The sequence below is a fragment of the Ipomoea triloba genome, chromosome 11, assembly GCF_003576645.1.
Source record: "Ipomoea triloba cultivar NCNSP0323 chromosome 11, ASM357664v1".
In the NCBI taxonomy this organism is placed as follows: Eukaryota; Viridiplantae; Streptophyta; class Magnoliopsida; order Solanales; family Convolvulaceae; genus Ipomoea; species Ipomoea triloba.
This window is the reverse complement of record NC_044926.1, coordinates 18469858-18541946: the sequence shown is the minus strand read 5'-3', so window position 1 is coordinate 18541946 and position 72089 is coordinate 18469858. Positions and strand designations below refer to the sequence as shown.

Genomic DNA, 72089 nt, shown 5'->3' with positions numbered 1-72089 from the left:
TAAATTAAACATAAAGATCTTTAAAATTTAAGTATTTGTTTGAAAATTCAGAAAATATTATTTAGAAAATAATTTATGTAAAATGACTAGTAAATAGGGGAAAGTTGTTAAAGTGGAATAATGACCACTATTAATATATAATTATTTATAACAATAATCTAATAGTACAAAGATATAATTTTAAATAGAAAATTACGAATTCAAAATTTATTTTCTTTGAAACTACCAAAATAAGTAAATAAATGTTGATAATTAAAATTATTTAGATATTATAAGGTTACGAATGAGCATAGCATGATTCTCATATTAAAAGGTCATAAACTTGATTTTTGTCAATACCTTTTCAGTTGAGTCCATCACACAGAATGATTTATCTCTCATATGTGGTTTGTGAGATACTACACAAGAGTGAGATTTAGCTCTTCCACACTATCGAGTAGCGACTGCAAATTTTTTTCGTCACTCAAAACTAAAATTTGATCATTAAATAATTTAGTTTTGACACAAATTACGTACCATAAAGCGTCACGATCCATTTAGTTAAATGTTGCTTTCAGATTTCATTTTTGGCACCAAAACTACGACTCTACGAGGAAGCTTTATCATCAGAGCCAATCAACATTTAAAATGTTCCATAGACATTTAACTATATATATATAAAAATTTCACAATGGAGAATTTGTGTGAGTTGTCTAAAGTAATAGATCACCCTAATTGCAAAATTGCGAGATCAATATTTGGAGAGTGGTTAGAGAGATCCATCGCTTTGATTGCTATAATTTTTTTTTTTATATTAATCTAAATCAGCTACTCTAGTCATAATGTAACTAAGGTATTCTCATCATTATGTCTAAATCAGCGCACTACTAGTCATAAAATATTTATCATAATCAATAATAGTGTATTTTCTAACCAAACCAAGCCAGTCATTCTCGTCACTATATAAATATGTAAATTCACACACAAAATAATGTGGTGATATTCTAGCATTTGTTTTCTCCTTTGGTTACATGTTTTTTCAAAGATATTTGGTCATTTATGGACAATGTTGTCTTGACTTATGAATATAATGGTTTGGTCCCTTTGGAAATGCGCAAATTATATCGTGGACCGTGGTCCACAATGCATTGTGGACCGCGGTCCCAAAACGACGTCGTTTTGATTAATGAAACAGACGGATGAATTCGCGTCACTCACTTTCTTTTTATATATACTGCACTTTCTTTTCATATATACTGCACTTTCTTTTCAACACAACTGCAGTTCCCTTTCAACACAACTGCAGTTACTTTTTGATATAACTACAGTTGTATATTATCGAATGAAATTATAGTTATATCAAAAAGTAACTGCAGTTGTGTAGAAAGGGAACTGCAGTTGTGTTGAAAAGAAAGTGCAGTATATATGAAAAGAAAGTGTAGTATATATGAAAGAAAGTGCAGTATATATGAAAAGAAAGTGCAGTTGTGTTGAAAGGGAACTGCAGTTGTGTTGAAAAGAAAGTGCAGTATATATGAAAAGAAAGTGTAGTATATATGAAAAGAAAGTGCAGTATATATGAAAAGAAAGTTGGCGCGAATTCTTCCGTCTGTTTCATTAATCAAAACGACGTCGTTTTGGGGACCGCAGTCCACGATATAAGAACTGTTGGAAATGATATGGTAACATGTAGTAATTCATGGTCAATCATGCGCGTGCACACGCATAGGGATTTTGCTTTTCATGCCACATGAAAAACAGTCCAAAGAGGGGAATCAATATTTTCCACAATAAAATTCAAAATAAAGTGAGTGCCAAATTTGATCAAGTATAACAGGTATACTCATTAATCGAAGGTAGTGAAAACTTTTTTTTTTTCCCTAGAATAAACTTTTTCAGTTACATTTTGATATAACTACAGTTTCATTCGATAATATAAAAACACAAAAGTGAAACTGTTATTCAGTATCTTTTCATATACACTGCAGTTACATTTCAACACAACTACAGTTACATTTTGATATAACTACAGTTTCATTCGATAATATCAAAACAAATGTAAGGCAGTATCTTTTGGAATGAACTGTAGTGTCAATTACGGGGCTCCGTCTCCCACTTACTAAAACGACGTCGTTTTGGGACCACGGTCCACAATGCATTGTGGACCGCGGTCCACGATATAAGAACTGACCAAACCTAAAACTTAACAAAGACAAAATTACGTGCAAACAATATAAAAGGGTTAAAATAAAATTCCCACGGTGCATACTCATGAGAAGCTAAAGTCACCACTCGATTGCTTTAACCTTCCCAAAAGAAAAATTCAAAACCTACAAGTATATTCACCATCCTTCAAGACTTGTACCCAACTCTCACCGGAACTAACAATATGGGACTACTTTGGATAATGTATCCTCATGACCAAAAATTGCATGAAAGTAGGCAAATAACGTGATTGAAGGCCTCTTCTCATCCATATTTATATGGAGATTGATTATTTAACTTTCTAGACAAAGAATCTATGTCAACTAAGGGTGTGTTTGGTTCGAATATGGAAATCAAAATAGGAATGGAAATTAAATACTTTGTAATTGAAATGAGTTTTGGTGAAAATATTTTGCATGTTTGGTAGTAGAGTGGAATTAGAATGATTATCAATAATGATGTTTGGTTATGTAAGATCCTATAATTGGAATAAAGGTTTTAAAAATATAAAAATAAAAAATCAAGGCGAATTTTGTAATTATAAGGAAGTCAATGAAATGAGGAGGCGACGCAATGAATAGGCGATAAAATGAGGATGGATAAGGCCGAATTAAAGAAATGACACCTGATTTACAATATGTAATGAGTTCTGTAATTATAAGGGAAGTCAAATTCTATACATGTGTTTAATGTTTTAAAAAGTTATCAACCAAACAATGTGAATGAAAATCATTCACATTTCTTATGTTTAATTCCAACACACCCTAAATCTTTATCTCCACATCAATGGTAACCATAATGTTATATGCAAAAAGTGCCAATTGCACTTTTATGCAGAGTGATTGCATGCTTGCAACATTTGAGCTCAACTAAATTTATGGATTCCAGAAGTATTTTGGGGTATTGATTCACAAAGGCTGAGGTGTTAAGCACTAGTTAGGATTGATTATTGCAAAGTTAGCTAAATCGCAACGTATGAAAACAATTAAGTTAAATATAAACTAAATGTAACTAATGAAGAGCGATAAATAAAATGTTTCGAAGGCAAATGACATCGATTGGTATAATATAATGCCTATCATGAGCTAAACTAAGGTAAAAATGCAGTTTAATCTCTCACAATGAGAGAAATTGCATCTAAAGCTTGAATCTTGTACTTACTACCTTCTTATTACAAAATAAAATGTAACCTACTCCTAAACTATCAAGAAATTCCTCTTTGTTGACTACATTTTGGAAGAAATCCCTATTACTGTTACATGAGAGTGTGCACTGGGAAAAGAACATGGGTAATGGGCTCGACCAAAAAAGTGTTAACAAGAATTGAACTCATAACCTTTTAGTATAAGAATCATATATACTTCACTCATTCACTCACCCTTCGGGGCTATCATCCCAACATTCAACACTATAGAAAACATGTTCTAAGCTCCCCATCAAAAACATGAGTTGTGTCTTTGACTTCTTCTCCCAAAAGATTGAATCTTCAACCCCAAGGAGCCCTCACGCCCCGATTGAGCTGCCCATGCGGACACAACTGGCCAAATCTTTACCTGTTCTTCAACATTTAATTTATCATAACATGAAGTTTAATTATTTTCTTTCACCGTTGATTCGTTGAAATCAATTTCCTAACAAATAATATAAACATGAAAGTTTTTCAATATATATATATATATATATATACACACACACACATTAAAGTTGGAAAAAAAATTGGGAAAAATAGATTGATGAAGAAATTTAATTGATTAGGGCACCAAAGGGTGTCTAAAATGGTAAAATCAGTGGAGCTATGCCCAAATGAAAGCTTGCTTTGGGGTGGTACCAAAAGCAAAACTCTTCTTTAATACTTTTTAAGCTTTTAGGACAATCTCTTTTTCTTTTTTATTTTTTGTGATGTTTTCCCAACTTTTTCCCAAACGGTCCTTTGGAAATATTAAAATACCAAGAGCAATAGAAGCCCTAATATCTTGAAAAGGATCAAATATTCTCCACTTTGGTGATAGAATTTAACCCTTTATCCATATCCTATCAACTTATATCAAAATAAAATGCATCCAAATTATACTACAATAAAAATATCCTATATTCATAATTCATGTCCCAATTTTAAGGTTAAGAATGGAAGTTTTAAAATGATTTTTATTTAGGGTATTTTAAAAAAATAATAAATATTATAGCAAGAACCTTGCATGCTTTAATCAAAGAGTAAGGCAATAGTTATACCATGGATTCGGGTACACATTGTAAGGTGGAATTGTGCCAATTTACATACTGAATATTCACAATTTGTATTGTAAACATTTAATATATAAATTGTGAACATTCAGTATGTAAATTGTGTATTTTGGACTGCCGACCTAAGGTAATATAGATTAGAATATACTCTCTTCGTTTTATTTTATGTATTTAATTCAATTAATGAAGATTGAATTGAATTATATAAATTTATTATTTTATTTAATTTAATATTAGTAAATAAATTTCGTGCGTGCATTTATTTAAAAACTGAATTAAGAGTTATGTTTTTAGACAAAACTAGTATGCTACTTTCTCAACCTATTGAAGCACAAGGGTCAGTATTGCCTCTACTGAGGCTCGAACCCACCACCTCCCGTATAAAAGAAAGGGTTTGATGCCACTGAACCACAAGGTCCTTAGCATTTTTAAGCGTTTAAAATAATTAAACAGGATAGTAATTTTGCATGTTTGGTAGTAGAACAGGATAGTAATTTTTATTTTTTTTGATATACAACAAAACCGAGCAAAATGACCAAAGAAATTAAACAACTTAAGGTCGTACAATGACGACAATATCAATTAACAGCACTGTTACAAAAATTCCGCTTAGGCGCCGATTAATCTTCGCTTAGGCGCTAATTAAGTTCCAGTCGACCGCCTGTCCGCCTAGCGTATCACCTTAAATGGTGGTCTAGGCGGCTAGCCGGCTAGGCGACCGCCTAAGCTCCGCCTAGGCCGCGTAGGCGCTAATTGTCTAGGCTTCCTAGGTGCTGACTAGACCTCCTAGGCAGATATTAAGCCGTCTAATCGGCCGATTAACTATTGTTCTTTTTTTTTAATGGATTATTTCACTCAAAATAACATTGTTTTGAGCGAAATAATCCTAAATTGTACAAACTCTAAATATTTTTTAAGTTAATATTTTAGTATTAAATATTAAAGTATTATATAATTTAGGGAAAATGGTCAAATAAGCCCTCCAACTTTACCTAAGAAGTCAATTAGTCCTCTAAACATTATAAAATAGCAATTAGACCCATTAACAATGTATTTTGGTGCAAAAAAAAAATTCAAAAATTGATTAGTGATCACAAGTCACTAGGATTCCGGTCAAATTTTCGGCGAAATTTCTAGCACAAAAGTCACCGGCGACCATCTACGGTCGCCGGTGAATCACAGGAGAAGGCAACCACTGGGTTGCCTTCTCCGGTGAGGAGGCGACCCAGACGGTCGCTCCTCACTGTGAGAAGGCGACTGTCTGGGTCGCCTTCTCACTGGAGAAGGTGACCCCATTGGTCGCCTTCTCTCACTGGCGACCGTAGATGGTCGCCAGTGACTATTGTGCCGGAAATTTCGCCGGATTACGTCAGAAATTTGACTGGAACCCTCACAGGTCACTAATCGGTTTTTGGACTTTTTTGCACCAAAATACATTGTTGATAGGTCTCATTGCTGCTTTAAAATGTTTAGGGGCCTAATTAACTTCTTAGGTAAAATTGGGGGGCTTAATTGACCCTTTTCCCTATAATTTATAATTATTAGTCTTTATAAAATAAAAAAATACTTAAACAATTTTTTTAAAAATAAAAAATACACAGGCACCTAGGAGCCGATTAATCCCGCCTAGACGTCCTAGACACTCCCAAAACGTTTGAGTAGCGCTTAACGATTTTTTCAACCATGATTAACACTAACCGCTTCACAACTTCAAGGGGTGTTAAAACTACGAATTGTGGGAGTAGGAATCATATCGTGTCACCAAATTAAGAACGATTTTTTTAACAGTTAAGTTCCCTTAACTGTGTCACGAAGTAAGAATGCTAGTATCATATTCATTAGGAATATAGGGTAGGCTATAGATCAATAACAAAAATCGTTATTATACGTATTCAATGTTATTTATTTAATCAATTTACAAAAAAAAAAAGTTATTAGACACAAACAAATACACAAATTCAAGAGAAACAAATTTAAAAAATAGTTAATTAAGCAAGTACATTCTAATTGTACTATATATATAAATATAAAATAAAGTTTACTACAAATAATAATAATATGATGAGAGTAGGTTTGAGCCTCAGTGAAGGCAACTGTTGACTCTTTGTGCTTCAGTAGGTTGAGAAAGTAGCTATAAACAAATACTACATTGTAACAGAGTCAGTAGTACTCAAAAAATAATAATAATGAGTTAATGCCCTATGAGGCCCTTCGAGTATAATGGTTTTGTCACGTTTAGTCTTAAACTTTTAAATTAACTACCTGTGGTGCTTTGACATTTAAATAGTTATCATCCCTGGTCCAAGTAATTATCCATGAGCCTTCAACTTTCAAAATTTAACCAGCTCTATTCCTCTTAAAAAGATAATAACTGGTTAAAATTTAATAGTTGGAGGACCATGAATGATTAACTTAAACCATGAATGGTGACAATTTTAAAATCGAAGGACCACTGTTAATCAATTTGAAAGTTTAGGACTAAATGCGATAAAATCATTATACTCGGAAGACTCCAGGTGACATTAATTCTAATTAAAATTATTGAATATTGTAAATTAGAGAAGATAATTTTGCTTGATTAGAAAAAAAAAATTATAGGAGTGAAATTGAAGTAGAGTTAAAATAGTAGGGGTGGTGGTAGTATTTAATAAAGTATGCACATGTGGGCATGGTGTGAGGAACAGTTGCCATCACAGCTGGTCATCATATCAACTTTTCCTCATAATTAATCTCTTCCCACACTCCAAAAGCTTTCTCTCTCTACTCTCTCTCTCTCTTCACTGTCTTCTACACAGGAGAAAGAATGTCCTTCTTCTTCCATTCCTTTACCCACATATAAATACTCAAACATTTTTACATATAAATATACAAATATATCGCATACACACTCCCTTTCAGCTCGATTTTAGTTTTCTGTGTGTTTTTTTGTTTTTGTTTTTGGGCTGAATTTTCTTGATAAATACAACAGAGTGGGGGGTTTTTGTGGAGGTGATTGCAGATTTGTGTGTGTGTATATATAGGAGGGAGAGTGGGGGGAGTGAAAACAACATGGGTGGGGTGACGTCATCAATGGCGGCGAAGCTGGCGTTCTTCCCGCCGAACCCGCCGTCGTACAAGGTGGCGACGGACGAGGTGACGGGGCTGCTGCTGCTGGAGCCGTTCCCGCACAGGGAGAACGTCGACGTTCTGCGGCTGCCGACGCGGCGGGGCTCGGAGATTGTGGCGCTGTATGTCCGGTATCCGATGGCCACCTCTACGCTGCTCTACTCCCACGGCAACGCCGCCGATATCGGGCAGATGTACGAGCTCTTCATCCAGCTTAGCATTCACCTCAAGGTGAATCTCATGGGGTCAGTTTCTCTTCTTTTGCTTTCCGGTCAAGCTTCTTCCTTAAATTCCGCAACAACGAAACAATATATATTCCGCTAATTTGGGGGATTTTGCTTATTTAATTAGTAAATTAGTTGCTTTCCTTGGTAAAAAAGGTACTGAATGGACGGACTGTATTCTCTCTCACTTTCGAATTATTTAATTTATTTATTATAATCGAAATGTTCACTGAAATTTTTGGATTACAGACAGATATGAATGGTTTAATTTTTTTGTTTTTTCCTGGTAATAGCGTATTCCAGATTGGGACTAGTTGATTTTGGGGCAAGCTACGGTTTATCTCTTTAGATCTATTCATTTTTTGGGCGATATTGTGCAGAAAGGTCAGAGCTAATTGGGGAGCGATTTGGCTACATTTGGTAGATGTATTGGATTGGATTATAATAAGCAGGAATTCTTTTTCTTTTTGCGTGGTTATAAGAGGCATCTAGGTTGATTTTGAAACGTGTGATGTGGTATTGGTACAGTTTTGGACTTCTAGATGATAGTGGGTTCACGAGCATCACAGATCAGCTAGTAGGTTTGATTTTTGATCATTGCTTTCAAATGTAAGGTCAATGATAAATGTGGAAGTTAAGGTGAATCAACATATTGCACCGAGACGTGGCTGGTGTGTGGATTTTGGACATTAAAATTTGGGGATTGTATTCTAGCCCACAAAAGGCAAAATCCATTACCCCGGCCCAACAGGATTTGTGGAGGTGGTAAATCGTGACTCAGTGGCCCATTAGGTGGGAGGACCAGTGCTGGGTGCTCACAAGGAGCCCACCACATTGGGTGTGACTCATTGACTCCTATACTGCGGTTGCCAAGGCTCGATCCTTTGTCCTTGTCCTCCATTTGTCACTCAAGAACCAACTGAGCTAGCCGTGTTGGGTGTAGGATTTTATTCTGCCTATATGGAAAGGTGTACTTTGTTTTAAAAATTGATTGAAGGAATGATAAATGATGATCTAATTTAAAAAAAATAAAAAATAAAAAAGTTAAAAAGGTCATATCTGTTCTGCTGTTAGCTCCTAGTGTCTTCTCTGGTTGAGTGGGTACAATATAATATGGTAACTTGTGGATGTTGCCATTTGTTTTGCTTTTACCTGTTATTCTGAGAGAAGAATCGGATGGAAATTTTAGTTTTCAAGCCATAAGTGATATATTAGTGGATTATAACAAGTTGGCATGTGGTTTGCCATTATATTTAAGAACATTGGGAGTACAAAATTGCAAGATCCCTTATGAAATCTAGGCTTTTTTTCTCTGGTATTGTACAAGTTGATGGCTGAAATAGTTTTCAAGCCTAAAGCCCATATGAACTAACTGATTTACATTTTTTAGTCATAGTTTTTCAAATCCTATCTTATGTCCCTTTATTTGTAATCTTTAGGTTAGGCAGTTGGTTGAGCTCCGTTTCATGTGTCCTATAGGTTTACCATTAAGCGATTGACAAATATAATTTTGCTTTTCAACTCAAATAGTATGATAGTTTTGGATAGAACAAATTTTCAGGATGGGCCCTCTGTCCTCCTTGTTAAACTACTCTGCATTTAAGCAAATCCTAAATACTGCAAACAGCCTACAACTATTTATAAGAGGGAAAATGGACTTTCAGGATAGGACCTCTGTCCTCTTTGTTAATGGATGCCTTTATGATGATTTTATATTGGCTTTTTTTGGGTGACAAGGGAAACCCATAGTCGCTATTCGAGGGTGTGCACTAGTTAACATTTGCCTTGTGACTCTAGTCGGCAAAGGACCACAAGGAGGTAAACCGTCTAAGGTTGCCCATAGCTGACTGACTCAAACCAAAAAGCCAATAGGTGGCTCCCGCTAGGAGTCAAACTTGTATTGGCTTTAAGATGATACATAAGGACTCAAGTCTATAAAGTTTGCCAAAACTTCTCAAGTGGGATCGCCATTCCTCTTTACATGTTTTCGCCCAATCATAGTTTCATCATGCTGAAGTTGAGAGTGATAAAGTTACCACCAGTCCACCACTTGTTATTAGATGGGAAATGGTGTACTTAACTACACACACTCTATTATGATGTTCAAATTGCATAATGACAGTGTTCATATTCTATTTCAACGATGTTTCAATTGTAGCAAACATGAACATCAATTTAATACAATTTGAACTGTCATAAAAATAATTTGAACACCATTGTTCTAGAAGCTGAACATTAATGCTACACAATGTGAACATCATTAACATTGTAGTAGAATCTGAACAGTAATGTTATACCTAGAATTCTAGATAGAATATAGATAGGTTTGCCATGGCTTGCCTATAATTTGTTAGGTCTCACTGTACTTGCTGAATTAGATTTTCTGGGGAAGTATTTTGGGTGTTAGTGAAGTTTGAAGAGGTATGAATTGCTTATTTGTATAGTGGTGGATAAAAGGATAGAGGTTTAGGCATTCCACATGTCTGTATAATTAGTCTGCATCCGTGATAACAAATTAGCAATTGATGATTCAGTCAACATTCCATCTATTGCAATTAGGTTGTGCCTTAGCTTCTTATGGCTGAATATGAATATCGAATTTTAATTATTGCTTTGTTAAAGGTAAATTCATAAATGTTGTCTGTAATGTACTTTATGCCTTACTACCACTATTGTTTGCCAACTGTAATATACAAAAAGGATAGGAAAACACAGCCATAAAATTATGACAACTGAATGCATCTATCTTCGTAACTGACAATATATAATGCGATAGGCAACAGTTCTTCGCATGAGACTCCTGGATTAGCAAATGTTTTTGTCAGTCATGGTTGGCTGTTCTAGGCATATCTATTTCTCTCGTATCTTTAACAAATTGTTCTTGCGTATTTTTTGACCAATGCAGGTATGACTACTCTGGCTACGGGCAGTCCACTGGAAAGGTGGGTAGTTGCAAAAAACTTGGGCAATAAAATTTCCTTTTTCTTTCTGAAGTTCTAAAATTCTGCCCAACATTTCACTGAATATCATGTTTTGCTTTTGCAGCCAAGTGAGCAAAATACTTATGCAGATATAGAAGCTGCTTACAAGTGTCTTGAAGAAAGCTATGGTGCTAAGCAGGAGGATATTATCCTTTATGGCCAATCTGTTGGAAGTGGCCCTACTGTGGACCTTGCCGCTCGTCTGCCTCGACTAAGGGCAGTTGTTCTGCACAGTCCTATACTTTCTGGCTTAAGGGTCATGTATCCTGTGAAGCGCACATACTGGTTTGACATCTACAAGGTAAATGCTTGTGGCTTAGTCTACCACCTTCACTTTACAGTTTCAACACCACTTTATGCTCTTGCTACTGCATTTTATATGAATGTTTAATGTTTCACTTTGTAAATCTTTCAAAGAAAAACTTCCACGAGGATACCATTTTCTAAACACATTTGATGGTGATGCCTGCAGAATATTGACAAAATCCCGTTGGTGAAATGTCCAGTTCTGGTTATTCATGTAAGTATATATTGATCTTTATTTAAAGTCCATTAAACATTTGTTCCCTAGGCTTTTTCGTGTAGTGTATGTATGTCTGTTTCTATGGCTTCTAGAATCAATTAAGACTAGGAACAGTTATATAGTATAGACGCAAAAATCTCACATAAACATATGGATGTAATAGGATTCCATGCAACTAGGAGGATCAGAATAACTGAGATCCATCTTTTAACCATATTCTACAATTGACGGGTCTTGAAAGTAGTAGTAGCGTTATTCAAAATAGCGGATACTAGGTTTCCTTCTATTTGAATGAGAACCATGTGTAAATTCATGTGCTTAGAAACTGAATACTATCTCTTGAGCCTTAATATTGCCCATCTTACGGGAGGGGGCTGTAAATCAGAAGTTTTCTTGAGCCACTTTGTGTCTCTTCAAATGAAACATCATAACAGAAATAGGGGAAAAATTCATCATTGGAGGGAAAATTTCTTATTATTTGCAAGAAAAAAGTTCAAAAATTCCATTTTAACAGGTCCCTAACAACTGCTAAATTACCTTATGTTCGAAGAAAAGGTGACATCTTGGATTGTTCCTATGATAGTGGCTGCTGCCACACACGAACGTACCATACTTGATTATGGGACATTTACTGATTTACACTAAAGGACCCTCAGAATTTGAACTTTTGTACAGCCCCTTCTATGGCTACCCTTTTGAAGAGAAGTTGGGTTGGCTCAACAGGGAGAGGGAACCTTAATAGAACAGCAACCCAACCCCCTGCTGGCCAATGTTGGGTGTCATCCGAGTTGTCTTTGTCTGTCTTGATGAGATATAAATTTAAAGTAAATTTCATAATGTTTATAGAAAAAGCATATTAACATTTAATCTGTTGTTTTGCTATGTTTGCAGGGCACTTCTGATGAAGTAGTTGATTGCTCCCATGGGAAGCAGCTCTGGGAATTATGTCAAGAGAAATATGAACCCTTATGGCTAAAGGGTGGAACCCATTGTGACCTGGAACTATATCCAGAATACATTAGACATCTGAAGAAGTTTGTATCTACAGTTGAGAAGCCACCTTCACAGCGGAGTATCTCAAGGAAGAGTGTAGACCGACCTGAAAATTCGAGGAAGAGCACAGATTGTTTTGAAGCCCCAAGGAAAAGCACAGACAGGAGAGAAAAGCCAAGACGAAGCACAGATAAACCTGAAAAGCTGAAGAACTTCGAATACAAATTCTCCAATGACGAGAAGTTCTCAAAGCTGAGGATGCCTTTCGACCAGATGGAGAGATCGCGGAGGAGCGTGGAGATTTTTGAGAAGCCCCGTAGAAGCATTGACCAACAAATGGAAAAGGCACGGAAAAGCGTGGATTGGTTGGATAGGATTCGCGTTGGTTGAGCGCGAAGAGAGACAATGTAAATTCGAGCACACGTACGTACGGTATTTTAGTGGTTGGGGGGGAAAGGATAGAAGAATTGAAAACGATGATGATTAACTTGTTAAGATTGGTGTCTTCCTTCTTAGCTTCTTCTGTAATTGGAGTATACTTTGTTGTTTCTATGGTGTGGGGAAAAAGAGAAAGAGAAAAAGATGGGTGAGATGACATTGTTACTACACAGATTAAGCAGCATGTCTTGCATTGCATGTGTTGATAGAGACAGAGAGAGAGAGAGGCAGACAGGGCAGGCTTGTATAGGAAATGTTTTCTGAAACTTGAGAGTGCCATTTTCCTAAGATTGCTTTCTTTCTTGAAATTCCCTTCTTTTAAAGAATCTGTTGCCACTCATGTTTGAAAATTATTATTGCTTATGCATTCTGTAGTTAAGTTTCTGTCTACAAATTTGGCATTATTTTTTTGCTTTCTCTTCACTTCCATTCCCTTCCTGTGCTCTTCCTCTATGCTACTTTTCACCAAAGTATAGTACCTTATGAATCTCTGCAAGACTGCAATACAGCAGCTTTGGTACAATGTGACAACTATTTTTCTAAACAAAAATTGTACTTCTGTTTTTCTGAATCATTACTTCAATAAAGGATATGGCCATATGATGTATTAGATTAAACTCATTAAAGCATCTATGTACTGATAGTTAAGTTCAGTTGGTTCTTGGGTAGTAGATTATGGACAAGGACGTAGAATCGAGCCTGACAATTATAGTGTGAAAGTCACATCGTATGTGATTAAAAATTTTGTTGGGCCGGCCAGGGTGTGTGATTGGGATTATTCCTTGGTACCCGTGCGTGTTAGGACGGTTGAAAATGGGCCCGCAATGTGGCTGGAGCCCGGACTGACCTCCGCCGACTCCTCACGATTGCCTTCTTGACTGTTTCTCTTACCAAGCTTCTTGGAGGGCAGCGCTTGTAGGTTCTTTAGTAATTGTCACGCCCCGGCCTAATCATGGGGGAATCGACCTACCGACCCAATCCCAGCGGTGGCACACAACACCCTAGGAACATTAGGCACATGGCTAGGGCTCCTTGGGCCTTGGCCTGGGCCCGTGCATGGGTTCCATGTGCCGTGCATGTCGTAAGGTCAGAACTTGTCCCCTCATTTACCTTATAAATACCACATTTATTATGGAGATATTGACTTTTGGTGACTTCTATACACTAATCGTATGCTCGGGAACATATAACCCACTATCACGTACTTCGAACTTCAGGACTTAAATCAACAGACAGACCATTCAAAGACCGCCGCTCGGTATAACCTCATACCTTTACATATTCGGTATTCGTAGTGAGCCCCCTATTTACCACATCATTTTTGGCGCTGTTCATGGAAACTGTGGGGCAAGGGATTTCTTGTGAACCAAAATCTATGTCTTTTAAGTGATGAGAAACAGTTTTTAAAGATTAAATAGGAATGATATTTTCATATGACTTTTGGGTGAAGGGGACAAGAGGACAACTAGAGTACAGCTGTGAAAGTTGACTACTTTGCTTGGGATGCAAGTCCTTGTTAAAAAACAAATATGAAGATTCTGCTTGGTGCCCAAGCTCTAAGTTCCAACTCCAAGTTCCCTTTAAATATTCAAACTCAAACACCCCAAAAACATCAACACCTCCATCTATTCTTTGAATAAATTCTTTCTTCAATTCCTTTTTGCTGCACTTTTGCCTTTACCCCAAATTCCTGTTCCCCACACACATGCAACAAGTTGAAGAACATCAACCCACAAATCCACCTTCCCCACCAAGAAAAAAGGCCAAAATCCAACAAAATGAACCATGCCCAAATACCCTCATTCACAAAATTAAAGCCCACCATGCCCAATGCAACTCCATCCTATTCCTCAACACTCCAAACCATTTGGTCAGCGGTGGAAGAGACAACAACTCAGATAATAATCACAACCCTTCTCTTAAAATATGGGACACACTCACTGCATCATTTGTTAACTCCCTAGATGGTTTCAACGGTTTTGTCTCTGCTGATCTTGCCTTTAATCCAACCAACAATCTCCTCGTGGCCGGGCTATCCACCCACAAGTTATGCGTTTGGGACTTGAACCACTCGACCCAACCCCGACGTACCCTAATAGGGCACGACCAAAAAATTTGTGCAGTGGATATCAGTCAATTCACAGGACGGGTCGTGATTGGGGCCGCGGCCAATAGTCACGTACTAAAGGCTTGGGACTTGTCCCGGGACCCCGAAATCGGGTCATCATGCTATCCTTGGATAAGTTCCTATACCTCCAGCCCATGCAATGCTCTTAGGTTTACCAAAGATGACACAATCTTTTGTTCCGGCCACGTTAATGGCACGGTGAAGTTCACGAATATAGACCGGTTTTTCGCACGGTCCATAGGCGAAATCGCGGCGCACACGCAACCTGTGACGTCCATTTGTGCAATGCAAGATGGGAATGTTGTGTTGAGTAGTGGGAGGGACAATGTGCACAATGTTATTGATGTTAGGGTCATGAAAGTTTGTGGGAAGTTGAAGAGCAAAGGTGTTAAAGTAGTGGCGAGGACGTGCGTGAGCCCTTGTGGGGAATACGCCGCCGTGGGCTCGACGGAGGGAGTGGTTTATGTGTGGTCGATAAAGATGGGGAAAATGGTGGGCGCTTTGAAAGGGCACGGTGGTCCGGTGGTTTGTTGTAGCTGGAGTAGCGGTGGGAGTCCATTGGCTTCTTGTGATAGTGATGGAAATATTTGCATTTGGTCTTGAGGTTTTTAAAATTTGTCTCTTTTTTAATTGGTGTAGTAGTGCAAACTTCAGGGAAAGTTTGATTAATGAATCCAGACAAATTTGGATTAATTGTTTTTTAATTGATATATTTTGGTTCAGTTAACGGTTAGAGGTTTTGTAAAATTTCAGTTAACCGTTAGCATATATTTGGTAGTTCGGAAAATGATTTCCAGAAATCATTTTTCAAACTTTTGGTGTTTGGCAACGCTTGGAAAATGCGGTTAACAGAAAACAACTTTCTTGACCAAGAAAAATGAGGTTTTTTTTTGGGAAAATGACTTCCGAATTTTTTTTCTGGAAGTCATTTTCCGGACTTGCTTCAACAATTTGTTGGCCAAAAAGACCACATCTGATCTATAGCTTTCGGCAGGTTTCTACCGAAAATCAGAGCTCTGGTTTCCAGCGAAAACTAGTTCACCGGACTTTTTTTAAACTTTTTGAAAGAAATATCATTATTTTATATATTATTATAATTATTTTATAGAGTCATTTTCATTTTTGGTCATACTGTTATTGGGGCATTGCCAATTTTAGTCCACTTCATTAATTTTTGCCACATTGCGGCCAGTCTTATTTAGTCCTGGCCACTTTTAGTCCACCGTTAAAATTTTTGTCAAATAACTGTCCAAAATAAGAGTATTTTTGTCTTTTCATACTTTGATAACCTCTTCTACCCTTTGTAGTGATTTTCCTTACACATTTTCATTCAATGAAGAGGTCCGGCGAAAGCCATGGGTTTGTAATGTGGCTCACATGGCTTTCGTCGGACCTCTTCATTGGATGAAAATGTGTAAGGAAAATCACTGCAAAGGGTCAAGGAGATGACCAAAGCATGAAAAGACCAAAGATACCCCTGTTTTGGATGGCTATTTGACGAAAATTTTAACGGTGGACTAAAAGTGGCAAGAACTAAATAAGATTGGCCACATTGTGGCAAAAATTAATGAAGTGGACTAAAATTGGCAATGCCCCAATAACAGCAGGACAAAAAATGGAAATGACTCTTATTTTATATTTTAAAAAAATAATTAAAATGTAAAATTATGCAATTTAATACGTTTTTCAGAAAATGAACTAAACACACAAAGACAGTTTTTCAAAATGCAACCAAACATTGAAAATGAAACTATTTTCCGGAAAATGACTCATTTTCCACAAGACATTTTCCAAAAGACATTTTTTCAGAAGTCATTTTCTTGCTTTTCAAATACACCCTTAATTCGATTCGAAGCTATAAGCTTATAACTCGTAGCGAATGCACAACTATATTATCCGCTCCATTTGTTAAAGACATGATGTTGGATTTGACCTTTCAAGTTTTCACCTAATAATTTCTCTAATCACCTGATGCTCGATTTGATGACCATCGACCTCTGCCCAAGCCAATGCTATCCAGAAATTCGAACATAATGCATAAATGGTAGTAAGGCTACATTCTAAGTTCTAACATTCAACAAGATTCAAACACATATCCCGTAGGATGCGTGAAGGCTCCACAATCCAATTAATCGTCTTTAATTCAGTTATTTACTGAACAAAGTATTCTATTACATGTAATACAAGTTTGTATACTTAGCCATTTTGATTGGGATTACCTCAAATAAAGTGTTTGTTACTCATAAGCAAAAATATAATACTTTTACATTTTGATTTTAAAATATTACATTTTTTTCCTCAAAAGTAACAAACACTTTAATTTATTCTTAATTAGTATTATATTTTCTAGTATAAATATTACATTTTCATATTGACCTTACTCGTCTCACGGATAAGGATCCGTGAAACCGTGAGAGTTACTCTTGCAATTTTAGTCCCTATTGTTATATAATTATCAAATTGCATTAACATATATGAGTTTATTTTTGTCATTTTGAATCAAACTTTACTTTTTAACGTTCGCGTGTAGAGAATATAATACAATTTTAACCATAGAAATTGATTTTAAATGAGAAAAATAACCGCATATATAAAAAAAAAAACTTTTTAATGGAGTTTAGTAATAATTATATAATACTAGGGCTGAAAGTACAACATAATATATACTCCGTATTTAATTGACTAAATTGCTTAAATCAATTAAGGGCAATTTAAAAAGTTTTAGATCAGATGACAAAATTGTCCTACTAATTTTTCATGGAAAACAAAATATCAAGAGGATTGAAAAAAATTTTCCGCATTCTTGAAAAAAAAAATTAGTAAATTTTTTTTTTCTTAAACCAAACAGAAACAAAATCTATTTTTTTTTTTTCAAATTTAAGACTTTTTTTCTTCTAGTTTTTCACTTTTTCATCCAACCAAAAATCCCTAAAGAGTGTCTCTTACGGAGCAAAACATGGGAATCAAGTTTCTTGATGCTCTTGTATTATACGGAGTAAATAATATTATCTTCTCCAAATGCTTAAAGCACCTCTCTTATCAATCATATACTATTATGAGGAAGACTTTTTTTTGCCTATTGTTAGAGGTAGTAAAGGCTAGGTAGCTACTATGGAGTATGTTTTATGTAATAATAGTAAGTTCTTTTATCAAATCATTATAGGTCACTAGATATGTGGGCAAATTATACCGTGCACCACGGTGCACATAGCAATGTGCACCACGTACGTAAACGACGTCGTTTTGAGCATTGTAAACTAACCGTCCGTTTTTTTGGAAATCACGTTTCCCGTTTCGGTCGATCTCTGTATTTATGTTAATATTCTGTGTACTCCAGGCAATCATTCTGTGTATTCTAGGCAACCGTTCTGTGTATTCGAGGCAACTGTTCTGTGTATTCATGTTAGGAACACATGTTGTGATGTGTTTGTGCATTCGGATGTTTAGGAGGATGAGTTCTGTGTATTTTGTGTCAATATTTTGTGTACTCATGTTATTAACATAGGTTGTGATGTGTTTGTGCATTCGAATGTTAGGAGGATGAGTTCTGTGTATTTTGTGTCAATATTTTGTGTATTCTGGACAAACATTCTGTGTATTCTAGGCAAACGTTCTGTGTATTCTAGATAATGATTATGTGTATTATAGATAATGAATTCCCTGTAGTCATTCGCATCCGCGTCCACTAACATCGAAACGACGTCGTTTACGTACGTGGTGCACATTGCTATGTGCACCATGGTGCAGGGTATAACGATTGAGATATGTCTGGCTATATATAGTGTAATGTTTATAGGTTCTCTTCGTACAATGTGACTTATAGAGTTCAAGTTGTTTTGAAGGTGATTTTACAAATGCAATTATCTAACTATTTTTTTTTTTGTGACGTACGACAACAACTTGCAATAACTATTCGAGGATATATAGTAGATAAATCTCGCTTTATTGTTCTAACTGGCGAAGGATTACAAGGAGATAAATCAACCTAGCTAGGTTGCCTATATATAGTTAACTGACTCAAAACCAAGAAGACGAATATAGACCGCTTCACTGGGAGTCAAATTTGAAATTTAATTTTGTGATTACTAAGTCAACCGCTAACTCTAATCTTTATACAATGCTGGGAATTGGTATGCTTGGAAAGTTTGATTTATCCTTTATTTGAAGTTTAATTAATCTTTTAGGCTATAGCAAGCTTCTACCTTTTAAAACTTTGATTTCCAATAACAACCCATGAGAAGACTTTGGATATAATCAATAGACAAGAAAAAGGCAAATTATATTGGCGTCGTAGTCCATATTGTAAGATCATCATTTATAATATATTCAATATTCATTAAAAAATGTATTGGATGTTATTTTTTAGATAATATATTAAAAATGAACACTAGAGTTTAAAATGACAAACAATCAAAAATATAGTAAAGCAACGGTATATATTTGTTCAAAATAAAATAAGAGTATGCAGTTATCAAATAAAAGAATTAATTAATTAAATGCTCATGTGTAACAATTCAACGATTAAGCATAGAAATTAAGTATATAAAAGAAATGTTAAGACCCTCTGGTGTAGTGGCACTAGGTTGTATTCCCATATAGGAGGTTGTAGGTTCGCCTCTTAGTGGAGGCGATATTGACTTTTTGTGCTTCAGTAAGAAATACTGCATTGTAATAGCGTCTACAGTATTTTAAAAAAAAGTATATAAAAGAAATAAATTATTAATTTATAAAGCAAATAAATCTAACTAAAAACTAATTAAGTAAACACTTAAAAGCTAAACTTTAAAGTAATTAAATATTTAAACCCTATCCAAATAAATCTAATTAAGTAATTAAATGTGCTTAGTAGGAAATACAACATTGTAATAAAGTCAATAGTATTAAAAAAAGTATATAAAAGAAATAAATTATTAATTTATAAAACAAATAAATCTAACTAAAAACTAATTAAGTAAACACTTAAAAGCTAAACGTTTAAGTAAATAAATATTTAACCCTATCCAAATAAATCTAATTAAGTAATTAAACATTTAATGGATGTTCATTGATTACTTGTTGGAGTGCTAAATTGTTAAGTTGGAGAACCATTGAATGAAAATTTTAGAGGTCAAGATTTTACTTTTTATTTTTTCCTGTCGGGCTAATCGAGTGAACCCAAAAACCTAATCGCAGTAAGCCAATTAGCCAAATTTCGACAAATTACTGTGTGGTCCACCTAGCCATGAATATAAGTTACATTTTCATTATGTTAAAAATACATTATTTTTGTACTCAAGTACATTATTTGATAGTATATATATAAAATAATGTACTTTCAGTGTACTCTAAAATAGTATACTTTATATACAAAAATAATGTATTTTTAGTATATTAAAAACATACTTTTTTATTTATGGTCCACACAACTGTGTGGACCATAGTCTATGCAATAATGATTGACAAATTTCTTATCGGGCTAATTTTTTGGACCCTAACGCATCAATTTCAGACTACAATTGACATTCCTATCTTTAGTTGTGGTCGGGGAAGAAGGGAGAAAACTGTGTAGGGCTATGCCCATTTAGGTTGTATGGCCCATTAATCTCTAGGACAATCACTATATCATGGACTATGATTCATCTTGTAAGGTAGATAATTAACCTAACTTATATTTTTAATATATTATAGGTACATTTTTAATACATAAAGGTTCATGTTTTAAAGATATTATTTGAGTACTGAAAATATATTATTCCGTAACATATTTAAAATGAATATTTATTCATTATCCACAATATAATTTGCCTCTTTGCGGTAGATTTATCTAGTTTCAATCATTATTGCACGGACCATACCACACAACTGTGTGGACTATAAATAAATAAAAATACATGTTTAGTATACTAAAATGCATTATTTGTGTACGTAAAGTGCATTATTGAGTACTGGAGGTATATTATTTTGTTTATTATCAAATAATATATACTCATTACACAAATAATGTACTTTTAATATATTAAAAATGTACTTTTATTTATGATTCACACAATTGTATGGACCATAGTCCATGCAATAATAATTCACACACAACTATGTGCACCATGAAGTCATGAACCACAAAAATTTGACCAACATGGGCCAATTCTTTTGGGCCATAATGAATCAAGTTTTGCCCCTCTTTTGGGCAGGTTAAATGCTTTAATCATTAATATTTTGCGCTCAAATTTTAGATGTTTGGCTAATCAATCGTTATATCCTGCACCACGGTGCACATAGCAATGTGCACCACGTACATAAACGACGTCGTTTTGATGTTAGTGGACGCGGATGCGAATGACTACAAGGAATTCATTATCTATAATACACATAATCATTATCTAGAATACACAGAACGTTTGCCTAGAATACACAGAATGTTTGCCTAGAATACACAAAATATTGACACAAAATACACAGAACTCATCATCCTAACATTCGAATGCACAAACACATCACAACCTATGTTAATAACATGAATACACAGAATATTGACACAAAATACACAGAACTCATCCTCCTAAACATCTGAATGCACAAACACATCACAACATGTGTTACTAACATGAATACACAGAACAGTTGCTTCGAATACACAGAACAGTTGCCTCGAATACACAGAATGATTGCCTGGAATACACAGAATATTAACATAAATATAGAGATCGACCGAAACGGGAAACGTGATTTCCAAAAAAACGGACGGTTAGTTTACAATGCTCAAAACGACGTCGTTTATGTACGTGGTGCACGGTATAATTTGCCTTGGCTAATTGGGTAGATTAATTATTTAATCTTTTCAAGTATTTTAGACCCCAAATTCTTCTTAGTCAAAATTATGGTATAAGTTATTAAATTTAGTGAGTATTATATGCATTTTGGTTATTTGCATAATAATATTAATTTTCTTAAATTTTACTACCCTATCCCATTTTGTATGTCTCGTCCCGTTATCGAGGTTTGATTGGATTATTTTTAATTCAATTTTTTATAATTTTAAGTTTAGTATTAGTATATAAATTTATATATTTAGAAATTACATTAAAAGTACTATTAAACAAAAAAAAGAGTTGATTTGGATAATAAATAGTAAACATGACAGGTAAAATGAGACTAATGCAGAGAATCAATATATATTAAGATTTAGTGGAGGCAATTTGAGAAAACTCTATTAAATGACCAATATGTAATTCAATAACTTGAAATTTTAAAGTGCACTGTAAACTTTAATAGAATATGTTAATGATTGATTAAAATTGTCACTTTGCACATAATTAAAGGATAAAATTTGTATAGAGTAATAGTTCATAGTCTCTCTCTTGACATGATACATTTCATTTGATGAATTAGTATTTGATAATAAGTTAGTGGGGTCTCAATTCATGACATCCAATTGTTATAAGTCATGTTAGGATGAATTTCAAGTTGGGGGGAAACAGAATTTTTAGGGGATCAAAAAATATTAGTGTTATGCATTAGGAAAAGTTAATGATATAATATAGGGTAAAGTAGGAAAAATAAAAATAAAAATACTAAAATAAAATTAATATGAATCATTCGTTACAACAAATAATTGGACCAACATTTTCTAGTTCTCGTTATAGGCCTAACTTTATTAACTCTTATTAGATTAGTATTACTATATATACTCCGTATAAGTTTTATAAATCCACATGATGTCATTCCCATATTTCTTTGAGACATAGTAGATTTTTATAGTTGTTTATGTTAGAATAAAACATGCATATATGTGGTCCTATGCTCAAGCCTAAAGGAATGGACAGGAAACATAGAAATCTAATATGCTACATTCAACATAAAAGGTGGTCCCTAAAAGGGTCAAGTTATACCTTAAGGTAAAATCATATCAAACTCATGAATATATGGTATTTGTAGTACATTTACATGTGGAATTCAAATGATATCCATCATGGTTGGTATAAGGTATTGTTGGTGTTTTTTATCCCATGATCAATTATAGGATTAACTCGATAATGTAAAAAAAAAAAAAAAAATGGTACAATAATTTTAATGTGAAAATCCAAGAAAAAAAAGTCACGGGTAATTTTGAATTAAGTCAAGTCAAAGATTTCACTATTTGATGTAATAGTACATGTACAACGACCATTTGACTTTAATTGGAAGTTACTAATGGTGCTCCATAGCTATAAAGAAGAAGTGGTCAGACCAATCAACTTAAGTTTCACTGTCAATGACAATGTGAGAGTTCAAAATTTACCGGGAACCCAGAGTGCTAATAGATCAATTCGGCAACAAATATTTGTACGCAAAAAGGTTTGGCTGTGAACATTGTTTTGTAATCGTTATATTATGGACTAGAGTTTATCATCTATATTGTGAATTTGGTACAATTGCTTTTAGGGCTTAATTTTTTTAACATGGACATTTTCTAGGCCTCTTACCAAGTCCTATAACCCATTTGCTTTTGGGTCACATAACTGATAACATAATATGTTTACTTCATTTATACATGAGTTAATAAAGAGGGTCTACAATTTTACTGACTTTGTATAATGTAATATTTATCACAAAGAGTCAATGTTTTCGATGAAATTCAAACGTATGATTCTACTTCACATTTGGGAGAGTCACATCTATGCCATTTAACAATAAGGTCTTTGGCAAAATCTAATTCTTTGTATTAACTCCAATCCATATATATCAAATGCAAGATGAGATAATTTACTAAATTTAGTCAAACAATTTAGTTATACTTTAGTTGACATAATCTAATTCTTTGAATTAACTCCGGGTCCATATTTTGTTTTGCAATCGTCTCTTACTTAGCTTATAGTGTATTATATAATTATATAAAGTATACAACAAAGTTAAATTGGCTTGGCTAAAGTCTTCATTATTAACAAGACAAAACACCAAATAAACTACAATTTTCTCAACTCCAAAGTTTCAAGAAACACTTCTCTTCAACTATTGACTATTGAAGTCATGAAGTGAATAGACCAGAGACATTGACCAAAATAACAACTAATCATGTCAAATATAAAAATTCAATGCGTCAACAACTTTAAAGTCTATAGCTTAAACGAAGTTATTGCAACGCTACCCTAATGGGTGGAGCCCAACCCTATATATGCAATGTTGGATTGACTCCTTAAATTAATTAAGTTGACCATCATGTTCTACATGTATGTGAAAGAAACATATATGACCTAGGACTTAGGAGGAGTTCAATAAATTTGCCTTCTATAAGAGCATCCTCAATTGTTCATGTTTTAGCACAAATTTTTAGGTTGCCAAATAAGAGAGAGGATAGAGAAAAACGTGAGAAAAAGAAAAAAGAAAAAAAAACAGACCTGACAAAAAAAAAAAAAAAAATTGTATTTAAGCGCCCAATTTGTTGTGCGTCTCACGCGATAAGGAAGCTGCCTTCACTGATTTGGTGGGACCCACGATTCTAAAAGAACTTGAATCTTTGCAGGGAGATCCAATTCATTCTCCCTCCTCCATCTTTCTCTTCCATGTAGCAAAAAAAAACTGCAACAATCAACAAAAAAACACCTATTGTAAATGCCCTAATAATATGCAACAATTCTGGAGGACCTACAATTTATGGCATATTGAGTAACTTTACCTATAAATAGTCTACATTATATATGTATTGAATGTCATTTTTGCATTATAATGCATGTTTGGTGAGAATTTTTTGTCATAATTCTTGTGCTTTTATGTTTGAGTGTTACATGCATTTGTATATCTAGCAAATAGCAATAATATCACATATCAAATACAATAATGCAGAAAATAAGTGTACTGTTATTCAAAGTCAGATTTGACCCAAAAGACTTTTATTAACCGTACCAAATATGTGGTAATGTGTACATAAAAGCAGGTGAATGAATAGAACAGTAAACCTAAAAGAGAAGAGTCTCTTTGACAGCTCCCTTATAGCTTCCAAATTTCGATGCTTGAAAGCTGGTCACTTTTGCAAAAGTTTGAAAAGAGAGAATTTAAAATGAATAAAAATTTAGTGTTTTTTTTTTTTTTGCAAACTAAAAATTTACAGTGTTAAATCTGGTTCTAAGTTAAAACTAAGGAATAGTGTAATTCAATTCTCAAACAGTACGTTTAGTTTACTGCAAAATATTTGAAAGGAAATAGAATTGAAATTTCATGGAATATAAATTTCAAGAAAATTGATTTCATTATTTGGTTTGTGAAAAAAATTAGTGGGAATATGAATTCCATTGTTTTGTTGAGTTTGAATAGTAAAAAAATAATGAGTATAAAGACAAATATATCCCTACACAATAATAACAACAACAATAATAATGGTAATTAAGAAAAGTTAGCGAGGGCATAATTGTCCTACTTGTTTTCCATGGAAAATATTTTCCATGAAAAACAAAATAGATACCAAGATGAACCAAACAAAGGAAACAATAATTTTCCTCAAATTCAAGACCGTAATTTGATATGACGAAACCGTACTTTCCTTTCTATGCATACTAGTTATCACACGCGTGTTGCACGATTAGTGTTCTTTAATTGGTTAAAGTAGTTATTATATAATAATGAGAGAGAAAAAATGCTAAATTAATAAAAATCAAAGAAATAGTCTCGATGCTTATATATTTTAATAAAACCTAACGAAATCGTTGAAATGTGGTTAAATACAAAGACATTTTAATCTTTTTTTATACAAAGTAGATTGAACCGCTATATTTTTTATGTTTTTTTTTTTGTTGAAAAAATCCATTATTGAAAACTAAAATGTCTTTGTATTTAACGATATTTAAACTATTTTGTTGATAAAGGACCAAAAATGGTCATGCTACAATAATACTAGGACCAAAAGTAGATGTTTTGATAAAAAAAAAATTAAAAAGAACTTAAAGTGGACTACCACCTATAAATCTAGGACTAAAAATGAAATTAACTCTAATTAATTACTCCGTATTATAAAGTTATTTAAAATGTATATTTAGTTCATTTAAAATTTTCATTATCTTTTTAAAAAAAATTCCAATAGAGTGCAACTAGATGCATGTACTCCTAAGTTCTACTCCATCACTTTTACTCCATGATGTAATGTACAAGAATATTTTTTTTTATGTGAGTCCCAATATAATAATAACTTGGGGTAACCCCAGCCAACTGGGTTGGTTAGCTATAGGCAATCTGAGCTGGTTTACTTCCTTGTAATCATTCGTAGTTAGAATCGCAAGGTAGAGTTTACCATATCCAATGCATACCTTCGAGCAGTGACAGAAGGTTTCCCTCGTCACACTAAAATATAATAATAACGCACATTCCCTGATATGACACTCAAGTCAAGCTCCTAGTTATACTACAAAAACTAACTCAAGAGTGAAGATTTGACCACAACTTAAATACTACGGAGTACTTTACAATCTCTTATAGAAATTACGTGATATCGTATTACTCTCACATCTCCAAGGACTATTTGATTAGGTATAATATTTCATTAAATAATGTAACTCTTTAAACATATACCAGTATACCACTAACCAATTCAAACGCTCTCTTAGGCCTTCCCCAATAGTTAAAGCTTTGGTGTAGATTTTGAGGAGTTTTTGTAAGTGTGATTAGGAAAAATGAAATGAGGTGGAGGAAAAAAAATTAATAAAAAAAAACAAAAACAAAATATGAAGCTGAAAAGTAAAGCAAAATATGAGGCGCAGCTCCCTTTTCAAGCAAGGGGCCCACCAAATACTGCAAAACACCCTCACTTGCCGGGAGTACTAATCCACCCTCTCTCTCTTCCCTCTCTCATCCACCGTGTCAAAAACTTTATTAAAACCTGTGCAAAACTAACTATTGGGAACAGCCTTAGCGTTTTCATTCCGAATGATTTACCTTTTCACCTTTGGTGTAATTTAATGCAACATTATTGGGCTGTTTCTTAGTTCATAATAGATAAGTAATTTAATGTAAAGCTAATGCTTTAGTCAAGCCAGAAATGGAAGTGGGGAAGCTCAATTATATTCCTCCGTTTGAGGTACTTTTTTTTTTTTCTTTTTGTAGTCTGTTTTCAACGTAAGACACGGCAGAATTGTAGGTACCTCTTTTGGGTGAGACAGTTGATTTGAAGATTTAAGACTGTTCTATATTCAAAGTCAATGATTAAATTCTTAATCTTTGATTAAGGATGAATGAATCTCTTCCACTCAACCACACCCTAAATTTCGGTTTGAGGTACTATGCATATATTATCTAAATTTGCTAAACATTGTTTTAAAATATTACGTTAATTATATTCTCTCGTACTCCAAAGAATATTAGCATTTTAGTATGACTTTTAACTTATATAAGAACAACTTACTCAAAAAAAATATTCAAGTCATGGTCATGGTCGCAAAATATGAACATTATTTTAGTATCTTATTTGACTTTATAAATTTAAGGCAATTTACTCAAAATGCAGTAGTTTCTATACTTGGAGAATATGAACAATTTCCTATCACTTTTGTCTTAAATATAAAAAAAGGGCTAGTCAAAAAGTACCATAGTAATATTAGCATTCTCAAATAATGTGAGAATAAAATTTTGGTACCACTTTTTGTCTTACATAGTTACATACATATCAAATTTTACTCAAAAACATACCATTAGTTTAGTGGTCCACGGATGTGTTTTGTCCACACAAAGTCTATCTAGTTCAAACACAATATGAGTTATGATACACATTTTATATATTTTATTTTATTTTTTAATGTGTTGATTGATAATTAGTTTTAGATGATGACTTATTTTATTTTAGCATTCTCAAAACCCCTTCTCAAGAGTGGTTGGAGGAGGTGAATTGCAAGCCCAGTTAGTACCCAAGTTCCTACTCTTGCTTGTACACTATGCGCATCCTATGTCGATGGAGCAAATTTTTAGGTGATTGGTCAAACCAACTAAACTAGTCTTGCGGAGCTGCAATATGGTCGTTTTATCTAGACTGATAATATATCAAGAATAAGATAAGCTTTTGGTTCACATTATATCATATCGGCCCTGTTTGGTAAATGGTTGTTAGTTGATTTGGTTAGAAGGTATGATTAGTTGATAATATTAGCTGATTGTAGAAAGTTGTTTGATAGATTAGCTGTTAGCTGATAGCTGTTTGGTATAATTTTTTTTCTCAAAAAGCTAATTGAAAATGTTGTTTTGAGTAGCCTTTTCAATTTTAGTATTTTGAAATTACAAAAAACATATTAATCAAACAACTAATAGTGGTCAAATAAGTTAAAATTGGTTGATAGGCTGTTTGGGGCCATAACTTTGAAATATGAATATCAAGATGTTATATCCCCTTATTTGGTTAGAAGGAATTGTGAGGCATCTTTCAGAGATGTGAAATATTTAAATTTGATTTTTAGGTTATATTTTGCCAGGTTCATGTGAATCTTATTTCTCTCAAATTTTTAAGTTTTGTGAAATTCTTGAAAACAATATATTATTTAAAAGAATTAATTTCATTTCTGGTCTTAGATTTATATGTATCAGTCCACTTTTAGTTCTTTTTTTTTTTCAGAACATCTCATTTTGGTCCTAGTATTATTATGACATGACTATTTTTTGTTATCTATCAACAAAACTGTTTAAATAGTGTTAAATACAATGGTGTTTCGGTCTATTCAGTTTTAAGTGTTAATTCTTTTTCCTTTTTTTTAGTCCTAGATTTATATGTGTCATTCCACTTTTAGTCTATCTTTTTTTTTTCTTCAAAAAATCTCGTTGGTCTTAGAATTATTGTGGCATGACCGTTTTTGGTCCTCCATCAACAAATATGTTTAAATGACATTAAAAATAATGTTATTAATCACTCAAAATCCTCTTTTTTTTTTCTTCTTGGTAATAAAATTTTTATCAATACACAAGTCTGCAAAATCTATTTAAAAAAAAAAAGTAATTGAAAAAATCACAAGCAAGTCTATTTCATGGCAAATCTTAAGTCTAGTGCATAAGTCTACTCCATAAAAATCCACAAGACTTGTGGTTCTATTACCAAGAAGAAAAAAAAAATGAAGATTTTGAGTTGTTAATAACGTCATTTTTAATGTCATTTAAACATATTTGTTGATAAATAACAAAAAAAATGGTCATGTCACAATAATGTTAGAACCAACAATAATGTTTTGAAAAAATAATAATAAAAAAATGAAATGGCACATATAAATCTATAACCAAAAAAATGACTTAATACTTAGAATTAAATAGACCAAAATGTCATTGTATTTAATGTTATTTAAACGATTTCGTTGACAGATGATAAAAAATAGTTATGTCACAATAATACTAGGACTAAATGATGAAGAATTTTTGAAAAAAAAAAAAACTAAAAATAGACTGATACCTATAAATTTAAAATTAAAAATGAAATTAAGTCTTATTTAAAAATATTGCTTGAAGTAATTGCCAAATAGTTAGCTTTGCCTTTGAGTGTCATTGGCTCATGGCTGCGATGGCATCTGCTTCTGTGGAAAAGCTTCAATGCAAACTAAATTAAATCATCACTACGCCTAATAATAATAATTAATATCCATGCCAGGCCATATTGAATTAGACACTTGCAGCACGCAGATATATTTATCATGTGGTTTGTTTTGGCATCACTAAAAACTTCATTTATGATCAAACAGGTAACTCATAAGTCTATAATAGGAAAATGGTTATTTTCCTGTTTACTTTTTAGTGTTTATCATTCAACGTTCGAATAAAATTCTTGGCTACTCATCAAATGAACTCGATCTTAAGTTGAATACTATCTAAAAATTAATAAGTGTGAATGAAAGCTATACTCTTTATTTATGTCTGTTTTTTTTTTCAATGTTACTTTTTTTATATACATTATGCTATAAGATCGAGTTGTACTTTACAATATTTTGATAAAAAAAATATCCATACCATTATAACTTCTGTTATCTTTTTCAATTATCATTGTCAAGCACACCCACTATATTTTTTTTTTTCTTCTTCAATGATAATAATATGTAGACATTATATCAATGAGTATTAAATAAGTTATTTCTTAAAATATAAATATCAAATTTATAAAAATAATTTACATTATTATTATTATTATTATTATACAATATTATAAATATCTAAAATCTAGATATAAATCTAAGATTTTAATATAGAGTACTAATATTGGCATCGATTTTTGTCTAATAGTGTACAGAAAATACTAGTTGATTATATAAGAGGTAAATATTTGAAGGTAAATTTAGAATGAAAGTGTAATATCTCTCTTGGATTATAATTCAGGCAAACATTTAGATTTATTAATCTAAGGATCATTTATGATGTGTTGGGATATTTCCACTTCACAGTATCACTCATTATCAATCTATCTCCATTATGAGATAGGACTGTATATCTCTAAAATACAACGGTACTTGGTATCCCAATCACATTCAATATTTCATTATTTTTTAGAGAAGAAAAAGATTCATTGACTAGGGTACATTTGAAAACTTGGAAAATATTTTCTAGAAAATAATTTTCAAAAAATGGCTTTTTTTTAAAAAAAAATATTTTAATTTTTGGTGTTTGATTGAATGTCTTTCATTTTCCTAAAAATGAACATATTATTTGTTGTTGCAATAATAATAATAATAATAATAATAATAATAATATTATTATTATTATTATTATTATATTATTATTATTATTATTATTATCATCATCATCATCATTATTATGTGGAGATGGTGATGGTGTGGTAGTAGTGGTGGTGGTGATGGTGGTGATGGTGGTGATGATGTGGTAGTAGTGGTGGTGATGGTGGTGTTGGCTTGGTGTTGGTGGCGGTGGTAGTGGTGTTGGTGTTTGTGATAATAATAATAATAATAATAATAATAATAATAATAATAATAATAATAATAATAATAATAATATGTAAACTAACTAAAAAATAAGAGGGGAAAGATAGATGAAAAATAAAAAAATCTGAAAAAATGTCTTCCGACAAAAAATTAAGATGACAATTCGCTAAATTAGGCATTTTTCGTTGACTAGAATATTTTCCTTTTTTATTTTCTTTGAATATCCAAATACTGAAAAATTCAGAAAATCACTTGTACTTAAATTTTGATATTTCAAGAGAATGAAACAAAATTGGATTTAATAATTATTCTCTAATATAATTGCGCATGCAAATGCCTATTAGGGTAGAAGTCTTGCGTGCATCCTCATGGCTTTATTTTAAAATGACATCCCCTAAACACTAGGTTGTCATTACATCTAGGCAATTGTATTGTACCATTAACCATTTACCCCAATCTTATTTTATCTTATTGAGTTTAAATCCCGTTAATTTCTCACTTTGTATTGCTTTAATTATGAGTTAATACCATTTGGAGTCTTCCGAGTATAATAATTTTGCTATATTTAGTCCTAAAATTTCATATTGACCACCCGTGATCTTTCGATTTTCAAATTGTTACCATCTGTGATCCAAGTTAATAACTCATATGGTCCTTCAATTATTAAATTTTAACTAGTCACGGTCCTTTCAAGAGGATCATCATGCAGGTGGTTAACTTGGATTACGAATGGTTAAATTTTGAAAGTTAAAGGATCATGCAGGTGGTAAACTTGGATTACGAATGGTTAAATTTTGAAAGTTAAAGGATCATGCAGGTGGTAAATTTGAAAATCAATGGACTACAGTGGTCAATTTGAAAATTTAGAACTAAACGTGACAAAATCACTCTGTTTGGAGGACCTCGTGTGACATTAACCCATGTAATTATTGTTGGTTGTTTATTTATATTCTCATCAAATCATTTAATTTAGTTGCTTAACTTTACTATTTCATGAATTTATTGTATAGATATGTTACACATTGCATGATTCGTGCCATAATTACTGGTCCCCAATGACACACCTTTATTTACCATTTTTTTTTTTTTGAAAACACCTTTATTTACCATTATTCACATGCCATTTCATTTCACACCACATGTTGCACCGTTCATTCATAAATCATAATCTTATTTGATTTTTTTTTTCTTTTTTTTTTCACCTAGCTATATATTTGGCATGATCATGCTCCATGGTTAAAAAAAAAAAAATTCATTGAGGCGAAGTGATTGTATGTTCAATAATATAGAGTAATTAGATACCCTAACTCTAAATAGCAAAATGCATCAACTCCTATAAGACCATCTCATGAATCTTTATTTGTTAGATGAGTCGTGTTCTTTATATGTATTACAGTTTTCCTCATAAGTAATTTTACAGCCATTAAATATTATATTTTGATTGAAAATTATTACCGTTTTTTCTCAAATAGTATCACACATTCCTCATATAATAATCAATTTATCACTGATTAATATATTGTTGCATTTTCTAGTATAATGTTACATTCTCATCTCGACTCTACCCATTTCACGAATACAAGACGATATAATAAGAGAGTCACCGAATAGTAAATTATAATATGGTGTCACCTTACTATATATAAGCATAAAATTTTAATACATGGTTTAATGATTGTCTTGTCCATGGTAACACTTTCATATTTAGTTATGTAACTAATATTAATTTGATCACATTTTGATATTAACTTTAGTGATCGTGTCAAATTTAATCATTTATCTACAATTTCATCTTATGATTGTTATCTCCAAAACTAAAAAGTAATTTCCACACATAATCTTCATCTATAGATCTCAAAATCCAAATTGAAATGTTAAAAACCAAATTTATCTAAAGTGAAAGTCAAAACGTATTCTTTATTAAGAACTAAATGTAGAAATATTACCATAATTTAAGACTAAATCATATATTAATTCTAAGCATATACCATGTGATACTATGGGTGGCACTTGACACTATATATAGCAAACACATTGAATACATATTATACTAACATGGTGCACAGTGTAATGCATGCCCAATGAAGGGTATTAGCGATGCTAAGTGATTGACCTTGACTCATTAGATGATGTCAAATATAACAGAGGGTTGGGGGTTGGGGGTTGGGGGTGGGGGGTGGGGTGGGGAGAGACCCCGACGGAGAGGACCTAAACTTGAACAACGCAGTGATCAATCACACCAATCATGTCCGGCAACGTGGTGGGAATGAATTAATTATTGAAGTTTCAAATTAAAGCAAATAATTATTTAAAAAAATTAGTTGATTTAAAGAACTAGATTTTAGAAATTATATAGGAAATAAAAATAGGGTAAAAAATAAATTCGATATTATACTAACATGGCAATTAAACTAACTTTAAGTGTTAGCTAGATTTATTAAAGAATTATGTATTTATGTGTAGATTAATGATCTTAGAATGTGTTCATTAAATATTTATAATTTGATACATTCTAACGCTCTATATGTTTTTTTGCAAACAAAAAAAAAATCAAAACAAAACAAAACCAAAAAAAAAAAAGAAAAAAAAAACACTCTATATTCTTTGTTCCCTCAAAATCCCTCCTGACATGGCTTATAACCATTGGGTGTCATGATTTGATTTACTCTACTCTTTTAGAGCTTAGTGTGTCAAGATTGAAATAAAACCTACATTTTCCTCTCGATTTTACTTCTAATTTTTTACTTCATTACGTAACAATAATTGATTGGTTCTTTTTTATATTTAATTAATACGTATATTTTACTTTTAATGTTTGATAGATAGGGCTGACTGATTCGTGGTATTCAATGAATAAACAAAGTTTTATTGTCGAGTTAAGATGTAAATATTAAGAATAGGAAATCAAAATGATAAAATAGTATTATTCTCAAAAAATTATATTCATTTTTTAGTAATATATTCTGAAATTTTATTTATTAAAATAATAATAGTACTCCATATAATTATGTCTACATATTATTTTTACATTATTATTGCTATGTTATATACTATGTCACATCAGCATTGATGTACCATATATATACTTATGATGTCAACTGCCCTTAACACATCCAAAGATTAATGCATATGGGTCCAAATTCGGGGCATTGATTTCTCTTCTATAATGTGGGGAACTAAAATACTCTAATGTACAATGAGGTGTATATAAAAGATATTTTTTTGTGATTTTTTTTTCATTTCATTTTTCCTCTGATCTAGCTATTCTTTTTTTTTTTTTTCCCACCCTTTTTATAAGCAAAAGTAATACTTTATGCACTCTTTGATATTTCCATTGAGATTAGATTTGGACGAAACTCTCGTCATCCCTAATGCTAAGAGCATGTCTAATAGTTGAATTTTTTATGAATATTTTGTAGACTCTAAAGTACAAAAAAAGGGTTCATGCATTTTAGAAATGCACGAGGGTGTGGTGCATTTTACAAATCATGGTGCAGTTCTGAACATGGTGGTGTATTTGTGCATACATAGTGGTGCAAAGTAGTACGACCGCACAAGAAACAATAGTCGCACCAGATCTTGTCTCTATACACACACACACACACACGACATTCAAATGAATATATTCAAAATATTTAAATAATAGCTCAAAAATATTAATATTATCTAAACTAAATTTTAGGTGACCTTAATATGTTATTGGTTCGGATATATTTTTAGTTATGTTATATGCATACATAAATCCTGTTCGGATATTAAATGTAATAAGATTTTAGACTTAAAAATAAAAATATATTTATTCCTTTTAAAGCAAACATATCTAAAAATATTTTAAATATAAGATTTAAAAATCATTCAAAATTAAACTTGTGTTATTTATAACATTAATCTATAAAAATAAATTTTAAAAAATGAGTTTTAGTAAACAAGTTTTAAACAGAAAACAGAGAATGAAAATGAAAAATTAGAAAACATAAAATAGATAACAATTTCCGTTAGTAAACTAGCCCAAAAATTATCAAAGAATTACCATCGGTCATGCTCTAAGAACATCTTCATTTGTAATTTTTTAAAAGTTTTTTTTTGTGGAGTCAAAGTTCGGGTGGAGGAAAAAGAATAAAGGAACTTTAAAAAAAAAAAAATTCAATATCGCCTCCACGAACACACCCCTTTTATATTGGAGCGCAATCGGGGTACCACTAGACCACAAGATCTCGGCAAAAATTTTAAACAGACTAATTAAAGAAAGATTAAAAAATAAATGTAAAAGTATATAACTCTTTTTTCCCACCTTTTTTCTTATATGCAAAAGTAATACTTTATGCACTATTGCTATTCCCATTGAGATTAGATTTGGACGAAACTCTGACCATCCCTAATGCTAAACGCACGTCTAATAGTTGGATCTTTTATAAATTTTTTGTAGACCCTAAAGGAAATTATTAAAAAAAAAAAAAAAAAAAAGAAGGTTAAAAATAATATAGAAAAGAAAGAAGAATTAGAATAGTTGTTGGTTAGTAACCACTCCAATCGTCCAACTAGTATGTAAAGAGCATGCTTCTGCTGAGTAGCATGCAATCCTGCATGCTTTTGTACACTACATATTGTTGTTTTCTTTTCCAAAAAATTACTTATTCCACAATAACTAATTTTTCTTTTTCTTCTGTCGTGTCATCCTCTCTTTTTCTTAAAAAAACACAAAGATCCTCAAAGAATTACCATTTGTCATGTTCTAAGAGTATCATTATTTATGTTTTTTTTTTTTTTTTTTTGTGGTGATGTTAAGGTTGGGTTGAAGGAAATAAAGTAGATGAGAGCAGAAGGTGAGGAGCTCTTATAATGCATGGTTTTTGTAGTGTGCGTTTTGGGTGAACCTAGGTTTTTTTTTCTACACGTACTAATTTTTTTTTCTCCATTTTCTCCTTCATATTTGGCCTGAAAAAACTTGCAAAAAAGTCTTACTATTGAGCGTGCTCTAAGGGTCTCCCCATTAGTGCATTTTGCACAGTTTTGAGAAGGGCATGGATGATGGGGAGGAGAGGAGGAAGAAAATTTGACGGCTTCCTGTAAGGGGTGGGTGTTTTGTGGGTCTCGCGGCACAGAGAAAGAGGAAGTGGCAGCGCACTATTGTGTATTTCGCGCACAATGGCGCCCGATCGGGTGCGTGTAGTGCACGTGCCGGCTAGCACATCATTGCCCTTTTTTTTTGTTGTTGCGTCAGACTCCTGTATTTCTTTCTTCTCTTTTTCTCATTTCTCTCCTACTTAGCACCTCAAAAACCACTACAAAAACTTCACTAGTGAGGTTGCTCTAAGGATGTGGCTAAATATGTACTGAAAGAGACTAGTTAAAGAAAAATTTTAAAAAATGTAAAAGTATATAACATGTTTTGGGTCTATTTTAATGATATTATTACGTATGACATAGTAAAAATTTAAAACAAGTGTATTACTTTTCTGTCCCATTTTACCTGTTCTATTTATTATTCATTGGTCAAACGAACTCCTTCTTTATTGCTTATTTTCTTTAGTAATTTTTTATTATTTTAAATTTAATTTTTTGTGTTTAATAGTACTTTTAATGTAGTTTTTAAATATATAAATTTTATATATTAATGCTAAACTTAATATTATAAATATTGGATTAAAAATAACTTCAGTCAAGTCTCGTTAAACGAATCAGACATCCAAAATGGGAAGGAGGTAATAAAAAACAAGAAATTATATCGTCTATTTCCAATATATTCCATTCATCCCCAAACAAAGCTTTTACCTGCTTTGAGCCACTTTTTTTTAATTATGCATTGAATATTTCTGCAAAAAGTGGTCTTCCTAATAAACAAATGATGTAATGCGAAACCCAAACAGTGCCCCCAGCTTTTAGCCACCCACTACCCAAACTAACAGAAACTGTCAGGTGTGAAATCCCGGTTTTACCCCCTTCCACTCTCTCTGTTACAGTACTTGATACTGAGCATAGGGAACATCTGACATCCCTGCCCCCAGTACACCTCGCCTCTTCTCCATTCTCCAGAGATGGAATGAATATATATCACTGGGACAAATTTTAACTGAGTTGAATGTGACTTCTTATCAAGTCTTAGTAAATACTTTCATCCATTTTCATCTATATGATACTGACATTTATTTTAGAAAAAGCGGACCAATAGGGTCTGAAATTTTACTCAATAAGTCAATTAGATCATTAAACTTTCAAAAGTTATAATTCAGTGTTTAAACATGTTACTTTAGATCATAGGGACTAAAAATTGGTTGGTGACCTGTAATTTACAGGTCACTAGCGTTTCGACAAACCTCCGACTATATTCCGACCAAAAATACTTGCGAAACGGTTGTTGGTGTGGGTTGGTTGCCTTCTCCGGCGGAGGCAACAAACTCGGTGACTATTTCACCGGTGTTTTTGGGCGGTTTCTAGGCCTGTAATTACAGGTCACCAATCGGTTTTTAAGGCTCAAATCTCAATACTCTAAATTAACATGTTTAAGGGTTTAATTGCAACTTTTGAAAGTTTAAGAGTCTAATTGATTTCTTAAGTCAAGTTTATGACCTATTTGATCATTTTCTTTATATTTTACTATAGGCAAACACTTGTGAGAGACTGTGAGGTTATCTCACATATTCTTATATGTCGGATCAAGATAAAAATGTAATACTTATATGGGAAAATGTAATATTTTTAAAAAGAAAAATATAAAACTTTTCTTTTAAAAGGTGTGAAAAATAAAATACAAAGTAACAAACAAGATTAATGAATTAATTTTCCTCAAATTTGAGGAATTCATTTTTCATCAACCAAATAATGCAAAATATGTTTTCCTTTAAATTTGAAGAAAAAATATTTTCAAGTTAATCAAATAAGCCATAAAAAGTGAAAATATCAAAGTTGAATACCATATGTGAAAATATATATATGAAAATGTTACTGTAATTGATAAATTTTAAAAGTGAAATAAACTCTTATATATGAAGTACTGTAAATTCTTTTAAGGGCATATTCGTGTGTGTGTGTGTTTTTTGTTCAGACTAAAAATTAGCATGGAGTTTTTTAACAAATAGGGAAAGGGATTTTTTGGAGGTTTTTTTTTTTTCCTACAAATAATTTTTTTGGTAAGGTCCACTTAATACAAATAAAAGCCTAATGTTGCGTGGTTGGCACACATGTTGCGCCCAACTGGCACGTGCAACCGAGCGCATGAATGGTGTTGTTTTTATTTATTTATTTTGGTCAGAATTTTGTTTTTGTTTTTTTTTTTGTTTTTGCTTTTTTCTGTTATCTGTTTTCCCTTTTGTCTATATGGCCTGACAAAAATCAAACCATTGAAGTTGCTCCAAGGCATATTAATAAAGTGAGTTTGAATTTAATGTCTCATATGAAAATTGTTATATAACTTAAATTTGAATTGAATGTCCCATATAAAAATTGTTATATAACTCGATTTAAACTAGTCAAAATATAAATGCTATATATACATTTATTTTGTGTTTTTTAAGTAATATATTTTCTATGGATTTTGTAGAGTTGCAGTTTTCTTATATATACCTCTAGCAAAACACGACTTATTGTTTTACAAAATACACAATATTATAATTTTTTTTTGGATTTCGTTTATGATATGAAAAGGAAATGTTTATAAATGTTTGAAGTACAGTTAAAACGTATTAATTATTTTTTCTTAAAATGGTGTGTATATATATGTATACAAAATTTTACAATATTGAGAAATATCGTGCTTATTACCATAAATAAAATTGTATAGTAATATTCTATTTTTACAGTGTTAAATTCAGTGACTTTTGATATTTTAAAACTTTTTCTATAATTATAATTTATATACATACAAATTAAAAAAAAAAAAAAAGAAAGGAAAAAAAAAGTAAAAAACAAGCCTATTAAAATTTATCACATCCTCATATGAAAAAATCAATCTGGACAGTACTTTGCCACAAATTATTCTGTGGACTCATATGCAAGGTGTACCCGGGTTCAAAATACACAATTTACCTACTGAATGTTCACAATTCAAATTGTGAATATTCAAGATGTAAATTCTGATGAGTCCGCTTTGCAAGGTAGACCTGGATCAATGATTAACTATTGACACTTTGTTCCTTAATTAGACCGAACCGGTGTAAATAGAAATTAATCTGAATATGATATGAGCTTAAAATGTCTCCTACAATAATTAGGGACACCTCGTGACATTTTCCTAAAATGTATTAAACATATGAAAAATATTACTTAAATTCTCAAATTTTACTCCCTACTTTTACTCCTTTCACACAATGTTGGACACTTTTATTAGGACTAGTAGGATGAAGATAACCTATCATATTTTACCTTATCAAAAAATAAAAGTGAGTAAGTATAAAACGGGAGTCAATCTAGTACAACTCTACACATATTAGGGAGTAATATTTATGTAATTTGTTTGGATGGAAAAAAGATTCTCAGTAAAAGGTAGAAGGTGATGCCATTTGTGTCACCCCTATTCCCCCAAGCATTAATGATCTTTGCTACAATGGCCCTTGTTTCCTTCTACAGGGTAGTAAAAGCTTGAGCTTCAACCAAACCGCCCCTCAAATCCCAAGAACATCAAAGACCCATTGTTATTTTGCTCTGATCTTCAATGGGTATTCCGTAATCCTCGCTCCCATTTCAAAATTTCTCGTGAACTTCAAGGCTTCCTACGCTTCTTCTCCACTCCACTTCACAGGTTTTCTGTGTTTCCATGTGTCTGTCCTCAACTCCGTTTTTCAATTTTGTCGTTTCTCACTTGTTTTTTCAAAAAATAATTTGTTTATTCTGGATAAACATGCATTTATTTATACTCATTTTTTTTTTCTTATACCCAAATATTCTCCCTATTTATATTAAACGAATATATGTTTTGGATTCACCAATGAGGACAGCATTTTCAAAGGGTATGCAAAACTCTGTGAGTGTGTGTGTGGAAATGTGCCATTGTGGTGAAGTTGAATTGTGTTTCTTTCATTTTTGATTTGTTTTTGGTTTTTATTGTTGAATGGTTTTGTGTGTGTTTACTTTGTTGTAGGCGGATACGGAAGAGTGGGTTTGAAACTTTTCGAGTGTTGTTGTTTATGAAAGGTACTGCTGAGTTTACATAGTGCTTTGCTTTTTGGCTGTGCACTGTGTAGAGATTGAGGTTAGGCCCAGCTTGCTTTTTTTTTTTTTTTTTTTTTGCTTTGCTTTTACATCTTTCTTGTGAAAACTAATGATTAATAGTTCTGTTTGGGTTTTCTATTATGTTGTGCTAATTTCTGATTTTCTGGTGGTCCTGTATTTAATGGTCCATCTTTTGCCCTGTTTTTTTTTGTTGGAAGGAGTTGTTGGGTGTTCTGCATTTTCTTTAAATGTTTGTCTTCTTGGTTTGCAGTATCCATTTTAGTCTCTTCTTCACTAGAAAGTTTATTATTATTATTTTTTGTGTGGTATAATATGAGTTTATTTTTGTGAATTCCAGGTTGAAAAATAGCATACTTTTGTGAGTACTGTAAAGAAAATTGTTTGTGGGGTTCAAAAGTATCAATATCTTGAAGTGATGATGGGCGGCGGCACTCTGTTGATATTCCCATATCAAGAACACTGGTTGCACTTAGAAGAGTTAAGTCTCTTAGAGATCCGTCAACTAATTCAATGGGGAAATTCTTTGCATTCCTTGAAAATTCGAATTGGGAACGAATTCAAGTAATGGGATTAGTTTAGGATTTGAGAAAAATGACAATGCTTTATTCACGAGGAATGAGGCTTATCCTGGTGTTAAGGACCCAGATTGTGGTGTAAGGAAACCCAACTCAAAATTGGAATCACATGAAACTGCAGGATGGGTTGAGAATGGAGGCAGTAATGGTATCATTCATGCTGAACGGCCCAACTTAGATCAATCAACCAAAGCTGTGGCGGAAAAAAACGAATCTCGGAGTGAAAGATATTGTAGAGTAGTCACAAAGCAAGGTTTGGAATTGGCTTGCATAGCATCTTCAAATGACTGTGGTGAAGGCGTGGGTTCATGTAATGAAAGGAATGAAGAGTCAGTGCAGGTTGCAAATCCGCCAAAGAAGAAAAGTAAATATAGAAATCAATACAGGTCATCTAGACCAGCAGTTGATAATGTTTTGAATCAGCTAGGCAGTCCTCAGTTTTCTGCAAATGGTGCTTTGGAAGGGTCCTGTCATGTGATGCCACAGTATGATAGTGAAGATTTTGATATTGTTGACTCTGTTAACCATGGATGTGGAATATGTTCACAATTCAAATTGTGAATATTCAAGATGTAAATTCTGATGAGTCCGCTTTGCAAGGTAGACCTGGATCAATGATTAACTATTGACACTTTGTTCCTTAATTAGACCGAACCGGTGTAAATAGAAATTAATCTGAATATGATATGAGCTTAAAATGTCTCCTACAATAATTAGGGACACCTCGTGACATTTTCCTAAAATGTATTAAACATATGAAAAATATTACTTAAATTCTCAAATTTTACTCCCTACTTTTACTCCTTTCACACAATGTTGGACACTTTTATTAGGACTAGTAGGATGAAGATAACCTATCATATTTTACCTTATCAAAAAATAAAAGTGAGTAAGTATAAAACGGGAGTCAATCTAGTACAACTCTACACATATTAGGGAGTAATATTTATGTAATTTGTTTGGATGGAAAAAAGATTCTCAGTAAAAGGTAGAAGGTGATGCCATTTGTGTCACCCCTATTCCCCCAAGCATTAATGATCTTTGCTACAATGGCCCTTGTTTCCTTCTACAGGGTAGTAAAAGCTTGAGCTTCAACCAAACCGCCCCTCAAATCCCAAGAACATCAAAGACCCATTGTTATTTTGCTCTGATCTTCAATGGGTATTCCGTAATCCTCGCTCCCATTTCAAAATTTCTCGTGAACTTCAAGGCTTCCTACGCTTCTTCTCCACTCCACTTCACAGGTTTTCTGTGTTTCCATGTGTCTGTCCTCAACTCCGTTTTTCAATTTTGTCGTTTCTCACTTGTTTTTTCAAAAAATAATTTGTTTATTCTGGATAAACATGCATTTATTTATACTCATTTTTTTTTTCTTATACCCAAATATTCTCCCTATTTATATTAAACGAATATATGTTTTGGATTCACCAATGAGGACAGCATTTTCAAAGGGTATGCAAAACTCTGTGAGTGTGTGTGTGGAAATGTGCCATTGTGGTGAAGTTGAATTGTGTTTCTTTCATTTTTGATTTGTTTTTGGTTTTTATTGTTGAATGGTTTTGTGTGTGTTTACTTTGTTGTAGGCGGATACGGAAGAGTGGGTTTGAAACTTTTCGAGTGTTGTTGTTTATGAAAGGTACTGCTGAGTTTACATAGTGCTTTGCTTTTTGGCTGTGCACTGTGTAGAGATTGAGGTTAGGCCCAGCTTGCTTTTTTTTTTTTTTTTTTTTTGCTTTGCTTTTACATCTTTCTTGTGAAAACTAATGATTAATAGTTCTGTTTGGGTTTTCTATTATGTTGTGCTAATTTCTGATTTTCTGGTGGTCCTGTATTTAATGGTCCATCTTTTGCCCTGTTTTCTTTTTGTTGGAAGGAGTTGTTGGGTGTTCTGCATTTTCTTTAAATGTTTGTCTTCTTGGTTTGCAGTATCCATTTTAGTCTCTTCTTCACTAGAAAGTTTATTATTATTATTTTTTGTGTGGTATAATATGAGTTTATTTTTGTGAATTCCAGGTTGAAAAATAGCATACTTTTGTGAGTACTGTAAAGAAAATTGTTTGTGGGGTTCAAAAGTATCAATATCTTGAAGTGATGGATGGGCGGCGGCACTCTGTTGATATTCCCATATCAAGAACACTGGTTGCACTTAGAAGAGTTAAGTCTCTTAGAGATCCGTCAACTAATTCAATGGGGAAATTCTTTGCATTCCTTGAAAATTCGAATTGGGAAACGAATTCAAGTAATGGGATTAGTTTAGGATTTGAGAAAAATGACAATGCTTTATTCACGAGGAATGAGGCTTATCCTGGTGTTAAGGACCCAGATTGTGGTGTAAGGAAACCCAACTCAAAATTGGAATCACATGAAACTGCAGGATGGGTTGAGAATGGAGGCAGTAATGGTATCATTCATGCTGAACGGCCCAACTTAGATCAATCAACCAAAGCTGTGGCGGAAAAAAACGAATCTCGGAGTGAAAGATATTGTAGAGTAGTCACAAAGCAAGGTTTGGAATTGGCTTGCATAGCATCTTCAAATGACTGTGGTGAAGGCGTGGGTTCATGTAATGAAAGGAATGAAGAGTCAGTGCAGGTTGCAAATCCGCCAAAGAAGAAAAGTAAATATAGAAATCAATACAGGTCATCTAGACCAGCAGTTGATAATGTTTTGAATCAGCTAGGCAGTCCTCAGTTTTCTGCAAATGGTGCTTTGGAAGGGTCCTGTCATGTGATGCCACAGTATGATAGTGAAGATTTTGATATTGTTGACTCTGTTAACCATGGATGTGGGATTAGCTCCTGCTGGTTGGGGACCCCACGGCTTAGAGGATCCAATCTTCTTCCAGATGTGGAAGAGCAGCCACTTCTCTCTGGGGATGGAGGTGAAACTCTCTTTGCTGGAGAACGAGGATGCTGGGAGCTTTACAGCAATGGGGTTACTTCCATTTCAGAAAGTAGAAATGTCTATCAAAAGTTCAGACCAAAATTATTCAGTGAATTGGTAGGACAAAATGTAGTAGCAAGGTCCCTTTTGAATACAATCTCAACCGGACGGATACATCCCTTCTACCTTTTTCATGGTCCACGTGGTACTGGAAAGACATCGGCATCAAGAATCTTTGCGGCTGCATTAAACTGTCTTTCTTTGGATGCCCAAAAACCATGTGGTCTGTGCCTAGAATGTGTTCTCTTCTTCTCTGGAAGGAATAAGGATGTCGTAGAAGTAGATTGCTTGAAAATCAATAAAATGGAAAGGATTAGGTCACTTATGAAGAGTGCAGGGATCCCTCCCCTCTCTTCCCGATTTAAGACTTTTATTTTTGACGAGTGTCAACTATTGCGAGAAGAAACATGGGGAACTATTTTGAGTAGCCTTGATGAGCTATCTCGACATGTTATCTTCATAATGATTACCCCGGATCTTGATAAACTGCCCCGCACTGCAGTGTCACGGTCACAGAAATACCATTTTCCTAAAATTAAAGACATTGATATTGCAAACCATTTGGGGAAAATCTGTGCAGAAGAAGGAGGTGAATTTGATCAGGATGCTTTAGAGTTCATTGCTTGCAAATCAAATGGTTCACTTCGTGATGGGGAGATGATGCTTGAGCAGCTCAGTTTGCTTGGTAAAAGAATTTCAATGCCATTAGTTTACGAGCTAGTATGTGTTCATTATTTATTTTCTTCTGTTCTACTTTCTTTGATTTTTGCAGATATCGTTATTCAAAAATACTAAACTGGTTTCATCTTTTGTTCGGTGCAGATTGGAGCTGTCTCTGATGATGAATTACTGGAGTTACTACATCTGGCATTGTCATCTGATACTTCTAATACAGTTAAAAGAGCCAGAGAGCTCATGAGATCGCGAATAGATCCCATGCAGTTGATATCACAGTTGGCAAATCTCATAATGGATATTCTTGCTGGAAAGAGGGTTCTTGGAGGACGCTTTTGTAAGTCTCTAACTTTCATGACTATTCATTCTGTTGCACTCTGATACTATGATTCTATGAATTGATGTTCCACGTGTATGAGAGGTGAAAAGCTTTTAGTGATATTTATCTTTACATCACAGAATGTTTTTTTGGAAATTTTACTTAATTGTACTAGGCTTGTGGCTATTGGTCCTCTGAGTATTGTGGCATTCAGTGGGAGGCCTTGGGGGCATTTTTGTCATCCATTTCTAAATTCCCTTTGATCTATCATTTGGCTCACTCCTTTGTAGGAGAAAAGTGCTATTGTTTGAATAGAAGAAAATATTATATTATATTTCTTACTTTTGACTTTTATTGTATAACCTTTTGCTATAGCCTATAGGGAAGAAGACAGCAGGAGAAATATTTAAGGAATTGAATGGTAAAAAATGCCAACAAGTAGTTCCATTTTAGGTATTGTTTTAAACCAAAAAAGTGCCAAATCGCAGTGGGGAGGGGGGATTGGCCTTCCCTTCCTGGTTTTATTAATGATATAGATACGAATCATGAGGAAACATAAGACCTGACCTCCTTTCATGTTTGCATAAGGGAATATTCCGTTATGTGCGTGTCTTTCCACAATATGAATTGATTCCCATAAGTTCATTCTCATCAGGTGACACAATTTTAGTTCTCTCTTTGTCTTGGTCAAACCAATTCTTGTTCCTTTGCTTATTTTATTTAACATTTTCTAATAACTTTATTTTTTTTTTGGTTTAATAATACTTTTAATAGAATAAAAAATATATAAATTTTATTCATTAATTGAATTATAAATAACTTGAGTTAAGTGTTGTTAATTAAACTAGACACATAAATAACTTGAATATCCTAAGACCCCCACCTAAATGCATAGACAAAATTTCTGATCATACAAGGTTTTGGAAAACCAAATGCGTAGAGACTTTGTTAATTTAGGTTCTACTTTTGTTTTTACTCGTTGTAATTGTATGTTTGGTTTTGTCTCTGCAATGGTTGTTACTCATTTTCAGCTTTTATAATAGCCAACCATGTTATTGTTAAGTAAACTTTTCTGCCGTTTATGTGTTTTAGTTGGAACTTAAAAAAGAGTTTTGATGCTTAGCCTATCATATAAGGCATAAGATGTAGGTTTAATCGATTAAAGGAAAGTTCAATACTTTCAATATACAATTGAATAGATTGAAGGAAAATTATCCAAAAAAAAGATTGAAGGAAAATTCCATAGTTTCAAGATACAATAAATTCTGTGTGTTTGAATAAGGAAGCTGTTTGATCTAGTGCTAGTTTTACTCTTTTTTGTATGCTTTGTTCTTTTCTTATGAGACTGCATTTTTCACTTTTGTTTTCCACCCTGGGCGCCACAGCTGAAGCTAGCACGCAGCAACTAAGTCATGCCCTGAAAATACTTTCTGAAACAGAGAAACAGTTGAGGATGTCAAAGAGTCAGACCACTTGGCTGACTGCTGCTCTTCTGCAGCTAAGCTCCGTGGGTTCTTCAATGGATCTCAATGAAGCAAGGTTATGCAGTAGAACAGAATACCCACAAGGTGAATATGATTGAATAAACCTAGAATGCTGCTTTATGCTTTGTTTACGGAACAAAGCAGACCATTATCTTCAACCGATTAATTGAAGTGATTTGTTAATCCAATTTTGTCAGATTTAGATGGTAATTTTTGCAGCACATCGTCAACTGGTGAGAGTTTGAAGCACGTTGCAAATTGTGCATGTGAGAGCAGTGAATCCTGTCAAGTGAGGATGCAGAATGATGAAGAAACTTTGACATCCATATGGAGTAAAGCTATTGCAAAGTGTGAATCCCATTCATTAAAAAGCTTTTTGCAGAGACGGGGAATTTTGTCTTCAATTTGTCTTAAGCAAGGTGGGCTTTTATTGTACCAATTTTGAACAATAGGTTCTTAGAATGTAAAGGTTCTGCATGCTTTCCTCTCCCAAACCCTGCCATGTGTGAGAAAGCACTTATAGTCTGCCTGAGTTGAATTGGCATTAAGAAACACGTATTTGTTCTTTTTCCCTTCCCATCTGCTTTGGATATTTTTAACAAAATGCTTTATTGATGCTCTTCTGTCTTGCATTCTCTTGCATTCAGGTTTAGCGGTTGCTGAACTGAAGTTTTCTCACCCTGATTACGTATCCAAGGCTGAGAAATCATGGAAGTCGATAGCAAATGCACTTCAGCAGACACTTTGTTGCAATGTAGAGATAAGAATCAATCTCGTGAATGGTGCTTTTCCAAGAAAGCATGCCAGAGCGAACAAGCTGTCTTTTAGCCTGTTCGGTTGTTCACGCAAGAAGAACCACAAACCAGAAATTTCTGAATCTGGAAGTGATCCATCAGAGATCTCCGATTTTGCTTCTAAAAGAATCATTAAAATGGATAAAGTTAATGACGCATGTTCTTCTGAGTGTGTTTCTCAAACTCAACAGAAAGCAACAGTAAGAACTATAAGAAACAATGACGGAAATGCGCTAACCATTGGAATGGTAAACGCGGACTGGACAGACAGCATGCAATTGCAGCACTGCTTAGAAGGCGATTACTTTAACAAGGGAAGTAATCGTGGGTGCAAAGATTTTCTTCCATTGGAGCCAGAAAAAAACCATGGCTGCTTTCCCAGAAGTGTGAAGCATCTAAAGAGATCATACTCATCGAATGAATCTCGGATGATTTGTCCCTTGGGTCAACAATCAGGCAATTGGGCTTTATCGATCCCTAACAAAACTTCTGAAACACAGTTCTGTGCCAGTGATCCTCACATCACTTGCACCAGGCCAATTAACTGCTGCTCAGGAAATATAGACATGTAAGTTTTTTCTTCTGTCCTAAAATTATCGCAATATTATTTTAGTATTGGTTTGTACTTAGTATGATTATTGTTTTTCATTATAAACTTTTTCTGTCATAATAAGTGTTAGGATCAAGCATTTACCACGCCAACAACTATAGTTAGTAGCAAAGGCGAAACTTTATTTCCTCACATTTTCGAGAGGAAGGGCGTTGGACTTGGCCCTTCACCGGCCTCTACCCAATAATCTCCTAGCCACCAATTGCTGGACTTGGCCCGTTACCGGCCTATGCCCAATAATTCCCCTCCCAGCACCTACCAGTCTTAACTGCTCTTGTTGGGATTTGAACCTATGACCTGGCTCTGATGCCCAACAATCCGCCTAGCTACCAATTGCTGTACTTAGCCCTAGCTACCAATTGCTGGACTTGGCCTTTCACCGGCCTCTGCCCAACAATAAGGAAATTATCTAGATCGTTTTTCATATCATATCACGAGCTTCTCTGGACACACTTTTGCCACTGATTTTTGCATTATTGCTAGTAGTGCTAGTACTTCCTCCTGGTAAATTCCCATGTCCACATTAGATGTTAACCTGTGCCTCTCTCTCTATTCTATTCAGCAGTTCTAGGTCTTCAAAGTTCCACTGCTGGAGGACTGTTGTTTCACCTTTCAAGAAGGTAATTCTGGTTTCCTCGAAGAACATATCTTCTTATCTTAACCAGAAACTTTTATAGTTAACACGTTTATCTTTGACTTAAAGAATACTTGAGATATGAAGTGATGGCGCGTAAATATGCAGGCTTTGAGATTGAAGCGCCAACCTGAAAACTCACATCTGCAGTTGGTCATGCCTTGCGCCCCCGCAACATGAACTGCAATCTACAGGCTATTTGGAGATTCATATTTAACATACTTTGTAAGTATATAATTTGCTTGAGAATGAAGCTTTAGAGTCTGAAAGAAACTTGATGAAATGAGCTTTTTGTATACATGAAGCCCTTTCAGAACATATGAAAGGGGAAAATGGGTAACTAATGAAATTGTGCAATGAATATGGTTCTTGCTTCAATTCTCCTTTTGTTGGTAATATGGATTATTTGGCCAAATATGGTTCAAGGTATTTGAGGAATTCAAGTTCATTGAAAAATATTCGTAGTATCTGTCTATACATACTTTCTCATATATTGAAACACAGAGTGAGTACTGAGACTCGATTTCATGACTTCCTATATAGAAGAGTAACTACATGTCATCTGTGAAGTGTTAGGCACACATATAAGATTTATTAGAAAAAAAGTACATTTTTATCCATCTAATAGAAAGTGAAGGAAACGCACAAATCTTCAAACCAACTACTCCATCAATATTCTTCAATTTTCTGTTGCAATTCGCACATGATCCACCTGTGCAAGTATGTCAAAGTTGAGGCAAAATTTTTATTAGTAAATACAATGTAAAATGAAATAATACATGAGTAGAGTAATCATACCGTCACTAATTCATCAAACCATTAGTTGTCCATAATTTTTCGTTGTGCTCTCATTAAATAAAGTTTCATTTTCACATACATCCCATCTTTGACATCATTCAAGAATCCATAATAGGCTAATCTCCATTTGTCACTGAGCACCAATGAGACCACAAGCCCCCAAAAGCTGACAGAGAACCCAATCACCATGGATATGTAAAATTCCTGATCTACAAGATTCTCATCTCCTTCTTGATGGTCATTATTTTTGCCATGTTGAGGAACATCTGTGGGACACTTGGGAAGTGGGTCCCCACATAAGCCGCTATTTCCAGCATAGGATGAAGCATTGAAAGTTTGCAGTTGAGTGCCCTTAGGAATTTTACCGGACAAGAAGTTGTTCGACAGGTCAAGAACCCCAAGAAAATTCAATAGTGCAAGACCCTTTGGAATTTCACCTGAAAGTTGATTCATGGATAGATCAAGGGATTCTAACTTTTCCATCTCATAAATTGATGGAAATATTTTACCAGTCAAATGGTTTCTTGAAAGGTTCAGGGAGAGTAATTCCTTGAGAACATTAAGTTCTTCTGGAATATCTCCAACCAATTGATTGCTTGAAAGATCAATGCAATACAAGAATCCTAATTGCTTATCATACTTTGAGTCCTTGTTTTTCCATTGAACAAAAACATTGTCCATGTAGAAGCGAGGATAATCATTATTTCCCGTGATAGTAAAGTAGGAGATTTCAGTGCTTCCAATGGGAGTATGCTGAAGAGTAGTAAAATTGTTAAAGCAGCGTGGGATTCTTCCTGTGATCTTGTTCTGAGAGAGATCTAAGAGATGGACATTCCTAAGGTGACACAGACTTTTAGGCATGCTTCCATTAAAGTTGTTATTGCGCAGGCTAATAATGGTCAAATTAGTTAGATGGCTTCCTATCCATGATGGGATTATCCCTGTAAACTTATTTCCTCCAAGATCCATAATTCTCAAGGATGTAAAATTTTGAAATGAGGAAGGCAAATCCCCATTGAAGTAGTTGTTTGACAAATGCAATGATTGAAGCTGAGGTAGGGATCCTAAAGAATGCGGAACTTCTCCAATGAAATCATTATTTGCCAAATTAATAATGGCCAAATTTGAAATGTTGCTATTCCAGCAATCAGGAACTTTACCAGAGAAATGATTATATGAAAGGTCAATACATAAAGTATTCTGAGTAATAATTGAGCACAGGAAAGAGATTGACCCAACAAACTTATTATTCGAGAGATTAAGTATTAAAAAATCCCCAACGAATGCGGATATGGGACCCCAAAATTTGTTGTTGCTAAGATCTATGAGTGAAAAAGGAGAAAGCTTGTTGGATAAATCAGGGAATTTGCCATCAAGGGTGTTGTGAGATAAATTCAAGTATCTAAGTTTGGGGGAGATGATGAGGTCCCAAAACCAATTGGGTATTGTATCAGAAATATTAGCAGAGGAGAGATCAAGCTCTGAAAACCAACTTAGATTTCTTAGCCAATTTGGGAATTTAGGCCCAACTTTACAATTCCCTATCACCATAGAGTTTAGGCTAAGAAAAGGAGGAACCCAATCATCACTAAAGTTGAATGACAATCCTGGGTTTATAGATAAATCCATCTTTTGGAGGCTGCTAAGGTTCCAAAAGTGGACTTCACTAATAACCCCTCCCAAAAAATTGGACCTTAAATTCAACACTTGAAGGTTTGATAACTTCCCTATTGTCTCTGATATCCCCCCTTGGATTAGATTCCCACTCAGATTCAACACTCTCAATGACAAAAAATCTGACAAATCTGGGAATGGCCCTGAGATGAGATTAAAGGATAAATCCAGTTTCACAAGATTACTTGGTTTTCCAAAACCTTTGGTGGGGTCTTGAAACACACTACCAAAATTGTTAATGGCTAAATCTAACTGCTCAAGGCTTGAAGGCAAAAGAGGCAAATATCCACTCATTAGGTTTTGCCTTGCATTCAATTCTCTCAAGGATTCAAACCTAGAGCTCATATTTCCAGGGAGTTTGCCTGTTAGTTCATTCCCAGATAACCCCAAAACCTGCAATGACTTCCCAGCTGCACCCCTTGCTAACTTCTCAAGAAGCTCGGCTATCGTTTCGTTTAGTCCATTGTAAGACAACAAGAGAACTCTTAGATTTGTGAGGTTCCCAAGATGGGGAGGAATAGCACCAGCAAAATTAGCATTATGGAGATTCAAAACTCTCAATCTTTGGAAGGATCCCATGAATTCCGGGATCGAACTCCATTGGAATTCATTGTAACTTAGGTCCAGATAATTCAAGTGCTTGAGCTGAAGCAGAGATGGACTAACCTTGGGAGCACTTAGGTAGTGATGGGTACTTGAATTGCCATGAAGATCGAGGCGGATAACGTGGCCCGTGGCGTTGTTACAGCCAACACCCCACCATTTGCAGCACTCTTTATGGCTTCCCCAAGAAGACAACATGCCATTGTCTTCCATAATGCTTTGCTTGAAAGCCATAAGTGCTTGCCTCTCAGTTTCAATACAGCTTATAGTGTTTTGGGCACCAATTCCTTTTGTGAAAGGAGAGGCTAAGTGCAGAAATATTGTCACAAGGCTAAGCATGGGTGGGATATGCATTTTTGAGACCATTATATTATATGAATTGAAGATTTAGTTTGTTTCACTGTGCTGATGATGAACAAACTAACTCTAATATATACTACTCCAGGAAAATACTTTCTCTAGCTTAATTAGGATATGATGCAGATATCAAGTGTCAACTTAATTGTGCGTGGGGATAGGGCATTCCAAGAACACTGAATCTTGACTCTTGAATAGATTGAGTCATGACTTTTTGAATCTTCTTGCAACGTAACTTGTCCAAGTTCTCCCAAAAAGGTGGAATCCCCGACCTAACAGAGTAAATCACACGGAGCAAATTATTGTGTGGACCACGGTTCAAAACAACTTCGCTGAATTTGATGAGTTAGAATAATGTATATTATGTGTTAGAATAGAGATACTTCCGCAGTAATACTAGTTTTTCTTATGCGCGATGCGCAAAAAATAGGTGCCAAATATTAATATTTTATATTAAAATTTTAAATTTATTTAGATTTTAAATATTTAAATTTCTGTAAATAATAAAAAAATAATAATGTAAAATATTTTTATAAATTTTATATTTATATTTTAGGAAATAACTAACATATAACTACAATATATAATGTGTATATATTATTATTATTGAAGAAAATAAGAAAATATATAGTGGATGCATGCGCATGGTAACTATAGTGAAAAAGATAACGGAAGTTATAACGGTAGGGGTATGTTTGTCTAATATATTGTAAATTACAACTTTTATAACATAATGTACAAAAAAAAACTTAACGGAAAAAACAGACATAAATAAAGGGTATAACATTCATTCACACTTATTATGTTTTTAGATAATGTATATAATGTGTTAGAATATTGTAAATTATGTGTTACCGTGTTAGAATAATGTACTTTTATGAGTTAGAATAATAAACTTCTAGGGTAAGATAATGTGCATTATGTGTTAGAATAATGTGCATTATGTGTTAGAATAATGTACTTTATGTGTTAAAATAACGTACATTATGAGTTATAAAAATATATATTGGACTGTGGTCTACACAATAACTATTGATCACGGTGACTCAATAGACATGGTCAAATGCTGATGCGCACAAGGGATCTGTTCGAACCTTGGTCTCTTCTCCCAAATATCGTTTCTCGAACCAATGATGAACTAAGCCTGTGTGAGGGCAACTTGTCCAAGTTGTACGTATCTTTGGGTGTTTTTTGGCACTCATACAAAACTGGAAATGGAAGGATGTATTATGATATCAAATTAAAAAATATATTGTGTTTCAATTAATTAAACTGTTAAACTAATAATGAGAGTGCAAATCTATTATTTATTATACAAGTAAAATATGACACAATATGTTAATTTCTTTACCATTTATTTCCAACTTTACATTTCGTTTTTTGTCCCTAATAATGTGTGGATTATTTAATTTCTATTGTCCTTTTATCTTTATAGTTTTACTTGATTTTTATTAGAAATTTTTTAACAACATATTGTGTCATCCTTTCAGAAAAATGACACAATATGTTGTTAAAAAATTTCTAATAAAAATCAAGTAAAACTATAAAGATAAAAGGACAATAGAAATTAAATAATCCACACATTATTAGGGACAAAAAACAAAATGTAAAGTTGGAAATAAATGGTAAAGACAAGAAAATAAATATAACTCATGACTTCACGTACAAGCTAAGTTATTAAATTTAATAGTAGTGTTATTTAATGTCATTAATATCTTAGGGAGATGTATTCAATCATGACTTTTGTAAATTTTTAAAAACTTTTAAAATGATAGATTTTAATAAACTTTTAATGACTTTAATAGAGGTGTTCAAACTTTTTAAAACTTTGTAAGACTTTATATATAAAAGTCTATATAAAAACATTCATAAACTTTTATCAACTTTTTTATTTTAAAAAGTCTACAAAAGTTGAAATTCTAGATTGAATACATCTCTACAAACTTTCAATGATTTTGATTCTTATCATTTAAAATTTTCTTACAAAATATGTTATAATATATCATAAAATTCTTTTTATTATATAGTTCTTCATCCAAATAAACATTATTATTTTTATCCATATGGTGAGATTTATATGCTAATTACTTATATCTACTATACTAATAAGAGCCAAAGAGAGTTAGGCCTAAAATGGGTAGAAAAAATGGCGGTCAAATTATTTAATCAAATGAATGGTTCAGATTGTTTATATTTATATTTTTCCTTTGAGATTTTCTAATTTATCCTTAATTTTATAATTATCCGTTAAATATCATTTTCTCCTTTAATATTCCGTTAACTTTTAACTTACCCATTAATTTTTATAAGAAAGGTCTTAGTTTCAAACCTCATCCCAATCAAATTTGGCATAACTAAGTTTCTCCCTCTATTTTACTCTTATTAAATTAAATAAATTAGTAGCTACAACAAAAAATGATACATATTATGTATTTCTTTAATTTAGAATTATGTGTCTACAATGCCTTTATTTGAAAAAAATTATTCATTATCAAAAAATTAAATTAAATAAGAGAAATAATTTCATTAGTTATATTGTCTTTATTTTCTCTCATGCAAAGATTTCTAATTGATGAATGTATTTATAATACGAATAGACGGAGGAATTGTAGAGGAATTGCAGTATACGAATTGTATTGGAATTGTTGTATAGGAAGGAATTGCAGTATACGAATTGTATTGGAATTGTAGTATAGGAATTGTAGAATAGTAGACTTCATTTTGTAGTATTGGATTTCGTGTTTTAATAGCAGATTTATTTGATACGAATTGTATTGGAATTGTAGAATAGGAATTGTATTGTTTTAATATTATTCTATTGTTTATACGAATTGTATTGGAAGGAATCTTTGAAGACAGAGCATGAGACATTGGTAACACAATTGACCGATGAACAAAAGAATGTTTACGACTTTGTGATGAATGATATTGATTCAAATGGAGGTGGATTATTCTTTGTGTATGGTTACGGAGGAACAGGTAAGACGTTCGTGTGGAGAACGTTATCATCAAAGATAAGGAGCCGATGTGATATTGTTCTAAATGTTGTTTCCAGTGGAATAGCATCTTTGTTGTTGCCGGGAGGCAGAACGACGCATTCCAGATTTGCTATACCACTTTCTTTGAACGAAGATTCCACGTGCAATAAATCGCAAGGTAGTGACCTTGCTGAGCTTATAATAAGGAGCAAATTGATAATATGGGATGAAGCACCGATGACGCACGAATACTGTGTTTAAGCTCGAAACATGCTTATATGCTTGAATGGTCTTACCTCAAAGTTACTACCCACTATCACACAATGCTTTATGTTGTATGTTAGACTCAAGGTTACTAACTTCTCACAATAGTTAGAGACTTGCTTTATATGTATGAAATATTAACAAAAAAAATTAGGATTTAGATGTGAGTTTTACTTATATATGCCTGCGAATCTGAAACACTTTGAAATTTAGTCATTGGTAAAATCAATATGTTTTACATTGGAAAAAATCACAGAATATATACATGTAGATTATAAAATTAAAACTTCAGTGTCAATATTGTTATGACTCAATGCTTTGATTACATTAAAAGTGATTTTTTTTAAAATTTCAAGCTCAAGATATGGCACGCTTGATGAGTCGCAGCTGGAAGGTCAGTGATCCGCTCGCCGACTTTAGAGGTAGTTGATCAAATTAATCAGTACATGTGCGACATGAATATTGCAAAAAGACGAACATATTTAAGTTGTAACTCTTTGTGTAAGACAGAACCAGACGGTGAAAATCTATTAGAAGTACACACTCCTAAATTCTTAAATAGTTTGAGATTGTATGATTTAACAAAACTAAACAATGATATATAAAATCTCTAAAGTTCTAGCACCGCATGCGTACATCTACACATTAGCTATTAATTAAGCAATTATTTGCTGGAATTCAAACAAGGATAACATCAGAAAACATAATCGATCCAAAACATATCTTCAATTGCACTATATAATATTTGATGTTATAATTTATATAATTATATATCAATCCAAATATTCTTAATATATTATAACAAATCCATTTCGTGCATCGCACGGGTGAAAATACTAGTTAAATTAAATAAGAGAAATAATTTCATTGTTATATTGTCTTTATTTTCTCTCATGCAAAGTTTCTTTACATTCAATTTTATCAATTGATATTCATTACATTGTCCATTATCTTATTTTTACAATATCTTGTAATTAAATATCAAAGTTATAATACAAAATAATGTTATATATTTATTTACCAAGTATTTTATTAATACCATGAAAAAAATAAAAAATAATAGTTTGAAACTAATCATATTAACTACTTTTTTTTTTTGTTTGAAAACAATCATATTAACTACTTGGGGAATTTGTTGACAATAAAAGTACTCAAATAACCTATTGCCCAGCAAATTGAAACGAGAAACTACCTTTTAATATCTTTGGAGCACATCATATTTAAAATTTCAAAATTTTACTAATTTATTTAATCTTTTTCCTTAAACTAGGGATTTCTTTATCCACAATAACGCATTCAACAATAATGGTTGAACCAAATGAACCTCGAGCAGAACACCTAAAGGAAAGTCCATAGCTCCTATGTCATAATCTCATTGCATGATGTTGTCATCTATGCTACCAACAATAACCCAATTGCAAATAACACACTACCAACAAAAAGGAAGAGAACAAATAGTAAAGATGAAGACAATGACAATGTTACTCAAAAGAGAATTAACAATACTTAGAAAATTCAAACTAAAAGTAGTATTTATTTAGACTATCATTTTTAGACAAAATATTTAGACTATCGATTTTACAAAGTTGCAAACATTTATTTTAGTGACAATTATAATGAATTTCCTATATTTTCTTGGATTCATATACTTTGAGTTACATATTTAAATAAACAAACTCGACATTCAATTACTATGTATAAACTTCTCTTATATAATCTTGCATTGATATATTTTCAAATATTTATTTAATTATAAACATTGGGCATTAACACATTCGCGCAATGCGCGTGTAAAACTAGTAGTATTAATAAGCATCAACAAAAAAAATTTATTTTATAAAGCAATTTGGGACTACGAACATAAACAATGTGCTACTGTTTGCAGCCCCAATTTGCTGTTGCTAATAGTAGTTCGCTATTCGTAGTAGCCTGTTGTTAAAAAATATATATTATGAATATAAACATAAAAAGAATAAAAATTAAAATAAAGAAGTATTTATATAAATATTATGAAACATATAGTGAAAGTTAGGGAGAAGCAATTATGCCTTGATGACTAAATTGACATGCTTATGTATCGATTTGCAATTTTAAAAAGTTTGAGGGCCTAATTGACTTTACAGATAAAGTTTGATGGCATATTTGATACATTTTATGCAAAAAAAAAGTGACATTTATATTTACTTGGAATTACAGGTCACAAACACGTGACATGTTTATGTACCTGCTCACAACTTTAAAAAGTTTGAGAGTCTAATTGACTTTAAAGGTAAAGTTTGATTGCCTATTTGACACATTCTATGCAAAAAAAGTGACATTTATATTTATCTTGTATAAAAAAAAGTGACATTTATATTTACCTGGTATTACAGATCACTAACAGGTAATTATGTCTTGATGAACTAAATTAACATGTTTATGTACCTAATTGCAACTTTATAAAGTTTGAGGATCTAATTTACTTTACAGATAAAGTTTGATGTCCTATTTGATACATTTTATGCAAAAAAAAATGACATTTATATTTACTTAGAATTACATGTCACAAACAGGTGACATGTTTATGTACCTACCTGCAACTTTAATAAGTTTGAGAGCCTAATTGACTTTAAAGGTAAGGTTTGATTGCCTATTTGACACATTTTACGCAAAAAAAGTGACATTTATATTTACCTGGTATTACAGGACACTAACAGGTAATTATGTCTTGTTGAACTAAATTGAGATGTTTATGTACCTACCTGCAACTTTAAAAAGTTTGAGGGCCTAATCGACTTTACAGATAAAGTTTAAAAGCCTATTTGATTCGTTTTATGCAAAAAAAAATGACATTTATATTTACCTGGTATTACAGGACACTAACAGGTAATTATGTCTTGTTGAACTAAATTGAGATGTTTATGTACCTACCTGCAACTTTAAAAAGTTTGAGGGCCTAATCGACTTTACAGATAAAGTTTAAAAGCCTATTTGATTCGTTTTATGCAAAAAAAGTGACATTTATATTTACCTGGTAATACAGGTCACTAACAGGTAATTATGTCTTGTTGAACTAAATTGAGATGTTTATGTACCTAATTGCAACTTTATAAAGTTTGAGGATCTAATTTACTTTACAGATAAAGTTTTATGGTCTATTTGATACATTTTATGCAAAAAAAAAATGACATTTATATTTACTTAGAATTACAGGTCACAAACAGGTGACATGTTTATGTACCTATCTGCATCTTTAAAAAGTTTGAGAGCCTAATTGACTTTAAAGGTAAGGTTTGATTGCCTATTTGACACATTTTACGCAAAAAAAGTGACATTTATATTTACCTGGTATCACAGGTCACTAACAGGTAATTATGTCTTGATGAACTAAATTGACATGTTTATGTACCTAATTGCAACTTTATAAAGTTCGAGGACCAAATTGAATTTACAGATAAAGTTTGAGGGCCTATTTGATATATTTTATGCAAAAAAAATGACATTTATATTTACCTGGTATTACAGGTCACAAAAAGGTAATTATGCCTTGATGACTAAATTGACATGTTTATGTATCTAATTGCAACTTTAAAAAATTTGAGGGCCTAATCGACTTTACAGATAAAGTTTGATGGCCTATTTGATACATTTTATGTAAAAAAAAAGTGACATTTATATTTACTAGGAATTACACGTCACTAACGGGTGACATGTTTATGTACCTACTTGCAACTTTAAAAAGTTTCAGAGCCTTATTGACTTTAAAGGTAAGTTTGATTGCCTAATTGACACATTTTATGCAAAAAAGTGACATTTATATTACCTGGTATTACAGGTCACCACCAGGTAATTATGCCTTGAAGACTAAATTGACATGTTTATGTACAGGTAATTATGCCTTGAAGACTAAATTGACATGTTTATGTATCTAATTGAAACTTTAAAAAGTTTGAGGGCCTCATTGACTCTACAGATAAAGTTTGTTGGCCTATTTGATACATTTTATGCAAAAAAAAGTGACATTTATATTTATCTGGTATTACAGGTCACTAACAAGTGACATGTTTATGTACCTACTTGCAACTTTAAAAAGTTTGAGAGCATAATTGACTTTAAAGGAAAAGTTTGATTGTCTATTTGACACATTTTATGCAAAAAAAGTGACATTTATATTTACCTGGTAATACAGGTCACTAACAGGTAATTATGTCTTGTTGAACTAAATTGACATGTTTATGTACCTAATTGCAACTTTAAAAAGTTTGAGGGCCTAATCGACTTTACAGATAAAGTTTGATGGCCTATTTGATACATTTTATGCAAAAAAAATGACATTTATATTTACTTTGAATTACAGGTTACAAATAGGTGACATGTTTATGTACCGACCTGCAACTTTAAAAAGCTGAGAGCTTAATTGACTTTAATGGTAAGGTTTGATTGCCTATTTGAAACATTTTATGTAAAAAAGTGACATTTATATTTACCTGGTATTACAGGTCACTAACAAATAATTATGTCTTGATGAACTAAATTGACGTGTTTATGTACCTAATTGCAACTTTATAAAGTTCGAGGACCTAATTGAATTTACAAATAAAGTTTGAAGGCCTATTTGATATATTTTATGAAAAAAAGTGACATTTATATTTACCTGGTATTACAGGTCACAAACAGGTAATTATGCCTTGATGACTAAATTGACATGTTTATGTATCTAATTGCAACTTTAAAAAGTTTGAGGGCCTAATCGACTTTACAGATAAAGTTTGATGGCCTATTTGATACACTTTATGTAAAAAAAAAGTGACATTTATATTACCAGGAATTACAAGTCACTAACGGGTGACATGTTTATGTACCTACTTGCAACTTTAAAAAGTTTGAGAGCCTTATTGACTTTAAAGGTAAAGTTTGATTGCCTATTTGACACATTTTATGCAAAAAAAAGTGATATTTATATTAACTGGTAATACAGGTCACTAACAGCTAATTATGTCTTGTTGAACTAAATTGACATGTTTATGTACCTAATTGCAACTTTATAAAGTTTGAGGATCTAATTTACTTTACAGATAAAGTTTGATGGCCTATTTGATACATTTTATGCAAAAAAAATGACATTTATATTTACTTTGAATTACAGGTTACAAATAGGTGACATGTTTATGTACCGACCTGCAACTTTAAAAAGCTGAGAGCCTAATTGACTTTAATGGTAAGGTTTGATTGCCTATTTGACACATTTTATGCAAAAAAAATGACATTTATATTTACTTTGAATTACAGGTTACAAATAGGTGACATGTTTATGTACCGACCTGCAACTTTAAAAAGCTGAGAGCCTAATTGACTTTAATGGTAAGGTTTGATTGCCTATTTGAAACATTTTATGTAAAAAAGTGACATTTATATTTACCTGGTATTACAGGTCACTAACAAATAATTATGTCTTGATGAACTAAATTGACATGTTTATGTACCTAATTGCAACTTTATAAAGTTCGAGGACCTAATTGAATTTACAAATAAAGTTTGAAGGCCTATTTGATATATTTTATGAAAAAAAGTGACATTTATATTTACCTGGTATTACAGGTCACAAACAGGTAATTATGCCTTGATGACTAAATTGACATGTTTATGTATCTAATTGCAACTTTAAAAAGTTTGAGGGCCTCATTGAATCTACAGATAAAGTTTGATGGCCTATTTGATACATTTTATGCAAAAAAAGAGACATTTATATTTACCTAGAATTACAGGTCACAAACAGGTGACATGTTTATGTACCTAATTGCAACTTTATAAAGTTTGAAGGCCTAATTGCCTTTACAGATAAAGTTTCAAGGCCTATTTGATACATTGTATGCAAAAAAAAAAAAATAACATTTATATTACCTGGTATTACTGGTCACCAACAGCTAATTATGCCTTGATGACTAAATTATATGCAAAAAAAGTGACATTTATATTTACCTGGTATTACAGGTCACTAACAGGCAATTATGTCTTGATGAACTAAATTGACATGTTTATGTAACTAATTGCAACTTTATAAAGTTCGAGGACCTAATTGACTTTACAGATAAAGTTTGAAGGCCTATTTGATATATTTTATGAAAAAAAAGTGACATTTATATTTACCTAGTATTACAGGTCACAAACTGGTAATTATGCCTTGATGACTAAATTGACATGTTTATGTATCTAATTGCAACTTTAAAAAGTTTGAGGGCCGAATCGACTTTATAGTTAAAGTTTTATTGCCTATTTGATACATTTTATGCAAAAAAAAAAATTGACATTTATATTTACCTGGTATTACAGGTCACCTATAGGTAATTATGCCTTGATGACTAAATTGACATGATTATGTATCTAATTGCAACTTTAAAAAGTTTGAGTACTTAATTGACTTAACATATAAAATTTGTTGGCCTATTTGATACATTTTATGCAAAAAAAAGTGACATTTATATTTACATGAAATTACAGGTCACTAACAGGTGATATGTTTATTTACCTACTTGCAACTTTAAAAAGTTTGACAGCCTAATTGACTTTAAATTTAAAGTTTGATTGCCTATTTGACTCAGTTTGTGCAAAAAAAGTGACATTATTATTTACCTGGTATTACAGGTCAGAAACAAGTAATGATGTCTTGATGAACTAAATTGACATGTTTATGTACCTAATTGCAACTTTATAAAGTTTGAGGGCCTAATTGACTTTATAGTTAAATTTTTATTGCCAATTTGATACATTTTATGCAAAAAAAAATTGACATTTATATTTACCTGGTATTACAGGTTACCTACAGTTAATTATGCCTTGATGACTAAATTGACATGTTTATGTATCTAATTGCAACTTTAAAAAGTTTGAGAGCCTAATTGACTTTACATATAAAATTTGTTGGCCTATTTGATACATTTTATGCAAAAAAAAGTGACATTTAAATTTACATGGATTTATAGGTCACTAACAGGTGATATGTTAATTTACCTACTTGCAACTTTAAAAAGTTTGACAGCCTATTTGACTTTAAAGTTAAAGTTTGATTGCCTATTTGACACATTTTGTGCAAAAAAAGTGACATTATTATTTACCTGGTATTACAGGTTACAAACAAGTAATTATGTCTTGATGAACTAAATTGACATGTTTATGTACCTAATTGCAACTTTATAAAGTTTGAAGGCCTAATTGCCTTTACAGATAAAGTTTCAAGGCCTATTTGATACATTTTATGCAAAAAAAAGTGACATTTATATTTACCTGGTATTACAGGTCACCAACAGCTAATTATGCCTTGATGACTAAATTGACATGTTTATGTATCTAATTGCAATTTTAAAAAGTTTGAAGGCCTAATTGACTTTACAGATAAAGTTTGATGGCCTATTTGATACATGTTATGCAAAAAAAAAAGTGACATTTATATTTACCTGGTATTACAGATCACAAAAAGGTAATTATGCCTTGATGACTAAATTGACATGTTTATGTATCTAATTGCAACTTTAAAAAGTTTGAGGGTCTAATCGAGTTTAGAGATAAAGTTTGATTGCCTATTTGATACATTTTATGTAAAAAAAAAAGTGACATTTATATTTACTAGGAATTACACGTCACTAACGGGTGACATGTTTATGTACCTACCTGAAAATTTAAAAAGTTTGAGAGCCTAATTGACTTTAAAGGTAGGGTTTGATTGCCTATTTGACACATTTTATGCAAAAAAAGTGACATTTATATTTACCTGGTATTACAGGTCACTAACAGGTAATTATGTCTTGATTGACTAAATTGACATGTTTATGTACCTAATTGCAACTTTATAAAGTTTGAGGGCCTAATTGACTTTACAAGAAAAGTTTGAAGGCCTATTTGATACATTTTATTTAAAAAAAAAGTGAGATTTATATATTACCTGGTTTTACAGGTCAGCAACAGGTAATTATGCCTTGATGACTAAATTGACATGTTTATGTATCTAATTGCAACTTTAAAAAGCTTGAGGGCCTAATCGACTTTACAGATAATTTGATACATTTTATGTAAAAAAAAAAAGTGACATTTATATTTACTAGGAATTACACGTCACTAACGGGTGACATGTTTATGTACCTACCTGCAACTTTAAAAAGTTTGAGAGCCTAATTGACTTTAAAGGTAAGGTTTGATTGCCTATTAGACACATTTTATGCAAAAAAAGTGACATTTATATTTACCTGGTATTACAGGTCACTAACAGGCAATTATGTCTTGATAACTAAATTGACATGTTTATGTACCTAATTGCAACTTTATAAAGTTCGAGGACCTAATTGACTTTACAGATAAAGTTTGAAGGCCTATTTGATATATTTTATGAAAAAAAGTGACATTTATATTTACCTGGTATTACAGGTCAGAAACAGGTAATTATGCCTTGATGACTAAATTGACATGTTTATGTATCTAATTGCAACTTTAAAAATTTTGAGGGCCTAATCGACTTTATAGTTAAAGTTTTATTACCTATTTGATACATTTTATGCAAAAAAAAAGTGACATTTATATTTACATGAAATTACAGGTTACTAACAGGTGATATGTTTATTTACCTAGTTGCAACTTTAAAAAGTTTGACAGCCTAATTGACTTTAAAGTTAAAGTTTGATTGCCTATTTGACACAGTTTGTGCAAAAAAGTGACATTATTATTTACCTGGTATTACAGGTCAGAAACAAGTAATTATGTCTTGATGAACTAAATTGACATGTTTATGTACCTAATTGCAACTTTATAAAGTTTGAGGGCCTAATTGACTTTATAGTTAAAGTTTTATTGCCAATTTGATACATTTTATGCAAAAAAAAATTGACATTTATATTTACCTGGTATTACAGGTCACCTACAGTTAATTATGCCTTGATGACTAAATTGACATGTTTATGTATCTAATTCCAACTTTAAAAAGTTTGAGGGCCTAATTGACTTTACATATAAAATTTGTTGGTCTATTTGATACATTTTATGCAAAAAAAGTGACATTTATAATTACATGGAATTACAGGTCACTAACAGGTGATATGTTAATTTACCTACTTGCAACTTTAAAAAGTTTGACAGCCTAATTGACTTTAAAGTTAAAGTTTGATTGCCTATTTGACACATTTTGTGCAAAAAAAGTGACATTATTATTTACCTGGTATTACAGGTCACAAACAAGTAATTATGTCTTGATGAACTAAATTGACATGTTTATGTACCTAATTCCAACTTTATAAAGTTTGAAGGCCTAATTGCCTTTACAGATAAAGTTCCAAGGCCTATTTGATACATTTTATGCAAGAAAAATGACATTTATATTTATCTAGAGTTACAGGTCACAAACAGGTGACATGTTTATGTATCTAATTCCAACTTTATAAAGTTTGAGCGCCTAATTGACTTTATAGGTAAAGTTTTATTGCATATTAGATACATTTTATGCAAGAAAAATGACATTTATATTTATCTAGAGTTACAGGTCACAAACAGGTGACATGTTTATGTATCTAATTCCAACTTTATAAAGTTTGAGCGCCTAATTGACTTTATAGGTAAAGTTTTATTGCATATTAGATACATTTTATGCAAGAAAAATGACATTTATATTTATCTAGAGTTACAGGTCACAAACAGGTGACATGTTTATGTATCTAATTCCAACTTTATAAAGTTTGAGCGCCTAATTGACTTTATAGGTAAAGTTTTATTGCATATTAGATACATTTTATGCAAGAAAAATGACATTTATATTTATCTAGAGTTACAGGTCACAAACAGGTGACATGTTTATGTATCTAATTCCAACTTTATAAAGTTTGAGCGCCTAATTGACTTTATAGGTAAAGTTTTATTGCATATTAGATACATTTTATGCAAGAAAAATGACATTTATATTTATCTAGAGTTACAGGTCACAAACAGGTGACATGTTTATGTATCTAATTCCAACTTTATAAAGTTTGAGCGCCTAATTGACTTTATAGGTAAAGTTTTATTGCATATTAGATACATTTTATGCAAGAAAAATGACATTTATATTTATCTAGAGTTACAGGTCACAAACAGGTGACATGTTTATGTATCTAATTCCAACTTTATAAAGTTTGAGCGCCTAATTGACTTTATAGGTAAAGTTTTATTGCATATTAGATACATTTTATGCAAGAAAAATGACATTTATATTTATCTAGAGTTACAGGTCACAAACAGGTGACATGTTTATGTATCTAATTCCAACTTTATAAAGTTTGAGCGCCTAATTGACTTTATAGGTAAAGTTTTATTGCATATTAGATACATTTTATGCAAGAAAAATGACATTTATATTTATCTAGAGTTACAGGTCACAAACAGGTGACATGTTTATGTATCTAATTCCAACTTTATAAAGTTTGAGCGCCTAATTGACTTTATAGGTAAAGTTTTATTGCATATTAGATACATTTTATGCAAGAAAAATGACATTTATATTTATCTAGAGTTACAGGTCACAAACAGGTGACATGTTTATGTATCTAATTCCAACTTTATAAAGTTTGAGCGCCTAATTGACTTTATAGGTAAAGTTTTATTGCATATTAGATACATTTTATGCAAGAAAAATGACATTTATATTTATCTAGAGTTACAGGTCACAAACAGGTGACATGTTTATGTATCTAATTCCAACTTTATAAAGTTTGAGCGCCTAATTGACTTTATAGGTAAAGTTTTATTGCATATTAGATACATTTTATGCAAGAAAAATGACATTTATATTTATCTAGAGTTACAGGTCACAAACAGGTGACATGTTTATGTATCTAATTCCAACTTTATAAAGTTTGAGCGCCTAATTGACTTTATAGGTAAAGTTTTATTGCATATTAGATACATTTTATGCAAGAAAAATGACATTTATATTTATCTAGAGTTACAGGTCACAAACAGGTGACATGTTTATGTATCTAATTCCAACTTTATAAAGTTTGAGCGCCTAATTGACTTTATAGGTAAAGTTTTATTGCATATTAGATACATTTTATGCAAGAAAAATGACATTTATATTTATCTAGAGTTACAGGTCACAAACAGGTGACATGTTTATGTATCTAATTCCAACTTTATAAAGTTTGAGCGCCTAATTGACTTTATAGGTAAAGTTTTATTGCATATTAGATACATTTTATGCAAGAAAAATGACATTTATATTTATCTAGAGTTACAGGTCACAAACAGGTGACATGTTTATGTATCTAATTCCAACTTTATAAAGTTTGAGCGCCTAATTGACTTTATAGGTAAAGTTTTATTGCATATTAGATACATTTTATGCAAGAAAAATGACATTTATATTTATCTAGAGTTACAGGTCACAAACAGGTGACATGTTTATGTATCTAATTCCAACTTTATAAAGTTTGAGCGCCTAATTGACTTTATAGGTAAAGTTTTATTGCATATTAGATACATTTTATGCAAGAAAAATGACATTTATATTTATCTAGAGTTACAGGTCACAAACAGGTGACATGTTTATGTATCTAATTCCAACTTTATAAAGTTTGAGCGCCTAATTGACTTTATAGGTAAAGTTTTATTGCATATTAGATACATTTTATGCAAGAAAAATGACATTTATATTTACCTGCTATTACAGGTCACCAATAGATAATTAAGTCTTGATTACTAAGTTGACATGTTTGTGTATCTAAGAGGGCCAAATTGACTTTACATATAAAATTTGTTGGCCTATTTGATACATTTTATGCAAAAAAAGTGACATTTTTTGATACATTTTATGCAAAAAAAAAAAAAAGCGACATTTATATTTACCTGGTATTATAGGTCACCAACAGATAATTTTTTTTATGTCTAAATTGACATGTTTATGTATATAATTGCAACTTTAAAAAGTTTGAGGGCCTAGTTGACTTTAAAGGTAAAGTTTGATTGCCAATTTGACACATTTTATGCCCAAAAAGTGACATTTATATTTACCTGGAATTACAGGTCACTAACAGGTGATATGTTTATGTACCTAATTACAACTTTATAAAGTTTGAGGGTCTAATTGACTTTACAGATAAAGTTTGATGGTCTATTTGATACATTTTATTAAAAAAAAGTGACATTTATATTTACCTGGAATTACAGGTCACAAACAATTGACATGTTTATGTACCTACTTGCAACTTTAAAACGTTTGAGAGCCTAATTGACTTTAAAGGTAAAGTTTGATTGCCAATTTGACACATTTTATGACAAATAAGTGACATTTATATTTACTTGGTATTACAGGTTACTTATAGGTAATTATGTCTTGATAAACTAAATTTGAATGTTTATGTACCTAATTGCAACTTTATAAAGTTCGAGAGCCTAATTGACTTTACAGATAATGTTTGAAGGCCTATTTGATACATTTTATAAAAAAAAAGTGACATTTATATTTACCTGGTATTACAGGTCACCAATAGGTAATTATGCCTTGATGACTAAATTGACATGTTTATGTATCTAATTGCAATTTAAAAAGTTTGAGGGCCTAATTGACTTTACAGATAAAGTTTGATGGTCTATTTGATATATTTTATGCAAAAAAAAAAGTGACATTTATATTTACCTGTTATTACAGGTCACCAACAAGTAATTATTTTTATGACTAAATTGACATGTTTATGTATCTAATTGTAACTTTAAAAAGTTTGAGGGCCTAATTGACTTTACATATAAAATTTGTTGCCCTATTTGATACATTTTATGGAAAAAAAGTGACATTTATAGTTACCTGGTCTTATAGGTCACCAACAGGTAATTATGCCTTGATGACTAAATTGACATGTTTATGTATCTAATTTCAACTTTAAAAAGTTTGAGGGCCTAATTGACTTTACAGATAAAGTTTGATGGTCTATTTCATACATTTTATTAAAAAAAAAGTGACATTTATATTTATCTAGAGTTACAGGTCACAAACAGGTGACATGTTTATGTAACTACTTGCGACTTTAAAACTTTTGAGAGCCTGATTGACTTTAAAGTTAAAGTTTGATTGCCTGTTTGACACATTTTATGCAAAAAAAGTGACATTTATATTTACCTGGTATTACAGGTCACTAACATGTAATTATGTTTTGATGAACTAAATTGACAAATTTATGTACCTAATTGCAACTTTATAAAGTTTGAGGGCCTGTATGACTTTACAGGTAAAGTTTTATTGCCTATTTGATACATTTTATGCAAAAAAAGTGACATTTTTATTTACCTGGTATTACAGGTCACCAACAGGTAATTATGCCTTGATGACTAAATTGACATGTTTATGTATCTATATACAACTTTAAAAAGTTTGAGGCCTAATTGACTTTACATATAAAATTTGTTGGCTTATTTGATACATTTTATGCAAAAAAAATTACATTGTAGTTACCTGGAATTACAGGTCACTAACAGGTGATATGTATATTTACCTAGCTACATGCAACTTTATAAAGTTCGAAAGTCTTATTGACTTTACAGATAAAGTTTGAAGGCATATTTGATACATTTTATGCAAAAAAAAAGTGGTATTTATATTTACCTGGTATTACAGGTCACCAACAGGTAATTATGCCTTGGTGACTAAATTGACATGTTTATGTATCTAATTGCATCTTTAAAAAGTTTGAGGGCCTAATTGAATTTACAGATAAAGTTTGATGGCCTATTTGATACATTTTATGCAAAAAAAAAAAAAGTGACATTTATATTTACTTGGAATTATAGGTCACTAACAGGTGACATGTTTATGTACCTAATTGCAACTTTAAAAAGTTTGAGAGCCTAATTGACTTTAAAGGTAAAGTTCGATTGCCTATTTGACATATTTTATGCAAAAAAGTGACATTATTATTTACCTAGTATTACAGGTCAGTAATAGGTAATTATGTCTTGATTAACTAAATTGACATGTTTATGTACCTAATTAATACTTTATAAAGTTTGAGGGTCTAATTGACTTTACAGATAAAGTTTAAAAGCCTATTTGATACGTTTTATGCAAAAAAAAAAAGTGACATTTATATTTACTTGGTATTACAGGTCACCAACAGATAATTATGCCTTGATGAATAAATTGACATGTTTATGTATCTAATTGGATCTTTAAAAAGTTTGAGAGCCTAATTGACTTTACAGATAAAGTTTGATGGCCTATTTGATACATTTTACGCAAAAAAAAAGTCACATTTTTATTTACCTGGTATTACAGGTCACAAAAAGATGACATGTTTATGTAACTACTTACAACTTTAAAAATTTTGAGAGCCTAATTGACTTTAAAGGTAAAGTTTGATTGCCTATTTGACTCATTTTATGCAAAAAAAAGTGACATTTATATTTACCTGGTATTACAGGTCACTAACATGTAATTATGTTTTCATGAACTAAATTGACATGTTTATGTATCTAATTGCAACTTTATAAGGTTTGATGGCCTAATTGATTTTAAAGTTAAAGTTTGATTGCCTATTTGACACATTTTATGCAAAAAAAAGTGACATTTATATTTCCCTGATATTACAGGTCACCAACAGGTAATTATGCCTTGATGAGTAAATTGACATGTTTATGTACCTAATTGCAACTTTATAAAGTTTGACGGCAAATATGACTTTACAGGTAAAGTTTTATTTCCTATTTGATACATTTTATGCAATAAAAAGTGACATTTTTATTTACCTGGTATTACAGGTCACCAACAGGTAATTATGCTGTAACCCCTCGGTTTTTTCCGACAAAGTTAATGTTCGAGAATATATATATATTTTTAAGCTATGACATTTAGGAGAAGGTCTCTCGGTGATCGAAAGAATTTTTTTTCTTAACTAGTTATTAATAAGCTGCGATCTACGTACCGGTTACGAACCGAAAAGTTTTTAAGGACGTATATTCAGTTCGAATTTTCCTAGAAATTGGATTATTAAGTATCATATGATTAAGCCTGAACTTCTAGTTAGTTCAAGTAAAATTTTAAATGGACTGAAAGGGGTAAAATTGTTACGAACCTTGTACCTATATTCCGCGAGATACCGAAAAATTCCCAATTTGAGGGATTAGCGACGGGATTATTTTTAGAATAATTTTGGTGTTAGAATTTTCCCGAATTAAGCCATGATCCTCCGAACTTTTATCTGATTTGAACCCGAACTGGCAAAGATTAGATTTTTTCTTCTTCAAGGAGCCATAGGGTATTGACATGTGGCATAACCCCAAGTGGATGATCACAATTAATGAAGCATTTAATGCTAACATTAATGAGGTATGGGAATGTTGCACTTTGTTGCTTGATCTTCAAGACATAATCTACACTATCACACTCATATTTCTCTCTCACTTTCGAACACACAAGGAAGAAGAGGAGGAAAAATATTAGTCTTCCATATTTGTGATCTAAGAACTCCTTAGGCATTTCTTCAACTCCAAGAACTCTACTATAGGTAAGAACTTCGGTTTTGTTCGGTTCAATCCCTCCTAAGACTTAAGCTTGGACTTAAGATTTATGAAAACATTGTATTATGGTGTTTTGTTAGGATCTTTGGTGAAGGAATCCAAGGAAGGCATCATCAACTTGTACGGTTTTTAAGGTTTCTACAAAGGTAAGGAATCCCTTAAGTTGGCTCAATCACTTGAAGGTGAACAAATGCTAGTAAATTACGTGACTAGGAAATTTTACGTGAAAAATATGTGTTAAGTTGTGGATCTACAAGTTGGCTTAAAGAAACTACACTTTGAATGTTTAGTAATTTTTGTATGCATGTTCATAGCTAATTTATGCATGTATATGTTGTATTTATGCCCATATAGGCTTATACTTGTGAAAATATTGGAAAAAAAATCAAGTTAGTCTCTGGCAGTAAATTCCGAGATTTATTGGGAAAAATTGGTAAGGTATTTTGACTCCATTTTTCTCAGATATGTAGTTCAATAAGTTTAGTACCCGCATATAAAATTTCGTAAGGATCGGAGTAGTGTAAGTACGGTTTTCGAATTTTTTTCCAAAACTGGTCCAGAGAGAAAAATATTCTAGACAGCACACTGCCAAGGGCAAAAAGGAAATTATCTGTGTTTATTCGTGGATCAAAATGACCAAAACTTTTTCTGGACAACAAGTACTATAAGTTGGGGTTCTACCATAAAAATTTCAAGTGAAAAAGAGTTCGGGAACTATTTTTACCGGCTCAATCTTTTGGACTGCGCCAACTGAAATCTTCTGGCAGAGAGGCTGGACGCGGTCCGGACGCCTGCGTCCGCCGTGCGTTCCCTGGTGCGGCCAGCCGCGAGTCCGCGCGACGCGGACTTGTTTTCGACTTGTTTTTGACCAAACTTTTCCCCGATGTTTTTAATCCCGAGTATTGCGATGTTTTGAAGGCCTACGGGCAATCGAGTGAATTTTTGAAGACTCAAATGTTATTTTTGTGCATTATAATTAATAATTTAGAGAAAAATAGTGTTTTAAGAATTATCGTGACTCTCGTACTTGGATTTTCGTAATAGAAATAACGTTAACTAATAGGTGTATTTTGGGGAATATATTCGAGCAAGTGTGATGGTTTTTGAGTCATGTGAACATAATGAATTGTGAGGGGTTCTGTATGAATTGTTCATACTGTAGATGAAGTTTGATGGCCTATTTGATACATTTTATGCAAAAAGAAAAGTGACATTTTTATTTACTGGTATTACAGGTCACAAATAGATGACATGTTTATGTAACTACTTACAACTTTAAAAAGTTTGAGAGCCTAATTGACTTTAAAGGTAAAGTTTGATTGCCTATTTGACACATTTTATGACAAATAAGTGACATTTATATTTACTTGGTATTACAGGTCAGTTATAGGTAATTATGTCTTGATAAACTAAATTGGCATGTTTATGTACCTAATTGCAACTTTATAAAGTTCGAGAGCCTAATTGACTTTACAGATAAAGTTTGAAGGCCTATTTGATACATTTTATGCAAAAAAAAAGTGGCATTCATATTTACCTGGTTTTACAGGTCACCAACAGGTAATTATGCCTTGGCGACTAAATTGACATGTTTATGTATCTAATTGCAACTTTAAAAAGTTTGAGGGCCTAATTGACTTTACAGATAAAGTTTGATAGCCTATTTGATACATTTTATGCAAAAAAAAAAGTGACATTTATATTTACCTAGAATTATAGGTCACTAACAGGTGACATGTTTATATTCCTACTTTCAACTTTAAAAAGTTTGAGAGCCTAATTGAGTTTAAAGGTAAAGTTTGATTGCCTATTTGACACATTTTATGCAAAATAAGTGACATTTATATTTACCTGGTATTACAGGTCACTAATAGGTAATTATGTCTTGATGAACTAAATTGGCATGTTTATGTACCTAATTGCAACTTTATAAAGTTCGAAAGCCTAATTGACTTTACAGATAAAGTTTGAAGGCATATTTGATACATTTTATGCAAAAAAAAAAGTGGCATTTATATTTACCTGGTATTACAGGTCACCAACAGGTAATTATGCCTTGATGACTAAATAG

General features: G+C 32.3%; 4 protein-coding genes and 1 long non-coding RNA gene across 8 annotated transcripts; 4 read left to right on the top strand and 1 right to left on the bottom strand.

Annotated features, from left to right (window-relative positions):
• The first annotated feature begins 7150 nt into the window (after positions 1–7150).
• On the top strand, positions 7151–13083 carry LOC115996650 (alpha/beta hydrolase domain-containing protein 17C). Its single transcript, XM_031235998.1, has 5 exons — positions 7151–7775; positions 10660–10696; positions 10800–11036; positions 11208–11255; positions 12150–13083. Exons 1-5 carry the CDS (start codon positions 7474–7476, stop codon positions 12639–12641), a joined length of 1116 nt encoding a protein of 371 aa, XP_031091858.1. The 5' UTR covers positions 7151–7473; the 3' UTR covers positions 12642–13083.
• A 1311-nt stretch (positions 13084–14394) lies between these two features.
• On the top strand, positions 14395–15420 carry LOC115996021 (autophagy-related protein 16-like). The gene has a single exon (XM_031235164.1). The coding sequence runs from the start codon at positions 14395–14397 to the stop codon at positions 15418–15420; it is 1026 nt and encodes a 341-aa protein (XP_031091024.1).
• A 23701-nt stretch (positions 15421–39121) lies between these two features.
• LOC115997578 lies at positions 39122–40187 on the top strand. The gene is made up of 3 exons (XR_004093753.1): positions 39122–39384; positions 39724–39834; positions 40153–40187. It is a non-coding gene; the product is annotated as an uncharacterized LOC115997578 (long non-coding RNA).
• Positions 40188–41371: 1184 nt separating this feature from the next.
• LOC115997576 (protein STICHEL-like 2) lies at positions 41372–48227 on the top strand. Of its 4 annotated transcripts, none has more exons than XM_031237166.1 (9): positions 41372–41634; positions 41974–42084; positions 42404–44053; positions 44156–44345; positions 45713–45895; positions 46009–46230; positions 46459–47173; positions 47781–47835; positions 47958–48227. In XM_031237166.1, exons 3-9 carry the CDS (start codon positions 42482–42484, stop codon positions 48027–48029), a joined length of 3009 nt encoding a protein of 1002 aa, XP_031093026.1. In that variant the 5' UTR covers positions 41372–41634; positions 41974–42084; positions 42404–42481; the 3' UTR covers positions 48030–48227. The 4 variants fall into 4 exon arrangements, with proteins under 4 accessions (XP_031093026.1, XP_031093023.1, XP_031093025.1 ...); XM_031237163.1 differs by having other exon boundaries at positions 47778–47835; XM_031237165.1 differs by lacking the exon at positions 41974–42084 and having other exon boundaries at positions 47778–47835.
• A 51-nt stretch (positions 48228–48278) lies between these two features.
• Positions 48279–51278, bottom strand: LOC115997577 (receptor-like protein EIX2). Its single transcript, XM_031237167.1, has 2 exons — positions 48648–51278; positions 48279–48561 (listed from the first exon to the last, which is right to left on the bottom strand). The coding sequence occupies exon 1, from the start codon at positions 51276–51278 to the stop codon at positions 48669–48671; it is 2610 nt and encodes an 869-aa protein (XP_031093027.1). The 3' UTR covers positions 48279–48561; positions 48648–48668.
• Positions 51279–72089: the final 20811 nt, after the last annotated feature.

Excerpts from the sequence above, each read along its gene's own strand:
- LOC115996650 (XM_031235998.1), top strand. The coding sequence starts at position 7,474 with ATGGGTGGGGTGACGTCATCAATGGCGGCGAAGCTGGCGTTCTTCCCG. Across the intron at positions 10,697-10,799 it reads ACGGGCAGTCCACTGGAAAG|CCAAGTGAGCAAAATACTTA; the intron begins GTGGGTAGTTGC and ends TTGCTTTTGCAG. Across the intron at positions 11,037-11,207 it reads ACTGGTTTGACATCTACAAG|AATATTGACAAAATCCCGTT; the intron begins GTAAATGCTTGT and ends TGATGCCTGCAG.
- LOC115996021 (XM_031235164.1), top strand. The coding sequence starts at position 14,395 with ATGCAACAAGTTGAAGAACATCAACCCACAAATCCACCTTCCCCACCA.
- LOC115997576 (XM_031237165.1), top strand. The coding sequence starts at position 42,482 with ATGGATGGGCGGCGGCACTCTGTTGATATTCCCATATCAAGAACACTG. Across the intron at positions 45,896-46,008 it reads TAGAACAGAATACCCACAAG|ATTTAGATGGTAATTTTTGC; the intron begins GTGAATATGATT and ends CAATTTTGTCAG. Across the intron at positions 47,836-47,957 it reads TTGTTTCACCTTTCAAGAAG|GCTTTGAGATTGAAGCGCCA; the intron begins GTAATTCTGGTT and ends GTAAATATGCAG.
- LOC115997577 (XM_031237167.1), bottom strand. The coding sequence starts at position 51,278 with ATGCATATCCCACCCATGCTTAGCCTTGTGACAATATTTCTGCACTTA.